The 72,089-nt window shown below is 37.9% G+C and overlaps 1 protein-coding gene across 3 annotated transcripts; it reads right to left on the reverse strand.

The window, feature by feature from the left end:
* Positions 1-15,822: 15,822 nt before the first annotated feature.
* On the reverse strand, positions 15,823-57,792 carry Rmdn2 (regulator of microtubule dynamics 2). Of its 3 annotated transcripts, none has more exons than XM_048353104.1 (13): positions 57,279-57,790; positions 55,679-55,685; positions 52,262-52,722; positions 41,502-41,676; positions 39,757-39,859; positions 35,674-35,734; positions 26,755-26,830; positions 25,563-25,640; positions 23,577-23,675; positions 20,498-20,551; positions 20,324-20,404; positions 18,748-18,797; positions 15,823-16,132 (listed from the first exon to the last, which is right to left on the reverse strand). In XM_048353104.1, the coding sequence occupies exons 3-13, from the start codon at positions 52,711-52,713 to the stop codon at positions 16,087-16,089; spliced, it is 1,275 nt and encodes a 424-aa protein (XP_048209061.1). In that variant the 5' UTR covers positions 52,714-52,722; positions 55,679-55,685; positions 57,279-57,790; the 3' UTR covers positions 15,823-16,086. The 3 variants fall into 3 exon arrangements, with proteins under 3 accessions (XP_048209061.1, XP_048209060.1, XP_048209062.1); XM_048353103.1 differs by lacking the exon at positions 15,823-16,132 and adding an exon at positions 16,735-16,840 and having other exon boundaries at positions 57,279-57,792; XM_048353105.1 differs by lacking the exons at positions 15,823-16,132; positions 55,679-55,685; positions 57,279-57,790 and adding exons at positions 16,735-16,840; positions 55,480-55,486; positions 56,371-56,735 and having other exon boundaries at positions 52,262-52,720.
* Positions 57,793-72,089: the final 14,297 nt, after the last annotated feature.

Genomic DNA, 72,089 nt, shown 5'->3' on the forward strand with positions numbered 1-72,089 from the left:
TCAGTTCAGCTGATATGTTATTGAAAAGGAAACATAAGATTCAGTTAGTTATAAGTGGTATAAACGGTGATATAAGTGGGCATGTGTGGGCATGTGTGTGTTCGGAAGACTGTTGAGAATAAGTTAGGAAAGGCTTTCTGAAGGGTACAACACTGAGGGGTAGACATTAAGAATAAGTAAGTGTCCTCTTACATGCTCCCTGCATGAAGGCCCTGAGTTATCAATAACAATGATCAATAATTAATGATCAATTCTCAATAATCAATTCCCATAGTGGTAATGAAAAAGCTGGTCAATTAAACTGACTATGGCCACTTATAATCTGGGCAGTGTAAAAGAAAATAATCTCAGCATATTCCACGGCAGAAGTGGAGGACAGGTCCTTCATCTGTTGTGGCTTCTGGATTGCCCAATGGCATTGGACAAATAACCCAGGCTATTCTCTGCTATGGATTTATAAGTCCATCCCTTATCACAACAGCAGTTCCTGAAGATGAAGCACAGAGCTAATGTAATTTTCAGCAGCATCTTTAAAAATGCAAGCTAGGATGGCCTGTAATTTCTTCAACATTAATAAGCACCAAAGAGCTCCAAATTGACTTCTGGATCTTCTAGGGGTATGTAATAAACTTCAGCTCTGCCCTTCCAGTACAAGTTTTATTATATCTGGTTGAAAAGAATTACTAACCCAGTCTTCGTTGGGGCTGCAGAACACAGCTGGCAGCCTGTAGTTCATTTCTAGGATGGTGTCTGGGGGTCCAGCAAGCTTCCCTTCCTGATGATATGCTTTATAGTCTGAGCCTGCCTAGGGAAAGGAACCAGAGAACCAGGAGTCAGATTACAGCAGCTCTGAGGAGCCTCACTCTGAGAGGCCAGATCTGTGAACTCTCCCTCTATAATGAGAGCTAGCAGATGCTCCAGCAATATGGGACATTCTGTGCTTCTTCCCTGCCCTTCCCTAGGGCTCACATTTCACAGTTGCTCCAGTTCCGTGAGGCCCAGTGGCCGCCTCTGTTTTCTTTCCACCCTTTCCTGCCATCACCATTATAATTTAAGGCTCTGCTCCTGCAGTTTCCATAGCTGGCACCTCTGCTCTGTGCTCTGCAAGCTGTTGGATTTGGCAATGCGAAGTGCAGGGGTGGGGGTGGGGGAGAGAACACTGCACGAAGCAGTGGAAGAATCGGGCAATTTTTTACTGTGTGTTTTTAAACATGGCTTCCAGGAACCTCCTTCTGTAAAGGAAACATCTACCAAAGCTTTGTTAACAAAACCAACCAAAACTGTCCTCTTTCCGCCGTTCCTTTAGGGCTCATGGTCTTTGGGTCAGTGTTGGTGGGAGCCGGAAGATCCAGTTTAATACTTAGTCTGCTTCTCCACACTCTACCTGCTTTCTCTGTTTCTTCTGTCCCCTCCTCCAACATTTCTTTCCTGTGAATGCAATAGAAAAGTAGCCATGGCTTGGTGTTTGCATTCCCAGTCTTCTCCCCAGAAAGTAAATGTAAACTCCATGGGGTAGGATCTTTTTGTTCCACCCCCACATCCAATCAGCCTGCTGGATTTTTCTACACAAAATCCAACCATTGACTTACATTATGTCTTAAATTCAGATGATCTGATTGCTGCTCGAATAAACAATCTACTCATGAAACAAACTACTTGAATTCGTTGGTTATTGTTTTATAGACAATATCATTGCTACTATGATAACCACCATGGTAGCCACTGTTCACATAGGGTGATTTAAGTTTAACTTAGTTAAAAATTATTAGCAGGGCAATGTGGCTTGTTCCTATAGTCCTTAGCTACCTACTAAAGAGGCTGATCTGAGAATCATGGTTTGAAGCCAGCCAGGGTAGAAAAGTCCATGAGGCTCTTATCTTCAATTAACTAGCAAAAAAAAAGTTTAAAGTAGGGCTATAACTCAGGTGGTAGAACACTGGCGTTGAGCAAAAATACTCAGGTACAGCACCCAGGCCCTGAGTTCAAACCCCAGGACCAACACCAAAATTAAAATTAATTTAACTTAATAACAAACTTTATAATTCATTTAAGTCTTATGAGCTGTATTTCAGGTGTTGAGTAGCCTCTTGTGGACAGTGGCACCTGTTTCTTTTATTCCACCAGAAGTGGGTAGCACTGTTATAAATGAAACAATGATTTGTCGACTTATTGAGTGTTTTACCTTTGTTCAATTGGTAGCTATCTGTTTATTATCTACTTTAGGCAAGATATTGTAAGAAGTAGAATGTTTTCATGATTCAGACTCTGTTTCCTTGACAGGTGGCTTTGAAAATAAATATGACATGAAAATACATATGCAAACCCCTAACGGGAGGTTAAGGTAGAGTACTTGAGGAAGTCAAGGGAAAGAGAAACTGACATCATCTACTTGAGGGTAGGAAATCCAGGAAAGCTTCTTGGAGGAAGGGAATCAGAAATAGAAAACTGGTCATTGCCCCACTTCCTGTGTTCAGAACCCTCAACACATTCAGATAACCGACAGTGAGACCCAGTACCTAGTAATGTTCTGGTGGAAAAGGGAGCTTCAAACAAGAAGGCTCAAAGTCATGCTTACTGTGGCTTTGGGGTTCTGTTCCTGCTTCTCCCTCAAATTTGCCTCTGGAAAAGCACTATACACTTCCTCCCTGTAGGAGCAAAAACGTCTTGTTTTCTGAGGCGAAGAAAACAAAATGTAGATGATTGCTTTTCCAATCCTTCCCCACCAAGGCTGGGAATTAGAATCGAAGGAGGGGGCCTCTCCTAAGGCAGCTTTGTCTTGCAGGGCAAGGCCTGAAATCTTGACCTAAACACATGCTGAGGGATGATGGGTGGTTGAATGTGACTTTTTCTCACCTGGGATTCTCCATCCTGGACTTTCTCACTCCTTCTCCTCTCCTAGATGGGCCAATTCATTCTAGCCTGGCCTTTACTCACAGAGAAGCCAATACCCCACATGGAAAATAAACGAAGTCAAAAGAAGATATAGTAGAACAGTTTTATTTCCAATGAAAAATGCACATTTCTGAGAGCATGGCTCTCTGTTGCTGCCACTACATTTGTTTGTATATTACTCTGATATTGTTCCAATAGCCACTGTAGGCTCCATTGGTCACCAGCTATCATGGTAGATGAATCGTCTGTGGTTTACACTAGAGGTCAACACAGTCTGGACTGTGGCCCAAATCTGGTCCACACCCTGTATTTTTGAACAATGAATTATTTGACATTCAACACATGAACAATTTATGAAACTCAAGCATAATCATATTTATTTGTTCACTCATCACTTATGGCTACTTTCCTGCTGTGATGGCAGACTTGAGTAATTGTAACAGAGACCTATGGCCTGCAGTGTCTGAAGTGTTTACTCCCTGGCCTTTTAGAGAACAAGTTTGTCCACCCTGGGTTAGGCCAACAACTTCACAAGGCACTGGCTCATAACAACCACTTCACATTTGGGATGCACTTTGGGGCTGACAAAGAACATGCACACGCATCTTCTTTTCCTTGCTTCACTAGTCTTGGCTTGCTAGAGCCCTGACAGGTTCTGCTTCACAGAGATGCACAAACCCACAAACTAAGACTACCCCCTCAAAAATGAAGGTATTAAGGAACAAGTCAAAGACATTTTTTCCCCACAAGGATAGTATTTCAGAATGAAGACCTTGTGTCTCAGACTAGAGAACACAGCAGTTCAATGGAAGGCACAGTTCTGAATCATGTAGTGTGAGGACATACATCAAGTTGATATGTCGAAGTCTTTTCTATGCAAGTTTAGATATTTTTACCTGTTAAGTTAAGCAACCAAATCACAACTTCTTACAATAACATCTACAACACTGGCCAAAGGGTCAGTGCTGGCCAGGGGGCTGCCAAGAAAAGATGCTGCAATCTGAGGGGTAGACTCAAGAATCAAGTCTCGCAAGACCAATATGTCTCTGACCCTACCCATCCACAGCACACCTGGTAGTCCTGGTGCTGAGAACTTGTGAGAGGTGTTCTGTGTAATCAACTCACTTTCTATTCTGGTTTCAAATGGCTTTTACTGGGAGCCTACCATGTGGCAGCTTTTATTCCAGATGTGGTGGAGGCAAAGACTGAAGCTCTATGGTCTGTATTGGGCTATACGAGAGATCTCAGGAAAGTAACAACACAACTTGATCTCCCAATGCTAGAGTACTTGCTAAAGGCACTGTAAGCTCCATGGCTCCAGAGGCAGACAGTGGTAACCAGCCATGAACCATACAGGAGACATTTCAGAATTTCCCAGAAAACAACTTACTCAACATGGAATATCAACTTTCCTCTTGGCCCTTTGCCCCAGGCATCAACATATCTGCAGCAGTAACAGAGCTCATGTAATTATTGGGGAAGCCAGAAAACATCCCCAAGGAAAGGCAAAACGCTCTGGAAAGAGTCACCACTGGTGGTCCATTGTCACTGGACTGGATCCACATGCACTCTGGGATGCTGCACCCCCTCCTCCAAGGATGCCCACAGCCAAGGCAGACACCTGCCAGTAGAAAGTCCCCCAAGTCTTGCTTCTGAGCTAAAATGGAGACTGGAAGCGACTTTTCGCCCTCTAGATGGGGAAGGAAGGGAAAGGAAAGTGAGAATAGAGGCCTCAACAGCTATGAGAATATTGAAAGCGAGTGGCCAGGCTCTTCAGGGTCAGGCCTGCAAGTGTATCCATCAATGCCAACCTCCACAGGCCTATCGGGTCCTTGTATCTTAAAATGCTTCTCTGGCCATCTCATTCTGAACTGTGTGCATGTGACTCTCAACTCTGCAGTTACTATCTCTGGCACCCTATTTGAGTTACTTAACCTCAGCAAGCTTGTGATTTATCATCTGTAAAATGGCATCATGACCTGCCCAAGAGGGAGGGGTTTCACCCTTGTAAAGTTCATTGGAGTTGCCATTCCTGAGCTTCTTTCAAGCTCTTCCTAGCCAATCAGAATGTGAAAACAAACATATGCATTCAAGGATGTAGCATGAGAGTTCTGAACTCTGTTTTGAGACTTGATCAAGTCAAGAAAACCAGCACCAACTCACCAGCATTGTGCTGGGGCAAGTCAATGAGTGAAAATTGTGCAAGTTCTAGGGAGAAACTTGCTTTGGTTTTGTAAAGAAATTCTAGGAGGTGAACCCACAGCTGAACATAGATATTTATTAGACAAATTGAATCTGGAAGAATAATCAACATGGCTTTGCTAAATTCTTATGTGTAGATAACTTGAGCAGCAGATGAGAGGCGTGGAAACACAAACCTATGGGTACATACACCTTCTGTGGCAGGTGGAATTAACCAGAAGAGTCAGGGAGGGAAGCTGAGAAAATATTCTCCATTTGAATGTGCCAGTTGATTCATGATTTATTTAGTCTTCTAACAAAATTGTTCACAGGAACTTTTTTATTGTAAAAGTGAGGTACAGAGGGGTTACATTTACATAAGCCAGGTGTTGAGTACATTTCTTTGGAACAGTGTCACCCCTTTCCTCGTTTTCTCCTAGTGTTTTCCCTCTAAACCCCTTCCCTCTGCAAGGTTCACAGGAATTTTTATCCCCACTTTTCAGAGGAGGAAGATGAGTGTGAGAGAACTAAAGTCACTGACCATGTCCCCACAGGTAGAGAGTGCCATGTCTGGATTTGAATATGGTTCCAAATTGAATATGGTTCCAAATTGAATACGGTTCCAAATTGAATGCCTTTTTCTTTTTTTATATCACTTTGCCTTGCCCTGAAGGCCTATATCATATTTTTGGGAAACTGGGAGAATGTTTTTTTTAATATGTGGGATCTTATGATGTAGCAGGTTCTTGGCTATTCATCCCAGTCTACTCTGTCTCTGGAAATAGACAAGACAGTCACCAGGGTACCTTCGGTTGCATTGATCATCCTTGCCAATCAGTATTTGACACTTCACAATGCATTTCTGGCCCTGTGTCTTCCCAACAGAAACCTGCTAAAGAGTTACAGATGTCAGCCCAGAACAGAGCTTTGATCTGAGCTCTGTATCTAGGAAAGTCCTTGTGGCTTGCTGTGTCCCGACTCAGCTCTGTGTCTTCCCTGAGGTTCTTCCAAGGCTCAGTTGCCTGCTGTGATGAATGCAAAGGAAGCATTGTAGGAAGATGCTGGTTACTGTGATGGATGGTATGGCAATTCCAGCAGGACTGACAGAGTCGATAGCATCAAGGTCTCCTGTGGAAGTAAAAAGCAACAACAGAGAACTTAGTGTTTGTCACACACTAGGCTCAACTCAAAGTGAGCCATTGTTCTTTGAGCATCACCCACCAGAGTTTGAAAAGTATATTTCACCTGTGTCATTTCCCTTATTCTAGGTGACCCCAGTGAGCTGATTACAGACTGTGCCTCTGGGCTCCTGGAGTGATTCTGTATAGACAATGCTTTTTGCAGAGGACACATCAGCATGGCTCTGAGATGAGATCTTCAAAATCCCTGCCCATGGGCTTGTTCATATGGTCAACTGAGCCACAGCGATAAGGTATGGGCCAAGGAAGGGCATTTTCTTCCTTTTGTCTTTCTTTCTACTTGTCTTTATTTCTTCTAAGCCTTAATTTCCTTCCTAGTAAGCATACCCTTTCTTGTTGTGGTATTCAGAATGAAATAGTGAATGTACCTGTTACTTCTGTTGAGCAACTACTATGTTGTAATGTGGAATGGTGTCTGTGCTTGTTATGTAAAGCTGGTCAAACACAAGTGTGGGCGCCTCTTAAGTGGGTCTGTGAGTATCATGGATGAGCTGAGCATGCTTTTGTTTGTTGCTGGTTAGGCTCCAGCTAAAACAATTGCTTAGCAATTTTATAGCCTATTTCTTCTCTCTGCCACCCTTCGGATCCTCCACAGCGGATTTATTGAGTACTTTTCTATGCCACTTTTACTGTATATTAAATTGCATGTGTATTTGAGGCTTTTAAAATTCCATTTTATCAATTGTTCTGGCTACTCACTCACAATATTTCTTTTTTAAAAAAATTTATTATCAAACTGATGTACAGAGAGGTTACAGTTTCATAGTTAGGCATTGGATACATTACTTGTACTGTTTGTTACCTCGTCTCTCATACCCCCCTCTCTCCTCCCCCTTTCTTTTCCCCCCATGTCACTCACAATATTTCTTTGAGCAATATAGCTGTGCACATCTTTTCCTGTCCAGTTGATATTACCCACATCATTTAACTTACTTGATATTTTCAATATTTTCATAACCACTAGGAATTTGAAAGTTGTTGCTTACTTTGCATTCTTTTCATTTGAACTTAGAACACAAAACAGTCTTATTATTTATATTAGAGTTACAGCACGTTAATCAATTAACTGAAGGACATTTGATCATCTTAGGATGCCATGTCTCTAGTCAAAGTATAGCATGTCTTTCTGTTATCTCAAGCCTTTACAGGTGGGCAAGGGTGGGGGTGGGGGAAGAGGGTCTTCAGCTTCTGCTTATCTATTGGACATTGCTGTTACATTCATTCATAGATAATCAGTTCTGTTTCTGTTGTGGTAAATGAAGTGTTATCATTTGGTACATCTTCTAAAGGACTTCTATGTATACATGTGATGGTGACTGATTTCTACACCTTAGCTAATCCTCTCATAGTTGAAAATAAGTTACACTTAGTTCCCTCAGGTTTCTTTTATACATATAAAGTTATTAACCATTATAAGTGATGATATTTCTTTTCTTAGTACATTACTTTTCCAGTTTGTCTTTTCCAATTAGTGCTAATACCCCTCAGAACACTATTAAACAGTAGTATTGATATTATCTTGCTCACCCCCACCCAATTTCAAAGCTCTGTTCAAAAGCACAATGAGTTCAGATAGACTTATCATATTAACAAAATGTCCATTTATTTCTTCTTTATGATATTTTAAATCAAGAAGAACAGATAATCTTACCCTATCTATTTTTTAATTTTTGTACATGTATTATCATAAACAGTTTGGTAGAGCATTAATACATATAAATAAATATAAATACATTACAGGATGCTAATCTTAACAAAACGATTCAAGCATTCGATCAAGAATGTTTGTAAGCCAGACGTGAAGGCACATGTCTGTAATTCTACCACTCGCACTTGAAAGCCTGAGGCAGGAGGGTCATGAGTTCAAGGAGAGTCTGGGCTACATAGAGAAACCCTGTCTTAAACAAAAAAGTGAGAAGTCTAAATTCTCCACTAAAAAAAACCCCTCTAATTTTTATGGCCCTGTGGTCATCCTCTGTACCAAACAGTTCTCAAGAAGCATCTAGGATTAGACTCCCCTGCTTTTCCTGAACTTCTATCACACAGAGGCATCAAAATATGTCAGAGGTAGAAGTGGAAGTTAGCCAGCAGGCTGGGCCCTGCCTCTCTAGAGCATATCCCGCAAGTTATATCCTGGCTGCGTGCAGGCAAAGCTGGCAGAGGCAGGGCAAGAGCTGATGCATCCATGGGTAGAGCAGGCAAAGGGTGGGAAGGGTCCAGACCTCATGAAGACCCAGTGTAGAGTGGTGACCTCCTCTTGGAACCACTTCCAGAATTTTCCTGAGGAGATGGCTCTGAAAAGTAAAGAACTGCCAGCACTCTTTGTAGTCAAAGAAAAGAGAAAAAGATAGCTGGAGGCATAAACATCTCTACCAATAACTCTTTTTATCTTAGTTTCTGCAAATTTCTACCCGACCAAGACATGTTATTTTAAAGTTAATACATGCAGTTCAAAACTCAAAACAATATGCTGATGTATTTCATAACGATGATTGCCACACAGGGGTTTGTTTTACATTGTCAACAATGTGGAAGTTGGGGGAGGGAATCTCACAAAGTCCTGGAGGTGAAAACTTTGTTTTCTCATGAAACAACTGCTCTGAATTTTAGAGTAAATGTGACCTCAAATTCTCTGTCATTCTCTCTTCACTGTATAAAGAAAAGGCAAATTAAACTTTAAAATTGGGGCATACTCTGGGAACTATAGGAAGTGAAATAAGTTGGGGGTGCTTTTTAATGAACATATGCCCATATGGAATAGAGGGCAAGTCAAAGAAAATAGAATTGAATGACAAAATAAGGAGCATAGATTGTGTTGCAGGAAGTCTGAGAATTTATGACTGGCTGTTGGGATTATATCAGTGGAGATTCCATAAGTATAGCTGACAAAGAGAGAAAGATGGTTCTATCTCTCCTTTTCTCCAACAACGTTTCAATGACACAGGAGATTTCTGAAGGTCTGTCTCGATTAGTCTCATTCTGAGCTATGAGTGAAAGGAGCCGGGAGCTGGTGGCTCACGCCTGTAATCCTAGCTACTCAGGAGGCTGAGATCTGAGTGAGGATCGTGGTTCATAGCCAGCCCTGGTAAGAAAGTCTGTGAGACTCTTATCTCCAATTAGCCACCAGAAAACCAGAAGTGGCTTAAATGGTAGAGTGCTAGCCTTGAGCTGAAGAGCTCAGGGACAGCGAGCGCCCAGACACAGAGTTCAAGCCCCACAACCACCACCAACAACAACAAAAAAGTGAAAAGAGCTGTTTTGTCAGTTTATTTAAATCAAGAAAGTCTGTTAAATCAAGAAAGACAAGGACTGTTGGCAGCAGGATCATCAACTTTGGTGAGGTCGAGGTAGTCTGGTACAACTGAATCAGGAACAGAAATACTCAATGAGCACATGAAAAGACAGTCCACATCACTACTTGGGAAAGTGTCAGTGAAAGCCACAGTAAAATAGCACCACACATAAATTAAGACAGCTAAAATAGGAGTAAGGCAGAAAATATTAAGTGGTAAGGAGAATGTGAGACAACTGAAACTCTCATGTATTTATGATGAGAAAAATGTTAAAAAATCATCTGAAAGTTTGTCTAATCTTTTACAAATATAGCTCATTAATATGCTCATGAAATGACCCATCAGTGTTATTTGTCTGTGATTTTTCTGCCCATCCCCCCAGTGAAAACATGCTGCAGAAAGACTTGTACGTTGATATTTGTCATAGTTTTCAAAGAACTAAACAATTTGTAAACTTCCTTCCTTCCTTCCTTCCTTCCTTCCTTCCTTCCTTCCTTCCTTCCTTCCTTCCTTCCTTCCTTCCTTCCTTCCTTTCTTCCTTCCTTCCTTCCTTCCTTCCTTCCTTCCTCCCTCCCTCCCTCCCTCCCTCCCGCCCTTCCTTTCTCCTGGCCCTGTGGCATGAACTCTGGGCTCTGGGCACTGTCCCTGAGCTTTCTTTTTTTTTTTTGCTAAAGGCTATCACTCTACCACTTGAGCCACAAGTCCACTTCTGGCTTTTTGGGTAGTTTAGTGGTGATAAAAACACTTTCCTGCTCAGGCTGTCTTTGAAGTATGATCCTCAGCTCTCAGCCTCCTGATTAGCTAGGATTACAAGTGTGAGTAACTGATGCCCAGCTTTGTAACCCCCTTCTAGTAAGAAAAAAAAAATTAGCACAGGTTAGTTATGGAAGGAAGCTTCATTCGTGACATTTTCAACATGTATATAATGTGTTTTGATCAAATATTTAACTATATAATCACCTATGTAATGCTTTCTTAACCCTTTTCTCCACCATCTACCACCATTTCTCAAGTTGTTAGGTTTCACTATGCTATCAAGTTATCTTTAATCATAACACTAAACTGTTAGTGTCACACAGGTGAGGCTAATTTTGCCATATTTAAATTAAGGAGCCCTACTCAGCAACAAAAGAGAATTGTTTATGAACCCAATAGCACAGCTGGATCTCCAAATCATGCTTAGCAACAGAGCTAAACTTATAAAAGAGTTCACTCACATGGTGTTCTAGCAAGCCATGTCACGTATAGGGACAGAAGGCAAATTGGTGGTGGCCCAGGCTGGAGTGCCTGAGTGGAAGGGAATTCCAGGAGATCTTTTGTAGTAATGCAAATATTCCATGTATTAATTGTGATAGAGATTACATTATGTATAAACTTGTTAGAATTCATCCAACTATCATGAAAATGTGTATACAGTGATGTGTATGATTCATAAATAACTTAAGGTGGGAAGGACATCACTTTTCTAATGACTGGCTTCTAAGGATGTAAGAGCCAAAATCCACTTTTAAGAGTACTCCTTGAAGTGTTGGGTCCAGGAGCAGCTAGTCTTCAGATCCACTGGTGAAAAGATTGGGGCTGAGTCACAGTGGTCCGTGTGATGCTTTGGTTGCATGCTTCCTCTGAGGTCTGCCACCGCCCACCAGCTCCTCCCTTGGACAAGAACCGGAAGCTGGCATCTGGCTATTGTTGGTCATTGCATTCCTCCAGGGCTCTCTGCATCCTGAGAATACTGTACTTGGAAAGCAGGTCTGGCTTTGAGACCAGGGTAGGGGGCAGTTCGGAGGACATGAGGAGTTAACTGTTTCTGTACTGCAGCAAGTTCTTTTTCTTGTAGAGAAAGTGAAGGTTGATCATCTTTAGTTTAATGGGCTTGGGAAAACTTGGATAAAATTTGTCCCTTCCTCCAATTTCTCTGGCCAGTTCAGACAGACAAATGGGACGGCTTATACTGAGATGGGAAGTTGCAATTGCCAGATAATTCAAGCATAATTCAGGCAAAGATGGTATAAATTATTGTAAATTATTCTGTAGCAATGGCTCCCACATTTTTGCATGAAAATACAAAGGAATATAAAGCATGTGTGAGCTACCAACATCTTGTGGCAAAATCACCAATCCCGTGCAAGTAATTTGTTTCCTAAGGAGATCAGGGCCCAATCCTAGGTCATTCTCATGAATTTATCTCATATAGGCACCAAACTGGTTATCTATCACTCATCTTAAATGATTATTTTCCCTTCCAACCAACCATTCCCATGGGAGATACGTACTTGGCTAAGCTTGCAATTATACAATTTTCAAGAAATGCCTCTTTGTCCAAAGACTCTATCCCTTTATTTTAGCAGCCTTCACCACTTTTAAGGAAAATAGGAACAGAGAAGCTATGTCCTTGTGGACTTTAATCATAAGTGGCTTGAAACTCTGTAATTTGGAATATTGTTTCTTTCAATGATGTACAGGCCAGGGCTGGAAGTCTGGCACCAAAGTCTAATCTCTGTCTTCACACTAAATAGTTTTCTCCCTGACTCAATGAGAATGCTATTGTTTTCTTAACTTATCCCAGGAACTAAAGTTTTATTTAATTATTAGATATGAGAGTCTAAGGCTGACCCCAATGTTGCCTTAGACTTGCTGTCTCTTGTCTGGCCTGTGACAAGCTGAGCTTCCCCATTTCCTCACCAGTCCTTCCTTGCCTGCCTCCCCATTTTTGGTCTGACATGGGCTTGCTCTCAGGGCTTGGACACTGTCCTCCAGTTTTTCTGCGTAAGACTAGCACTCTATCACTTTCAGTCACAGCCTCACTTTTAGGTTTTATGATAGTTAATTGCAGACAAGAGTCTCGCTGACTTTCCTTCCCAGGCTGGCTTTGAACCTCGACCCTCAGATATCTGTTTCCTGAGTAGCTAGGATTAGAGGTGTGAGCCACCAGTGCCTAGCCCTTGTCCTATTTATTTATTTATTTATTTATTTATTTATTTATTTATTTCCCAGTCCTGGGCCTTGGACTCAGGGCTTGAGCACTGTCCCTGGCTTCTTTTTGCTCAAGGCTAGCACTCTGCCACTTGAGCCACAGTGCCACTTCTGGCTGTTTTCTATATATGTGGTGCTGGGGAATTGAACCCAGGGCTTTATGTATATAAGGCAATCACTCTTGCCACTAGGCCATATTCCCAGCCCCCCTTGCCCTTTTTATACTTCCATTCTTCTTCTTCCTCTGCCCTCTGCCTGTCACATCTCTCCCTAAGGGTAGAAATGACTCTCAACTTTCTCTTTAGGGTCCTAAAGAACATGTGAAGTGTCTCTCTTCAGTTGCTTCATTTGTTTGTACAAATGTTGATTGAGCAAACAACAGAGCGCCTGATGTCACCTGAAGATCTTAATTTTACTAAAAACACACACACAAAAAGTGCTCTTGCATTTTGAAGTGAGCAACACTACAATCGATAATGTGGATCTAAAGGTTTTATGGATGATCTTCCTTCACTCAAATAGCGTTTGATGGGGGAGGATGACTTTCATGGGCAGGCATGGAGACAGGGAAAGCAAAATAAAACCACACCACAGGGCAGAGTAGTACCAGATGAATTTTGAACAATCAATGCAGTCTGTTTATATACACAGAGAGTAATCATAACAAGACACTGCTGTTAGTCTGCTGCAATGACAAGTGGTATAGGAACATAGGGTACCACTGATACCCAGCTGACTCCTGACCTTTGTGCTATCAACAGTCTGGAAGGGGATAGCGAAGTATTGGGATTAGTCAGCTATTCCTCAATGGGCTTCATTTACATGAGCAAGTGCCCACTCTTGTCTCCTGGTCTTTCCTCCACTCATCCACTCAAGAGCAGCCTCATCTTCAGGATGAAGGCTTTGGGGAGTATGGTCCCTAAGGACTATGGTGAATCTGGTGGTGAGGATGGTTAGTAGGCAGCTTTTATATTCTAAAGCACCCAGTTCTTAGGACAAGTTATTTCTAGAGGCCTACACTGAGCTTCAGATCCTGCCTTTAACCCCCCTTTCCCCTAAAGAGAAGAATATAAACAAGATGTGGCTTGTATCCTTGCTTGTGCCTACTATGACTCAGGCTTCAAGGCTTATTGGGACCTACCCATCGCTGGGGTGGGATGGGGCTGGGTACTGGAGGTGCCAAGGTCTGAAAGAGCTGCATTGATTACTCCAGGATGCTTTGGTGGGGACACTGAGCCTTGGCCCGAGGTGCTCCGAGGGCTGGAGCTCTTCAAGGGCTCACCCTGGGAGGAAGGGCTGCTGAGGAAGTTACTGTGGGCCACTGCCAGCGAGAAATGAGGCTGAGAAGAGCTTTCCTAAATCATGCCTAATAAAACACAAATGTCTCGCGATCATGCTAAATCCCAATATTTCATCCTCTATCATTTCAACAGAAAGTGACATTAAAATGAATGCCACATGGTGAAATGAGAAAAGAAAGCTAAATAAAATATGCTAAAGACAAAAATGCTAAAGTATGCTAGAGGCATGCCATACCATTCACGAATAATAATAAGATGCTCCTTTTCTAGCTTTTGTCTTGTCTGTGGTATTCATCAGATCTTTATATCATGTAATTTGTCATGATGTCTATTTTATTATAAACTCAATTTTGTATCTGTAGTATGGTATCCTTTGTCCTAAAGATTCCCCAACTTGTATATTTTTCAGACCCTCACAAAATTTGGCATAGCTCCCAGATGGCCCCAAAGTATTCTCAATAAATCTCAAAATAATTACCATAGCAAAGTACACTGGGCTCCTTAGAACTAAAAAATAAAAGGGAAATAAAATGTGTCTCAATCAGAGACAAAAATAAACTGTCGAATTAATGGTTTGTCTGGGGAAATCACTATTGTTATGACTGAGACCTTTAAAAAATGATGATCCTCAGTGCTGGGCACCACATGAATTTCACACCCAACATGGTGGGCCCAGACTGCCTGGCTGGGACTGTGCAAATAGGGCTGGAGTCACAGTTACCTGACACTAGTAACTTCCAACTCACTTTTCACAGGTAACTTCCAGTAGATTACCCAGTCACAAATTAGATTTCCAAATTTTAAATTAGTTTCAAGGACTTTCCCTGTCTTGGTGGTGGTAGTAGGTAGGAGAAGGTGGGAACTTAAAAAAGACTTAAAAATGTAAGGGAAGATACATATTAAGTTATTGTGAATTTAAGCTGTGAAACTAGAAAATGCATGCTAATATTAAAAAACCAAATCTTAAGATTTTTTTCATAAACATTTCTTCCTATAATTTCCTTTTCTCCCCATAATTCTTCCAAGTTATTATTTTTAAATCAACCTTTCTTTCCCTTCTTCCTTTCGCGCGCGCGTGTGTTTGTGTGTGTCTGTGCGTGCGTGCGGGCACATGGTAGATTTGAGGCCTCAACCTGGGCACTGTCTCCAAGATTCTTTTGCTTAAGGCTAGTGCTCTACCATTTGAGCCACAACTCTCCACTTCTGGCATTTTTGAGGTAGTTTTTAGTAGAGGTAAGTGTCTCACAGACTTTCCTGCCCAAGCTGGCTTTGAATCATGATCCTTAGATCATCTCAGCCTACCAAGTGGTTTAGGATTACAGACATGAGCCACCATCTCCCAGCTCCTTCCTTCCATTTGTAGTGCTTTCTGCCACTTCCTGTCTTTCCTCTCCTCATCCTTTGGTCCCCCATTTGCTGGCAGGATTGCACAGTGGTCAGGAGCAGTTGTCCAACTTCACATCCCTTGCTGGCTGTGTTAGACATGGGCTTTTAGTATTTCATGCATTTGCTTCTCTATCTACAAATGGGGTAAAACCAAATGCTCCTACCTCATAGGGTTGCTCTGATGATGAAATGTGCTGATCGAAGGAAAAGAAACCCCTCAAACACTTAGAAAAAGTAATGGCCATGAAAGTTACTATCCTCTCAACCACCACTCTGCCAGAATCCAATCAGTTCAATGCAAATAGCCTTTGGCTTGATGTAGAACACAATGAGAGTCCAAGGCTTGAAGCCCAGCCCTGCCTTGTTCACTAACAGTTCTCTGCCCCCTGTGTTCTTTATACACTAGAGCTTAAACTGTTCGTTGGTAAAATGAGAAGTTTGTTTTCAATGACTGTATTTATGATCCCTTTGTTTTTACCACTGCTTTTTTTTTAATTTCAAAAGTATAAAAATATTATAAAATGAAAGCCTCTTCACAACATTTAGGAACAACTAAGAAGTCAGACTAACTTCCTTGTTACAATGAAGGCCATCTGTTTTATTGTATGAAATTACAGGAACATCATAACTGTTAAAATTTTAGTGGAACACTCAGTTACTCCATGAATGTTTTATGAGAAATATCAAAGACAGTTGGTTGAGTATCTTCTGAAGTTGAACCTATTCAAATTTCTGGATCTGAACTTCCCTTTTCCAAAGTTGTACACAAAGTCTCTTGAGAGGTCAGCAGTTTGTGTACTTCATCTGTGAGTGCAGAATGTACAGTAGCTTGGCCTTAGCTGTCCAGGAGAAATCCTCATTTCAAGAGTACTGTAGAGGTATTCTAGGTTTTCCAAAGTCATGCATCCTGAGTGATGAATGAAGTAACCACAGAAAATTAGAGTCTACGTGGATCCCTTTGTATGACATTCTCTGGAGCAAGTATAATATTCTACATGTAATGCCGTTATATAAAAATAAAATATTCAGGTTGTATAGTGCAAGGATTTAAGGTAGAAACTTTTATTTTTTAGCTGCAGTGGGCTTGAACTCAGGGCCTAGGAATTGTCTGTCAGTTCTTTTGCTCAAGGCTAGTGCTGTACTACTTTGAGCCACAGCATCACTTCTGGTTTTTTGGTGGTTGACTGGAGATAAGAGTCTCAAGGACTTTCCTTCTGGGATGGCTTTGAACCATGATCCTCCGATCTCAGCCTCCTGAGTAGCTACTAGGATTACAGGCCGGAGTTGATGTTATCACATGGGTTTTTTGTTTTTTTTTGGATTATGTGATTTTGTGAGGACTGCAGATGTGAAAAGGTGCAACTTTGGAACTCAGAAAATGGCAGGACTTCATTGGTAAATTGAAGGGGGTATGACCATGACCCAAAGGGGAATTCTCTTTAACACCATACTGGAGAAATTACCAAATGTTCTAGAAATTTCTACTCTGATGCAGAAATGTGACACTCATATTGAGTTAAGTCCTTATCCACAAACTACCACATTGGTTATCCAATTGGTGGGTTCCAAGTCATCTGTTGAAGACATTGATGAAAAGGACCAAATAGGGACACTACTAAAATGAATCAATGTTGGTCAGATGTTATGTCGTGTTTCAGTTATGAATTCCAAGTCTTAACTCCTTATTCACAGGGATGTTCCTCTATATTATTCATAATTTTTAGAGGAAGTCTTTGTATTATTTTCTACGGGGAAGAGGTGCTCTCAGAAGGCCTATGATATAATTTTCTGTCACTTGCTGCTGTCACAATTTGCAAGTCCTTTTCATTGTACAGAGCTAGCCAGAGTATTCATAATATTGTGGACTCTGTAAATCTGTGAATCTCTGGCCTCCATCTGCCCTGTAGTTCCAACGTTAAACCAGTTGTAGAGGAAAGAGGGTGATAATTATCAGAGAAGATGAAAAAGAAAAAAATGGTTCAGTTTTATTAACTGGCATCTCTGAGGTTAGGCTTGACATTTTTGAGTTTATAAGTCAGTGTGTATATGTGTACGTGTGTGCATGCACACACACATATTAAGAAATTCAAGTTTATTCTAACTTACAGATTTAGTTAAGTTAGAGGATACCAGGGAGTTTTTATAGATTGCTGATAGCTAAATTCTGTGTGTGTGTGTGTGTGTGTGTGTGTGTGTGTGTGTGTGTGTGTGTGTTACTAGGGATTAAACTCAGAGCTGTGAATTTGACAGGCAGGTTCTCTTATCACTTGAACCATACCTCTATCCTTTTAGGTTTTAGTTTTTGTGTGTGTGTGTGTTTTTCAGATAGGGGTCTCTTTTTGCCTGGGCCAATTTGGGATTATGATCCTTCTATCTCTACCTTTCAAGTGTGACTGCAGACTTGAGCCACTGTGATGGTCTTACATTCAATTTTTAAAACATTATATAATTTTTGGTTTATTATTAAAAATTGGGAAACAGCAAACAAAACACAATCTTATATATGACTTGTAACTATTTTAATGCATTTCTTACTAGATACTTCTCCATGTATATTTTTCAGAAGTTCAGATCATATATATATATATATATATATAGTCTTATACTTAAAATTTTCTGAGCATTTCCCTATTTTGAAATAATTTTTGAGACAGAATCTAACTTTGTAGTCCAGAATGACCTTGAACTCAATCCTAAATGCAAAGATTTCAGCACCACCACACTAAGCAAGTAGTTATTTTTTAATGTCAAAAATAACATTTTAGTGCAGTCAAATTCTAATGTAACTGCTCTCTTAAAATTGGATATGGTTAAAGTGTTAAGAACATTTGTATATAAAGCATTTGTACTTTTTTCTTTAGCATCATTTTCATAAAATAAATGAAATTGTAAGGATGGAGTTTATGTAGTTTAAAGGTTCTAGATACATTTTACCAATGGTTTGTCCCCTGAAATGCCCTCCTGCTAATAGTATATGAGAATATTTCATCCATGGCAATTGCTTTTTTTCTGAAGGAAGAGAAACCCTTGTAAATTTGACAATAGAGAAGTATTTTATTATAATGTATCATGTATCTCCATTTAGTAGTTGTATTTCTTCTTTGGGTTTTGCTACCAACAACTGTGCTCATTATTTCCAATTTTCAACATTAAGAAAATTTTGTTTTACAAAATCTCTATTGAAACAAGGATTCAATATTCATTAGAATTTATTTATTGTATTTATTTAAGTATTTGGCTTAAAGAAATATTCTTAAGGCTACAGTTTATTGATAGGAAAAATACAAAGCATACATGTTTATAGATCATTATATTCTGACATTATAGTAAATAGATTCTCTGAATAACATGATTTGTTTTATAATGCTAATGGTCATTATGCAGAAACAGTTTTACCTTCAAATCTGAGCACATTTACCCTTACATAGTAAAGAAAAAAAAGATGATTAAAAATACAACTGTGAGAAATTTAAACTTTAGTAGACCACATCGGATTTTTGAAGGGTAAATTCTTTTATTTACCTCTTCAAGGCAGCGATTATTTTTTTCACCTCTTTATGTGCTTCTTTATCCTATAAAAAGACAAATATAATGAAATTTCACCCAGTGACTCTGGTACTTTGAAGACTATAGTTGAGTACAGGCATATTTTTCTGAGAGGTCTTTATAGAGAAACAGGATTTTTTAGTACTGAGCAGAATGGAGAGCTATGAGAATGTGAGTTAATGTGAAGAGCTATTTTCAGGCTTTTCCTGCATCAGAACTGGAGTATAGGACTCAGGAAGAGGAAAGCCTTCCATGTAAGTTCACACAATGGATCCCCCAGCATGTTAACAGTTAACTGTGAGATGTAAGGAAGCCCTAGTGTGCTCCCTCTCTCTACACACACACACACACACACACACACACACACACACACACACACACATATGTATGTATGTATAGATATGGATATATACACACATATATAAATGTATATATACATATATATAAATGCTTTTCATGCCCTTTACATATTTCCATAGTCACATTTTGCTGTGACCTGTAGACTTAGCCCCATGAACATTCATTCACTGTGCTATAAGTGGGACAATTTGTCTAAGTTGTCTGCTGAGAGTTTAATCATCAGCTCCTTCCTATTGGGCTTGTCCTGTTCCCTCTAGTCTTACGCCTAACTGGTATGAGGATATGCAAGCTGCTATGATGTGAATGTCCATTCACGATTCAACTGATTTCCCAGGGACAGGTTATCTCACAGAAAGAGAGAAAAATTTGAAACTTTATAGTACATGTAAAATCCAAGTAAAAAAATAAAGCAAGGAGGATCATTTAGTGAAAATATCCTCAGGATTTCATTGGTCTTTTTCAACAGTTAATAGGTGAAGGATGGAATCGCTTCATAATATGAGAACAAATGTTCCATTCCCACATGTAGTTATAGAATACCAATCACACAAGCACTGACATTTTAACAAAAGATTAAATGAGTTCTTCTGAGGAGGAGTTACTTAATTCATAGACCAGGACAATAAAGAGGTTGCAGGTTACTTGGTTAGTCAGAGAAAAGAACAGAATAGTGGGGGCTGGGCAAAGAAAATAGGTCTATCTGAGACAGCCTTGATACTAGGCTATCTTGATACAACATTTGTACTTACAAACTATAACATAGCCACAGTTCCTGGTCAATAAATCCTTGTAAAGTTTAAAGATATTTGAGGCCAAAAAGTCAAGAAAATTCTATCACAGAAGCAGAAAATAGGAGAGTGATTTACATCTCCCCCTTCAGTTGAAGAGTGCAAACTCTCAATTATAGTATGAGTAAACTGTGTAGATATCCAGCTGATGAATATAGATAATAATACTGTAACTGTGGTGAAGGATATGTCATTTAGTTTGATGGTGAAGGTCATTTCATAGTATATACATATATTAAAACATCAAATTGAACAACTTTACATATGTAATTCTATTATATTTTAGCAAAACTGGGAAATAAAAATATAATATTTAGTAAGTAAATAAAGAAAAAATCCAAATATACTGAACTAGCTGTTCACATTTTATCTTGCACAGTACTCTTAACACTGTGTAGACTTACCTCTTTGGAAACAATAGGGAGTAATAATGCCATGTTACAGAATTTCCAAGCATCCTGATTTTTCTCAAGATCAAGACAACACTAGAAATAAAAAAATAATTATAGTAAAGGTGTTAGTTTCATTTTTTATGTAAATAGATTCAAAGTAATCTTTAAACAAGTAGTCTTCATTACCTTGGCCAAATACATGTAATTGGACATTGAATAGCCAGACTGGAGTTCTTCAGCCTGATTTAAAAGAAAGCAGACAGAGTAACAGGCAAATATCACAAGAATAACATTAGCTACAAATAAAGAGGCTAAATAGTATATATTTTTCACTAGATTAATAGTTGATTTCTGATTAATTCAAACATGACTGAATAATATCAGAATTACTTCAAATGCTTTTAAAGGAAAGGTAGATCCTCAAAAACAACTATTTCAAGCAGTAGACATCAGCAGAGGAGAAACTTAATGAGGTACTTATAAGAAGAGACATTAGTCTTCACTATTTCTCCTTTATACACCAGTTACTTATTTTTATCTCTGGGAGAGAAGACTTCTTTCCTGGATATGGTATTGCTACAGCAAAGGACTAACCCAATCCCTAGCCTAGAAGGAAGTTGAACTTAAGAAAAGGACACTTCTAAAACTTTGCAAGAGAGAATAAAACACATGTGTAACTGTGGAGTGGGAGAGAGACAGCAAGGCCAAAGGAAGCTGTAGTTGAGTCCCACCTGGGAATGGCCTATGGAGCTTCCCATGGTGTTGATAAAGTCTGGCTCACCCACTTCTCTTATCTATCCATTTCCATTTCAACATTTCTAGTTCAGTACTATCCTTGAGCTAGTCTAATTAGAAGAACTTAGACTGAAATTTGGTCAACTTTTCCTTCTTCTAGGTCCAGTAGTTACTCTGTGCAAATCCTATCTGGATAATTTGCCTTAATCCATGCATTCCTAAATAGCTTATTTCTTTTGAATTCCTTCTACATATTTTAGTGCCTATATTAAATTAATCAAAGTTATTATCAATCAGAACACTTTAATTTTCACTTTGTTCTTATGGGTAAAAAGCAAACCAAAAGCTGAGCATTGGTAGCTCAGGACTATAGTCCCAGTTACTCAGAAGGCTGAGATCTAAGAATTATGGTTTGAAGCCATCCCAGGCAGGGAAGTCTATGCAACTCTATCTGCAATTAACCATCAAGAAGTCAGAAGTGGAGTTGTGGGAGCCTAGGTCCTATGTTAGAGCCGCAGGATCAACACACAAACACATACAAAAATCCCCAAGGAACACAGCTAGGTTATGACCCATACTGAAGTTTTGAAGTGAAACTTATTCTGACTTTTTACCAAACTCCTTCATAAATTAAAAGAAGAGCAGTATTTGGTATAATGTTTTTATTAAAGGGGAGTTTCCAGAGAGACCCTTACTATAGTCTTTATCATAATATGTGCCAAAGAATGTTACATGTGTTACTTGCTCTTAGCTATCCAAGTTCCTTGAAGGCAGGAGCTGTGTTGGTCATTTCAGCATTCCCTGTGACAGTATGTTTGGTGTTAGGTATATGCTTAATAAGCACTGTTGAATAATAAGCTCTGCTTTAAAATGTCTCATAACCTCACAGAATTACTTGCTTCTTTTTTTCCTTAACTATAGCAGGACATAAAAAGAAGCTTAGTAGCTGGGGAAGTAACTAATAAAGACCAGAGATCCTACAGTTGTAAACAGTACGTGAAATCATAGCCGCCTGTCTACCAATTTTGTCATCCTGTCCTCCACTACATTCACTTATTCTTGGATCCAGCAGTTCAAACCCTGCCATGGGTTTCCAGGAGCCATTGTGAGAGCTTCAAAAACACTGATCAAACTTTAAATCCACATGCTATATCCAACCATTCCATCCCTAGATATATACCTAAGAGAAATAAAAACATGTCCACACAAATGTTTGCATAAAAATATTTAGAGAAGCTTTATTCAAAACAGCCACAAATTGAAAACAAGTCAAATGCTCATCGATAATATAATATATAAATCTTGTGGTATAATATCTATAAATAAAATGAATCTAAAAACATTATTCTAAGTGAAAGAAGTTAGTTATACACAAAAGCAAAGTTGTATGATTCCACTTATATACAATTTTAGACTAGGCAAAGCTAATCTATGGTGACAGCAGATCAGTGGTAACCTGGAATAAGGGACAGGAAAACTGCCCATAAAGGGCCAAAGATCATGGTGATGGAAATGCATTGTGTTTTGAAATGGTGATGATTATACAGGGATATAAAGTTGTCAGATTTCATTGAACTGTATGTTGAAATGAGTTTAATTTATTATATATAAACTATACTTCAATGTACCCATAGATTCCCAATATGCTAGATTCTGGGGACAAGACAATTGCACGTATTGTGTTGTGTAATCTTTACAAAAGCTGTACAAAGTAGGCATTACTATGCCTACTTCATAGATGAACAACTTAGGAGGAGGAGAAATAAACATACCCAGATCATACAGACAGAAAAGGCTCAGGTCCCAGTTTCATTTTTCCTATTTGAAAATCAGTCCTCTCAACCTGTACAGGACCCAACTGAATGATGTTATGCCAAGAAACAAAGTCGTGGTCCCTTGAACTCTCTTGAAGAGATAGCTAGGGGCAAGAACTCCAAAATCTGAACTATTTTGAGAGCTGACTTGATGGTGCTCAAGTTTCAGATTTTGAAACATTGATGATTTCAGATCCTTGCACTGAGATCCTTAACCTATAAGATTTTATAATTGGTTCCACAAAAAGGAATGGGCCCAACCTGATGAATTACTCCTTTTTTTGGCATATGTTAATTAAGATCAAGCTGGTTCTCTATTAAGATCATGAGGAGTGTGGGAAACAAGTCTGAATTAGAGCCTGTGTCTACACATGCTCACACGAGGGGGAGCTGTTTCCAGATTTGGTAGGAGGGTGGTAAGATTGGGTTGCTGTGTCTAAAGTCTAATGTAGGCAGTTGGATTATTTTTTTTTTAAAGTATCTTGTGATTCTTAGGACTAAATTAGCACATAACTAGAGGATCAAAAATGTTTATATGTGAAACAAACTTTGCATCATATGATGCTCAACACAGAGCATTGCCAAAGCCAGGACTGATACTGAGGTTTCAATCAGAGAACTATACAATGAAGAAGAGAAACATTTCCTTGACATCAGGGGTAGCAGGGATGAAAATAGCAGGAGTCTGACACTAAAATAACAGAGAGAAAATATACCTTTAGGAAGTTGTGCAAAGATTCTTGTATACTTGAGGATGGTATTTTTCCAAACAGAGTAGCAGCCATTTTTTTCTCAATCCAACTCAGTTTTGAGATCTACAAAGACAGAGCAATATGACTCTTAGAGAGTTATTCACCTTTTGAATCTAATCTTCTCAATTAGATGTAAATGTATGTATGTATCTATGTGGATGACAAATATAAGTACAAATACTTGAGCGATCTATTTCTTGTGGTGCTATGTTTTAATATTTTTCATAATTGAGTATAATATTTATTTTATAGATGTTTTTGGCATGGTATTGAGGTTAGAACTTAGGGTTCTCACACTTGTCAGACAGGTACAATACTTGAGCCACGTTCCAGTCATATTTTATAGTTTTGAGGGTGTTATTAGGAGCACCCCAGCTCTGAAACACTTTCTTGGTGAACTGATTTACTATTTTGCTGTCATTCTCTTTATCTCTAGAGATAATTTTGCCTTTAAATTTATGAATGTGCGTGTACCTAAGCATATTTGTATCAGATGTATTTTGTTTACAATTTGACTGATATAATTTTTATTTGTTTTTTGCAGTTCTTGATGACTATGAATATTTGAAATCAGCTTTATTGAAGTATAAACCTCATAAAACTTTATATGTTATTTAAAAATTTATATTACTTATTATGAATTCTTATAAATGCACACAATCCTAAACTACCACAACTACCAATAGAGTACATTGCCATCATCCTCCAAGGCTTCTCATACCCACTTGCACTTAGCTTGCTCATCCTGTTCTTAGTCCCAGGCAATTACTGAACTGTTACCATAGCCTACCTTTTCTACAGTTTCACATCAATGCAATTACATAGTAGTTTAAGCTTTTATGTCTTCTTGGAATAATGCTTTGAGTCGTCACCTGGGTTGTTAGGCTGCTTAAGGTGCTATGTACCCCAAGGTGTTAGTCTATGTATGCAGTTGTATTTTCATTTCTTATATCATCATCGGATGCTCTCACTCCAAATATCCTTGATACTGTCTTTTCCATTTGAGCCCTTTGAGTGTGTATAAAGTGATTCCTCCCTGTGGTTTTATGTGTTTAGTTATACTAAACATGTTTAATGCCTTTTCATAGGCTTACCTTATAGTCACAGACCTTTTATTTGTGAAATTATTTAACTAAAATTTCAAACTTATGCAGTAGAGACAAGCCATAGATGTGATCCCTAGCATGGGAGATATATGGACATACAGAGATAGACATTATGGCCTTAATGAAAAGGTTACTGGTTTTTCTCAGCCTACTTTCCTTATTTACAAATAGCATTTTCCTGTTGTGGCAACTTTTTCACACATTTTGACATTTTCAAATTCTGTTACATTCAGAATATTTTTGCATTCTATTTTTTTCTGTAATTTAATAATATTGCTTAAGACACTGGGTCTCAAAATGACTGGTACTCACATTTAAACTATTTCAATATGTTTCACATCCCTTCTAAATTAAATTCCTTAAAGAAGGAACAACACACACACACACACACACAGATATTTTGTGGGTAGAACACTGAATCATCTTCTGTCACTAAATTAGTATATACTTTTGCTCTGTAATCCCTGTGGCATGAAAAGTAGCCTTCCCACAGAACTATGAGCACACCCACCCATACAAGTGTGTGAGTTCTTGATCCCAACCAGAGAGCTCAAAGTATTCTGCAACCTCTTGGTAGGACAAAAAAGAAGAAAAATACATCCATGTATATATAATATGGTGTGTTATATATAAAGTGCCAGCTTATATATTATAAAATACAGACATTACAAATTACAATGTGTAAATTATAAATTCACAATGAATGATAAAATGTTGATTTTGTAATGCTCCCTCCAATAAGTACCAAGTTAAAAAAAATCAGAGAATGAGTAAATGACTGAAAAATGTATCATATCCTTATAGTGGTTCAAATAAGATATATGAACACAGACTCTCAACTTACAGTGTAACAGTATCTTCCCTTGAGGTAATACAAAAAGGGTTCTTCAGGTAAAAGTTGGATTGCCACATCTAGATGCTCCTGAAAGAAACATCCAAAGGAAATGTCAACTCTCAAGTTTCAGATATTTCTGAATGACTCCACTTCAAAATCCAGTGAACTCTAAGGTGGTTTTCTACTGTCCTAGAAACCTCCTTAGTCCTCACCATTAATACAGTTAAATATCATAAACATTTAATAATTAAAAAAAACATTTGTAAGGAGAAGCCAAACTATGGCTGTGAGAAAAGGCAATCAGAAGCTCAAATGCTACAATAAGAAGAGAAAACATTCCAGCCAAATATTTGCCTCTGACCTCGCTAGACTTGCCCTACAGGGACAATCTGTAGGGAGGCCTGCAGGTTGCAAATGACATGGAGAATGGAGCAGGACGTCATGCAAGAAAATATAAGAGCAATATAGGCAAGGAATGGATTCCCTTTGCCTTGCCAGAATGATTGCAGGAAACCAGCAAACAGAGAAAGACTGTTTTCTCCTTCCTGCAATTACTGACACTAGGTTATTTACTGAGCTATCCTGAGTGGCAAAGAGTAAATGGTGTGTATGTGGATTACTTATTTTGCTCATGCATTGCAGTAAATTCATGCTCTAGACTAGTTCCTGCTCCCTGTATCAAGTCAATATGCAGAGATTATTGACTAGTCCCTGTCATTTTTATGATGATGGCAAGTTCATGACTAAGTCAATCCTTAACCTTTAAAAATAAATTCTCATCTACTATTTGAATTCTTTTTTTTTACATGATCTGGGTAATAATATTTAACCACCTGAATAGTTTGATTCTTTTTGTCATAGTACTGTTTAAGAGTACCATTTTATATTCTTTAAATGACAAAAGAATAAGAGAGCTTACCTTCCTAATTGAAACATTTTAAAGTATCAAGAATAAACTTCCAAGCTCAGAGAGACAAATGGAGCATGTTCTCTCTCATATGTGTAAGCTAGATGTAAAATACACCAGGACATGATAAATTATATAGGACTCTAGACATTCACACATAGTGAGACTAAGGGAGAAAACTCTTAAGGGAGGAACCCAAAGGCTCAATGTTTTAGTGCTTCTGATCATATAATATTTATCAGAATGAACTCCAGACAATGGAAACAAGAGTGTTTTTTTCCCTCCAAGAAATACCTTGAAGTGATGTCCATAGTTGATTTTGTTTTGTAAGCCTTCAAATTCAGATACACATCCACACAAAACTGCATACCTGAAAAGAAAAAAAAAGCTGTGTAATAACAACTGAGATTAAAAAAAATGCAATTTAGGGGCTGGGAATATGGCCTAGTGGCAAGAGTGCTTGCCTCCTACACATGAAGCTCTTGGTTCGATTCCCCAGCACCACATATATGGAAAGCGGCCAGAAGGGGCTCTGTGGCTCAGGTGGCAGAGTGCTAGCCTTGAGCGGGAAGAAGCCAGGGATGGTGCTCAGGCCCTGAATCCAAGGCCCAGGACTGGCCAAAAAAAAAAAAAAAAAGCAATTTGGGACATTATCTCAATTGTCTCTTTAAGCATAAATTCCATGTACAAAATGAAGGAAACACTTCCTTAATTTAGAAAATGAGATCATGAATTCTGACAAATGTATAATGAATTGCAGCCACCACTGCATTAACTTACAGAATTATTTCACTGTTCTAAAAATGTCCTTGATGAGCCTATTCGTGTATGATAACCCCTCCCCCAACTCCTGGCACGGATTCTTTTATTGTCTTAATACTTTGGTATTTTTCAGGATGGAATCACAAAATGTTTAGCTTTTTCTAATGGGCTTCTTTTACATAGTAACATGCATTTATGGTACCTCCATGTGATTTCATGATTGATTATTCATAGATTATCTATTTTCTAGATGGATTATGTTCTAATTACCCATTCACCTACTGAAAGGTATCTTAGTCGCTTCCAAGTTTAGGTAGTTACAAATAAAGCTGCTATAAACATTCACATGAAGTTTTTTTAATGTGCTATCAAATTCTCAGTTCCTTTGGGTAAATATCATGAGGCATAAGGGCTGATCATATAAGAGTACACTTAGTTTTATAAACAAACACCAAAAGTTATCCCAACAGCTTTCCAAAATGACTTTACCATTCCACATCCCCACACTAAGTCCACATAAAATCTTTGTTGCTTCACATCTTTGTCAGCATTTGGTGATGTTAGTGTTTTAGATTTTGGCCATTCTGATAGGTGTGTATCTCATTTTTGTTTTATTTTAAAATTCCCTATGACATCATGTTGAATGTCATTTCATAGGCTCACTTGCTATCTATAATGTTTGCCTTGGTGAAGTTTCTGTCCAAGTCCTGTTACATTTTTAATTACTTTATTTGTAGTCTTATTGTGGAGTTTAAAATATTTTTCATGTATTTTGTATAATAGTCTTTTGTCAGATGTTTTTGAAATTTTTTTTCCCCAGCTTGTCTTATCTTCTCATCTGTTGTCTGTCATGGAACTTTCAAATTTTAGTGAAGTTCATTTTGTGAACTCTTTCATAGATTCTGTCTTTAGTGTTTGTTGTATCTACAAAGTTATTGCCATACTCAAGGTTATTTTGGTTTTCTCTTGAGTTATCATCTAGGAGTTTCCATCATCTAGGAGTAATCCATTTTCACCTTTGGTGAAAGATAAGGGCCACACCTATTTTCATGTGGCTATCCAGTTGCTCTAGTACTACTTGTTGAAAAGTCTGACTTGTTCCTTGGTTTGTCTTTGTTCCATTGCAAAGATCATTGACTATATTTACATGAACTCCTTATTCTGTGTCATTGATCTATTTTTTTTTTTAAGAAGATTTATTGTTAAGTGTTCAGGCAGCAGATCTGGGAATAAAATCCCTCCTTCCTTTCTCCTTTCCTCTTTCTTTTCTTGGCCAGTCCTGGGGTTGGACTCAGGGCCTGAGCACTGTCCCTGGCTTCTTTTTGCTCAAGGATAGCACTCTGCCACTTGAGCCCCAGCGCCACTTCTGGCCGTTTTCTGTATATGTGGTGCTGGGGAATTGAACCCAGGGCTTCATGTATACGAGGTAAGTAATCTTGCCACTAGGCCATATCCCCAGCCCCCTCACTGATCTATTGGTCTCTTCTTTTGCCGACATCATTTTGTTTTGATTACTATAGCTTCACAGTCTTGAAATCAAGTACTATTTATTAGTCCTTTAATTTTGTCTTTACCTTTAATATTGAGTCGGTTCTTTTGCCTTTTAAATATATGTTGTGTTTATGAATACCAACAGAGTGAATAGCTGAGATTTCTCATTAGGATTGTATTTGAATTTACTGATCAAGTTGGAGAAAACTGGAATCTTGACAATGTTGAGACCCTCTATCTGGGACCCAGAAATATCTCTCCATTAAGTTTTTTTTTTTTAAATTTGTATCTTTCATCAGAGTTCTGTAGTTGCTCTCACACAGATCTCACATTTTACTAGATTTTTTAACCTAAGCATTTCAATTTGGGGATGATAATGCAATGCAGTTTATTGTGTTTCAGGTTCCACTTGTTATTCCTAGTATACAGAAGAGTAACTGGCTTTTCTACACTAAATTTGTTTACTGATACACTGTTATATTTACTTAATCTCTCCTTTTTTGCCATTTATTTTGGAATTCTACAGAAAATTATGTCATCAGCAAACAAAAAATTTTATTTCTTCCCTCCTAGTCTGCATATTTTTATTTACTTTTCTTGTCTTATTGCATTAGCTAGAATTTCTACTAGAATGTCAAAAAGCAGTGAGGAGAAGGGACAGCCTTACCTGTTACTAATCTTATCTTTATTTTAATGATAGAAAACTTTCTACCATTAATATTGTTTCTGTATTACTTACAAGTTTTTAGTAGTTTTTTTTCATTAAGATAAGGAAGTTCTCTTGTGTTCCTAGATGGCTGAGGTGTGTGTGTGCACATGTCCATGTGTATGATGTCAGTGATTTTTCTGCATCTATTGATATATGATTGTGTAATTTTCTTTTGGCCTGCTAAAGTAAAGTAAAATATTAATAAATTTTCAAATGTTCAGACATGGTATATGTAATTATTTTATATGTTGTTAGTACTCAGTTTGCTTTTTCACTGAGGATTTTTGCATCTATATTCATGCTAGACTCTAGCCTATATTGCTATCTTATTATAGTATTTTTGTCTGTTTTTAATATTAAGGTACTGATGTCACAGAATGAATTAGAAACCATGTCTTCTGCCTGTCTTTTTTGGGAAAGACTATAGACAATTGATATAATTTTTTTTCTTAAATATGTGGTCTAATTACTAGTGAACTCATCCGGACCTGGTAACTTCTGTTATTTATTCTGCTCTTTGGTAGAGAAAGACCTATTCAGACTGTCCAATCATTGTTGTCTTTTGAAATGCTCTCTACAACTCTACTGTACTATTCTTATCAAATAGTTCTACGTTGTAATGCCAACACTTCCAAAATACTGCCTTCAAAACACTCTATATTTTTTGTTTTGAGCATTATAGTTTTCCAACTTATTTGGACTTAAAATCTTAGGCCACTTTCAATGTACTCTCTTTTTATATGAGCGTCTTTTAGTAGTTTTATTCCTTTAAAAAATCTTTACTGAAAAGGTGATAAGCAGGGGGGTTACAGTTACATAAGCAAGGTAGTGAGTACTTTTTTTATTTTTATTTTTGGCCATCCTGGGGCTTGAATTCAGGGCTTAGACACTGTCCTTGATCTTTTTCACTAAACGCTCGCACTCTACTTCTTGAGTCACAGTGCCACTTCCAGCCTTTCCTGTTTATGTGGTGCTGAGGAATCGAGCCCAGGGCTTTGTACATGCTAGGCAAGCACTCTACCACTATACCACATTCCCAGTCCCAGTAATTTGCTTTTAAACACTGTTACCACATCCCTTGCTTTCTCCTACTTGTCCCTTCCTACTCCTCTCCCCCCAAATTGTAAGGTTCATATCCAACATACAGTCAAGTAAGTATCAATATTATTAGTTCATCCTTTGTCCTGCTGTTTCTGTGATTCTCTTTCCCTTCCTCAGACTGAATGATCTTATATATAAGACACAAGGTACAGAAAACTAAGAGAAACGGGGATGGGGGAATTACTAGAATATGTCAATGTACTTTCAATGTTGGCAATGAACTATACAACTTGCGGGGGAGAGGAGCTGGGAGGAGAAAAACTGGGAGAAAATGAAGGAAGAGGTGACACTCTTCAAAAAGAAATGTACTCATTACCTGACTTACATAAATGCAACCCTTCTGCATATCACCTTTACAATAAAATAAAAAAATTAAAAAGAAGTTGCATATAATACAGTTTCTGTTTAACTGACCCAGTTTATACTATAACTAACATCTTATATTGCTACAATTGTCCCAGGAACTCATATTAATATACTAATATTATTAAACTTCATACTTCAAGCATTCCTGTAATGTTCTTAGCAACTTCTCTTTTCTTTCTATCCATCCTTCCACCTTTATTTCTACTAATTCATATATTATCTCTTTTAACATGTTAAAATCTCTTGAATTACAATCATCATTCATCATAAATTGTATTCCTCCAGATTTTGTGTTATCTACAACTTTTATAACAATAGTTCCTATATCTTAATCAACTGGCAAAAAAATCTTAAACATAATGGTGTCTGAGATTTAGACCTGTCCCTAAAACCACTCAGATTCGCAAGATCTGTGGGTTAATTGAATCTTAAACTCTTCTGGGACTCTAGGTAATATATTTGTTTGCCTAGGGATATTTTAAGTGAAATTTATCCAATGCATTGTTAAATCCAGCTATGGCAGGGCAATTTCTCCATTTTACTTAGCAGTAATGATTTAAAAAAATTCATCATGTTGTGTTTTTACAGATGTCTATTTTGGGTCTGCTAGAACTTACTCTATCATCTAGAGATTCACAAAACAGCTCAACTAACTTTTTTGTGCTTACAATCAAAGGAAGAGGTAGCACACAGTCATAGAACTGGCTCTTCATTTTTCTGAAAATCATAATTACTTATGTACACTTCAGGCTTTTATTATACTCTTTCAATATAATACTTCCAAGTTATTGAGTGAAAAATATAAATAAGATGAAATTTGATGAATAACAAATGCCATTATTTGAAATACATATATTTTCTATTTTAAACAATGTCACTAGACTTAGAAAGACAAATAGTATATGTTTTCTCATATGTAGAATCTGGATTTTTTTTTAAAGAACATGAACATAAAAGAAGAACTATTAGCAGAAAGACCAGCAGGAGACAGAGAAAAGAGAATGTATAGAGGAGAAATAATCAAAGTACATTATATGCATGTCATATGAATGTCATAATAAAACACATGCAAAAATTTACAAAAAAGTTAAAAGTAGGGGATATGGAGGAAGGAGAAGAAAGAGTTATGGAGGGGGTGAATACAATTGAAGAACATTATATGCATGAAAAGAAATATCACAATGTGGGCTGGAAATGTGGCTTAGTGGTAGAGTGCTTGCCTAGCATGCATGAAGCCCTGGGTTCGATTCTTCAGTACCACATAAACAGAAAAAGCCGGAAGTGGTGCTGTGGCTCAAGCAGAGCACTAACCTTGAGTGATGAAGCTAAGGGGCAGCGCCAAGCCCCTACTTAAAGCCTGAGTGACAGCACTAAATAAATAAACAAATAACTCTTCCTTTTACATCTAAAATATTATTTATCTTTGTATACATCATAAATTCAAAGCTCACCTGGTTACTCTCCTCAAAAGGTAATTCTTCTCTTTCCATCAACCCTATCTATGTGTTAGGATTTTTATTCATTTATAATATATTTTAATGTTTTATTTCTCAGACTTCATGGCAGAGAAAATTGGTTCACAATATGGGATATTACTTCCATCGAGAGGTTATTATAACTGTAAATGCTTTAACAAGAATTCAGTATTTTTATTAATTAAAATAGTCCTTAGTGGTTGACAAATGGACTATTCCAACAAATACTAAAATAATTGTTTCCCTTATACATATATATATACATACATATACATATAAAATGTTTAATAATATACACACATACATATGCACACACACATATAGTAACTTTACTAGGATTTGAACTCAGGGCCTGGGAGCTGTCTCCTAGCTTTTTGCTTTACCATTTGAGCCATATCTCCACTTCGGGCTTTTTGGTAGTTAAGTAGAAATAAGACTCTTGTGATTTTCTTGCCTGGGCTAGTTTCAAACCGTGATCTTTATACCTCAGCCTCTTGAGTAGGTGGAATTATAGACACGAGCCATCTGTGCCCTTTTCCATTCAACTCCAATGATCCTTTAGTAATCAGTGGCAGCCTACTGTAACAAAACAAAGGCTGAGCAGGTAAGAACAAAATCTAGGTTCTAGTTTCTGTTTTTCCACTGACTGTGTGGCCCTGGTTGCTGATCAACACATACACACACTTGTGCTTTCCTACCCTGTTTAGAAAATGGAAACAGGCTGTTCTCTGAATCACATGCTAGAAGGCATGTGGATATAATTTGCAAACAGTAGAATACAACAAATCTGTAAGACATTATTTGTAATTGAAGACAGATCTATTTGGGCAACAAACTGCAAATCCACTTTATTTTTGTGATTCCTGAAGTATTTTAGACGGGTACAACAAACCACAAAATCTTCTAGAAACTTATACTGCTTTAAAATTACAAAGAAATTTCATTTTGGAAAAGATAAAGGTAATTGCTATTTTATGTTGATAAAATAATGTTTTTCAAATAGTTTCCCCAAACTAACTGTTCATGAAAATTATCCTTAGCAATTACATCTTTTCTTTCAAAGTGAAGGTCTATAAACCACCATACAATTCTATAAACCATGGGTTTATACTGAGTATAAAGAAAGTAAAATTTGCTCTAGGGTTAGATAATAAATATTTTAGGCTTTGCAACCATATCAACCCCGTTGCTGTGAACTGTATAGGTATGGCTATCTCCTACAAATCTTTATTGACAAAATAGATTTGTCTTGCAAGCCATAGCCTGTTATTCATTCTGAATGAGGAGTGAAAGTTTTACTAACATCTTAAGGACGGAAGAGGACTCCATCAGGTTAACAATTCACTATGTAATCTGTTTGCTTACATTTCACAAGTCAAAATTTAAATCTTAAACATTTACTATTTAATTGAATGAGGGCTTTTATGTTCAGTAGAAACAATATATTCCAAGAATTAATATTGAACTGGCATTCACATTTATTAAATCTTTATTGATTTATTTTTAATATTTTAATTTAAAACTGATCATGACTAATTAGTCATGTGAAAGACAATTAGATCATTACTTTGTGGATGTTCTGAAAGACTTCATCTTACTGCAAAAACCCATTGTTAGAAACAAGGTATTTAATTCACAAGAAAAAGTAAAACAGATAAAGATCAGTAGTAGAGAGACTGGGCAATCCACTAAGGTGAGTTTTGTTTTATCAGTGCTTACAAGATGGAGCTCACAACACAAAGCCCCCAAAGATTTAGTATTGCTCTTCTATAAAAATTGAAATCCTACACTGATAAATGTCCTCAAATTGAGGATTAACATATTTAATGTGACTCTTCATGCATACAAATGAATGTAGAGAAGGATGACAACAAGAGGGGAAGAGGAGGCAGAGGAAGAGCAACTGAGGAGGATGGAAAGGAGGAGGCAAGAAAAGTAGAAAGAGAATGGAAGTGGGAGAGGGAGGAGGAGAAGGCCAACCTCAAGGATAAAAAATATATAGGTATTAATTCTGCATCCTAATCTAGCCGAATGGCTTTCCAATACCTCCAATTTCAAAGAAGATGCAGAAAGTATTGCTTTCTCAGTATAAATTCATCTTACCCCTAAAGTGGTACCTTAACACATATGGATGTTAATTTATTAGTATATATTAGCACCTAGGAAAATTGGCTATAGAAATAATAGCCAAGACTCTTATGTATTAGAGTAGTGATCTTATAAATCTGTAACATATGTTAATTGCATAAGTACCTTTTTCTTCTAGTTTTTGCAGAGGCACCCACCCTAAGAATAATATTTTCTCTACTACATACTTCAATTCCTAAATCAAGATGGCAGGTAGGGAAATGATTCACAGGTTCTACCTTCTAAAGACGTTTTCATATTTCAGCATCTGTTTGGAATTTGGAAGACATAAAAAAATGTTACTGAATTCCAATCCATGAAGTTTTAGGTGCAATCTTGTGCCTGGGGCTCCCTCTGGTGACTGCAGAATAAAGAAACAAGTCTGCTCTGGAAAAAATGATTTACACTTGAGAGTTCAGTAGAAAGAAGTTTCCTGAGAGACAAATGGGGAGTTGTTTTGAGAGAGATTTTGCATAGTAGCATCCCTAGGGAATAAAATAATTGGGAAGAAGAGTGTATTGCTGGGGAGAGTCATGAATTAATTTATTACTGTATCCTCCTAGTGTCTAAGGTGCCTATGTCATTGGTGAGAAGAAAACAACACAACAATAAAAAATAATTAAGGATGTAAAAAAGTAAGCACATGACTAGAAGTAAAAGGAAGACTAATAAATTAAGACAATGTGTTTTTCTTATTTGTGTTTCATAATTCTCAACATACAAAGGATCTAAAAACAATCATAATCATGAATAATTTTTTTTGCTCTTTCCTTGACCTTTGGAATTTGTATCTTGTTACTTATCAAGTTGGAAGAAAATGGCTCATATGAATTATTCCTTAATACGTTTTATACTTTGTTTAGAAACATGGTATTATTTCAACATTCTTAAAACAAAATTTTATATTTACTAGATTTAATTATTTATCTTCAAAGCTATCAGACTTGGTAGTTGTTTATGAAATATTCAATGAATAAATACCATAAATACATTTAAAATATACCTAGTGAGAAATACATGCAAATAAACTTAACATAAACAGTAGCTACAGTATCTGCTAAATATATTTTTCAGGGAATGTGGAGACAAATTCAATGCATTAGTTTTGTTTTTTTAAATCTACTGTAATGCCTAAAGAGGCATATTAGAATTCATAAGACCACATAATTCCTGAATACTTACCACAAATGGCAGTATCCATTTGTAGGTGCTCTATTAATAGCTTTTTCACCTAAACTTTTTCCTGCAAAACAAATATATTTCCATTTAGCACCTTCATCTGAGTTGGTAGGAGATAAATCTTGAATTCAGCCAATAGTTCCTAAAGTAGGATCCCAGGAAAACCATTAGTATTAGCTGTAAACTTGTTTGAAAAGCACATTTTCACCACATGAGTGAACCACCTACATTGGGGGTCGAGCTCAGCCACCAATGATTCTCATGTATACATAAGGTTGAGACTCACTGGATTGACTGATTTAGTCAAATGCAAGAAAAGGCACTCGATCATTACCCAAGTAACATTTACTGAGTACCTAAGTACCATATCATGTGATGATCTGAAAAACACACATACATACACACACACTCACACATACAAGCCTTGATACCTAAGTGCTTTGAAGTTCAGTAAATAGCACATATACAAACAAGTAATCTACTTGTAAAAAACAAAAACAAGAAACAAAGTATAAAAAGAGCACAGCATGAGTAATTGTCTAAAGGAGTAAGAAAGGCTCCCTGACAAGTTCTTGCCTCATCTTTCACAACAATGATAAACCTCAGGGGAGTAAGGATTTTTCTACTTAGCTTTAGAATTGCCTCTAGACTAGCTTTTACTCACGCAGTAATTACTTTGGGCAAAGGTTTGTCTAATGGCATGACTATGTTCGGAAAATCCTTCTTAAAGGGGGTCGTTTTATTTCATACTTTCTTCCTTCTCTCTCTCTTTTTTTTTTTGCTTTGAAGAACCATTTAGTGATATTAAAAAGAAAAAAGCCTTTCTATATGATTGTTTCAAATAAATTGTTGTAAATAAGGCTCTTTCCTTCCAGAACCATTGTTTGTCATGTGATTAAAATGGCTTTATGAAACTATATTCATCAGGAAAACAATTTTGTGTAGGAAATTACTTAAATTGAAAAAAATTAAAGGTGTTTCAGTGATAACTGATATTACATTGTGGTCAAATATTAAGGGAGTTCAACATTTTTTAATGATTAGAGACATTCTCTTTAGTGCACAAACAATAAAAACGAAATCAAGCTTGGTGCTGCAATCCTAGCACTCAGGGCCTTCTCGTGAGATTTAGTTTCAACAAACAAACAACTCCATCAGCATTTCAGCTCTTTTGCTGAAGAACAAAACTTTCAGCACAGCAGAACATGGTCCAGCACAGAAGTGCTGCCTTCACTCTGAGCATAATGCTGGGGAATATGCAGCCTGCTTTCATAGTCTCCCTTATGCAGCTTCAGAATGAAAGGAAAGCTATTTCTCTTACCAAACAGTAATTTCGTAGTCTTTTTGAAGCATTTGTATTGGTTACTTAATTACAAAAATTATTGTACATCTTTATTTAGTGTAAGATTTATATTTTACTTGGAATACAAGTTATGGTCAGTCAGAATACTTCACAATGATAAACTAACTTTGAGCTTTATGAAAGAATTGTGCTAGTGATTATTCTTTTCTACTGATCAAATCTTTTCTTAAAACACACTATTACGAGAAGAAAAAAACTCCAACATTTCTCCCTCATACTCAATTTAACATTCTTCACCATCTGTTCTGAGTCCTGTTCTTAGCTTCATGGTTACTCCATGACCTTACTAAGCATATACTCCTCACACACTGAATTGGCTGTCTCTTTCTTGGTCTGTTCCATATCAAAGTTCCCTAGTGTGGTACTACCTTAGTCATGTATATGTCCTTTTTGCCTCCCTCTTCTCTTTCTTTCTACCCCTCATTTAACATTGTTCCCAGACACAGTAATTTTGAGTAAATCTTTCTTCCTTTTTGTCTTCCTTCTCTTTCATTCATCCTGGGGTTTGAACTTACTTGCTAGACTTCGATCTCTCACTTGAACTACATCCCCAGACCTTTTTGCTTTTATTTTTCAGGTACAGTCTTGTGTTTTTGCCCAGTTCCAGGGGAAGACTGAGTTCCTCCTACTATCTCTCTTATAGTAGGGACCACAGATGTGGGCTACAATACTTGGCCTGTTGGTTGAAAGAGGTCTAACATTTTGCCTGGGCCTGCCTTAAACTGTGATCCTCTCAGTTTCTGCCTCCTACATGTTTATGTAGGAGGAATCGAGTCACTGCATCTGGCCTTCCCTTTTTTTCCTCATTATCACTTCAGTTTGTTCATTTATATGTATGATTGAATGATTCGGCCTTCCCCATAAAGTCATATGGTCCCCTCAAACTGATGTACAGAGAGGTTTCAGTTTCATACGTTAGGCATTGGATACATTTCTTGTACTGTTTGTTACCTTGTCCCTCATGCCCCCCTCCCTCCCCCCTTTCCCTCCCCCCCCCAAGGTGTTCAGTTCACTTACACCAAACAGTTTTGCAAGTATTGCTTTTGTAGTTATTTCTCCTTTTTTACCCTGTGTCTCTCAAATTTGGTATTCCCTTTGAATTTCCTACTTCCAATACCAGTAAACACGGTTTCCAATATACTCAGATAAGATTACAGAGATAGTGTAGGTACAACCATAGGAAGGTGATACAAGAACATCATCAATAATAGAAACTACACATACACATAGGACGTTGAAAGTAGTTACAACTGTGATATAACAATTGTTTCCATAACATGGAGTTCATTTCACTTAGCATCATCTTATGTGTTCATAAGGGTATAGCTATTGGGCCTTGTGATGCTCTGCTATGGCTTGCCTAAACCTGTACTAATTATTCTCTTTGGTTATATTTTAACTTTCCTTTAAGTTAATAAATCTCTTCTAGGATTCTAGTTTATATGGTCTGCAAATTGGACTTCTACGAAAACTGTCAGAGAAAGCTGATGATGGAGATATAGAGACAAGTTCAAGTGTAGAGATCATTTAGCAAGGAAATCTCAAGTCCAAGAAGGAATATTGGAAAGAGTTTGGTCATACTTCCTTTACAGAAATAAAAATGATGGAATTAGACTAGGAGGAGATTTCTCTCGCTGTTTCTTCTTCACTTCAGCTCAGAGGAGAGCAGGAAAAGAGAAGGCTTTACCCTAACAAGAGAATAAAAGGGATTATGAGATAAAATTTACTATGCACAAGCTTGAAAAAATGGTAGTTAGGCGAATTTGTAAGAGGGCATTTTGACCTGATTCAGTGAGAATCAAGATGAAATAAAAACACAATTCCTAGATATGATGGTGCATACATTAGGGAAACTAAGGCAAGAGGATTGCAAGTTCATAGCCATCCTGGACTACAAAGCAAGTCTATGTCTCAAAAAACAAAATAAATAAAATAGTTAAAATATATATCACCACCACTAACAATTTTAGTTATTTTGTATTACTATTGTGGAAAATTTCAAAAATATACAACAAAGTATGGTGACAGAAAGTATAAGACCACCACACGCTCTTGTTCAGCTTAAGTAATGATCATATCAAAGTTAATTCTAGTTCAGTAAGATACATTTTATGGTCCCTGGACTTCTACAGGAAGTAAAAAAATATAGTGAAATAATAATGTGGTGGTTAATGCTGGAGACAACTTTTCTCTGCCTATTAATAGTCCTCAGATATGATGAGGGTCTTATCTCTGTGTGACTTCTTTAAGCTTTAAAAGGTGAAATTTGAGTTTATTTAGTTGCTTACTTTAATAGGCTTAAATAATTTTTGAAAAAAATTTAATCCCCAAAGGGGATTTCTCTTAGACTATGTTATTTCTGGCATTAAGGTATATTGAAAAAGGTTAAATATATGTTTTGTGTGTGTGTGTGCGCATACGCTGGTCCTGGGGCTTAAACTCAGAACCTGTGTTCTACCTCAGCTTTCCTACTCATGCTATTTCCAGTCCAACATTGTGTTGGTTAACCAGAGATGGACTCTCACAGACTTTTCTGTCTGGGCTGGCTTTGTACCACAGTCCTCTATGTCTTGGCCTTCTGAGACGTTAGTGTATGAGGCCACTAGCACCTGGCAACATATTGGTTTTAACTGAGGTAATCTGCCTTTAATTAAAATTCACTTGTGGTTTGCTATAGATCACAACTGTCACTTAAGAACGATCAATCTTGACAAATTACTTACCAATATGAGCATAATGTTTCTTTTCTTGTGTATTTGTAGATAGCTCATACATGTCTCCATAAGCACGGGCAAACCGCCACATAAACTCTATTTCATCTCTAAACTGAAAAGACAGAATTGCACATTAGGTAAATTCAGTAATTTGTTCAGACTATAAATGTTTCCACTGTGACTATTAAAAATAGGCAGATCAACTGGTATTTATAGATGAGTGAATTTATGCCTATGAATATTTACATATATAATATTTTAAATCCAAGTATTCATAGGTAAGAAATGCGACTTAATATAGTGTTATGCTTTGATCTTAAAATCAATTAATACCATTTAGATATTAGATCCACTTATACAGAAAAGAAAATTACAGAGGCTAGAATCAATTACTTCTCCCTTTCTAAGTTATCTACTTTTAGTATAATAGTTGAATGAAGAGCCTATACTTAAGAGTAGTCATACTTCTTACTTGAATTAAATATAAACATATATATCTTTAAAGTTTTAAAATATTTTATCAGCAGATAATTCTTTTTTTGTTGTTGTTGCCAGTCCTGGGGCGTGGACTCAGGGCCTGAGCACTGTCCCTGGCTTCTTTATGCTCAAGGCTAGCACTCTACCACTTGAGCCACAGTGCCACCTCCAGCTTTTTTCTATATATGTGGTGCTGAGGAATAGAACCCAGGGCTTCATGTATATGAGGCGAGCACTTTACCACTAAGCCATATTCCCAGCCCCAGCAGATAATTCTTACACATCTGCTTGGGGCAGAATGTGATGCTTAGGTGTATCTGTACATTATGTATTGACCAACTTAGGAAATTCAGGTTTTAGATAATGTGTTCAGAGTTTGTAAGTTCTCAGTAACTAAGCTCAAATTGCTCACAGGAAAGATTTATTTCTCTTTGGGATACTGGGTGGTAGTGAGAAGAATGGGCTTTTTAATTCAGGTCCAACATGAAACACTATAAAATGACCATTGATAGAAATGGCTTTCTATACCATGATAGCTATTATATTGATAATAATATAGACAACATAATAGTTTGGGGTTGGGATAGATGAGGGAGAATGATGAAAGGGGTGACATTAATTAGGATGCATTGTACTCACAAACTGACATGTTGAAGTATAATCTCTTTTACAATTAAAGATAATTCAAAAAAGGAAATAAAAATTAAAACAAAATAGTTTCCTCTCTAGAGAAAACATACAATATGCCTTGGTATAATATCGTATTTTTTATCTGTTATAAAATAGGTAGTAAATACACAAACTAATAGAAAATAAAGAATCTGTATAATTATAAATGTGGTTTCAATTTTTAAGACTTCAGATAAATCTAATTAGATAAGTCTAATTATAAGAACTCAGCAATACTAAAAATGTACGAGTGTGCATATTTTATTTATCTATAGTTGAAAATGATGCTGAATTTTAACTTTAACTTAAATTTTAAAATTAATGTGTCACCCTTCACATTTTACTACTTTGGGTGGCACACAGTGCAAACAATGTATTATTTTCAGTTATTTGAAGCCGGCCTGTTCTAAAAAGATTTTTAAGGAGGTATCTTGATAAATCTAACTAATCTTGCATATTTTGAAAATGTTTTAATCATTTTATAGAAAAATCAATTTTCACTTTATATGAACTATTGACACAAATATTATGGTTACAACATGAATGGGATATCAGATTGAGTCAAAAGTAGAAACTATGAGCACATGTTACTGTCACATAGCTCTTACCTTTTCTTTGTGGTCACAGAGTAGTTCAAAACTTTCCATCTTGCCAGCCTCATTGAAGCGTAAATGGTCTGCCTTCTGCAGGAGGACATCTAACTTCAATTCCTCTACATGTGTGTTAAATGCTTTTGCCACTGGAAAATTCTGTTCTTCTGTGTCAGTATTAGCTGTCATATACCTACAATGGCAGGAACAACTGTCATCTCCTTTGAAAGAGATGCATTAACAGCCAGACAGCTCCTTTAAAAAGGCAAGTCGGATTGCAAGGGTACCTGCTGTCAAGAGAAAATAGTTCCAGTCCTGACAGCCTGGGCCCTGTACAATCTCCCCACCCCCTTCAACATGAACACCTCTCTATATTCAGGTTGTCCAGGAAAGCCTGTCACACTCCTACTCAGGACTTCTACCTTCTGGTTTTGTGTGTGTGTGTGTGTGTGTGTGTGTGTGTGTGTGTGTGTGTGTGTGTGTGTGTGTGTGTAATACTCTTCCCTTAGCCATATAACCCACATCCTTACCTCCTTCATGTCTTTGCACAAATAACATTTTTTGAGTGTGGTCCCATCCAGACCATGGTATTTAATGCTGTAACTCCCACATTGCCTTCAGTTTCAATTTCCTGATAAACTAGATTTCCTTCCTTTCATATAATATGATGTAGTATATTACTTATCATATACTATGTAATTTACTAATATCCTACACATGCTGTTACATTATAAGTATCAAGTGCCAAGAATAGTGCCTGGATGTTGTACACATTCACTAAATGTTATTGAATGGATGGTGCAGAATTATAAGAAGTCAGCACCACTAAAAAAAGTTTTGTGTGTTGAAAATGATGTTTCATTCATACTTCACTATTTTTGGTGGCACACAGTGCAAACAGTGTATTATTTTCAGTTACTTAAACTCTGCCTATTCTAAAAATATCTTAAGAAGGTATAAAAAGATAACAGCACAAAGGGCTGGGATATAGCTCAATGAAAAAGTAGTTGCCTCCCATGTACAAGACCCGAGGTTCAATCCCCAGCACTGAGAGAAATGAAAGGAAAAACCAAAACAACAGCAAAATGTAAGATAAACAGTATAAGAACAAATCAAAAATAGTGACAAAAGATTAAAAAGACCAAATACAAATGAAGGCAATAAAACACATACGTTTTAGATAACTTAAAGAAAAATAAGGGCAAACCCAAGTTCCTGGGAGGACTGCTCCCAATTCCAAATATTAAGACCCAAAAGTGATATCCAAGTTCTTCAAAAATATTCTTTATTAAAAGAAACTCTATTCTTCCATTTGCTCAGACCAAAAGTCTTAGAATTATTCCTTTTTTTTGCCAGTCCTTGGGCTTGATCTCAGGGCCTGGGCACTGTCCCTGGCTTCTTTTTGCTCAAGGCTAGCACTGTATCACTTGAGCCACAGGGCTTCATGTATACAAGACAAGCACTCTACTACTAGGCCATATTCCCAGCCCTTGGAATTATTCTTTTTGCTTCTTTTCTTCTCTCCTAAGCAACATCCAGTCTACCCGCAAGTTCTGTCAGTTCTATGTAGGGAATATATCCAGAATTTAGCCATTTTTTCACCATCTCCCTGACCATTACCACACTGGTCTACATCTCTAACATCTCATCTGGATTACTGAAATGGCCCCCTTCATATCTCCTGAGCTTTAACCATGATTCACATAGTCTTTTCTTAACATATTAGCCACTGGTAACCTTCAAAAATCTCCATCAGATCATGTTATTCCTTTACTTAAAACCCTGCCACAGATGCCCAAATCAAGAGCAAAACATCTAAGCTCTTTCAGTAGTCTCAAAGGCCTCACACAACCTGAGCCAGTGTAAGGTTGCAGGACACAAAAATCACTATACAAAATCGTCTATATTGCAAATGAACAATTCAAAGATGAAGACAATTCCATTTGTGACACAATTCTTAGAAATATATTTAACAAAGAAATGCAAGGCAATTAAAGACATAAAGCTGTTGAAATTAAAAACCTAATGAATAAATCTTACATTCATGGGTTGAAAGACTTAGTAATGTTAGGATGCAAAACTCCTAAAAAGATAATCCATAGAACACGAGAAAATACTTGTAAAATACATACTGACAATGAATAATTATAAGAACTACTATAACTTGACAATAAACACCAATAATCAACTTAACAATGAGTAACTGTGAATTAAGTAAAAATCATTTAAACTCATTAGCCTGTACATTTCAAGGAGTGTGTGTGTGTGTGTGTGTGTGTGTGTGTGTGTGTGTGCGCACGCGCTGCTCCTTGGGTTTGAACTCAGGGCCTAAGAGCTGTTCCTGAGCTTCTTTGCCCATGGCTAGTGCTCTACCATGTGAACCACAGTCCCAATTTCAGTTTTCTGGTGGTTAATTGGAGATAAGAGTCTCACGGGCTTTCTTGCCAGACCCAGCTTCTGTCTACGATCCTTAGCTCTCAGTCTCCTGAGTAACTAGGATTACTGGCACACTGTGAAGAGGATAATCCTTTTTTGTTATTGGTGGTGGTGCTGGTGGTTGTGGGGCTTGAAATCAAGATCTGGGCACTGTCCCTGAGCTTTTCTAATCAAGGCTAGCACTTTACCACTTTGAGCCACACCTCCACTTCTGATTTTCTGGTGGTTAATTGGAGATAAGAGTTTCAGGGATTTTCCTGCTAAGGTTGGCTTGGAACAGCCTTCTGAGTAACTAGGATTACAGGTGTCAACCACCAGTGCCTGGCTGAAGATAACTTTTATGGTAAAGAAATATCTTAATCTTGGGGACCTTAAGAGGAGATACTTAAGTGAAAGTTAAGACAGTTAGAAAACAGCAGAAACTATACAACTCCACATATATTAGAGACAAAACCATAAAAAGTGAGCCTAGAGTTGGTGGCACTTGCCTATAACCCTAGATACTCAGGAGGCTGAGATCTAAGGATTACAGTTTGAAGTGAGCTCAGGCAGGGAAGTCTGTAAGACTCTTATCTCCAATTAACTACCAAAAAGCCAGAAGCAGAACAGTATCTCAAGTGGTAGAGCATTAGTCTAGAGTAAAAAAAAAAGCTCAGAGCCTAGGCTCTGAGTTCAAGTCCCAGGACCAGCACCCCCCCCCAAAAAAAATCATGGAAAGTAGAATGATGGTTGGCAAAGACTGGGAAGATTATTGTTAAATGGATATCATTTCATTTTGTAAGATGATAAGAGTTATGGAGCTGCATGGTGGTGTTGGTTGCAGAACAATATGAATGTACTTAATGCCACTAAACTGCACATTTAAAAATTTACAGTGATAAATTTTACGTTGTGTGGATTTCATGACCACTGAACAATGTAAGATTAAAAAATTTTAAGAGGCTCTTCTTGTAAGTTGTTGAGGTACCTTGCAAAAACATTTACTACTTTCTTGTCCTCAAAAATCCTATAAAAATGATGCAAAAATGAATCAAAAATAGAAACTATGAGCACATGTTACCGTCACATATCTCTTACCTTTTCTTTGTGGTCACGGAGTAGTTCAAAACGTGTGTTCAAAGAGAAAGTGATATGGAGAAACTGATGTCATATCCAAAAAGCTACCAAGGGTCTGAATGATGTCACTTTAAACAAGCATTACAATGGAGCCAGTAGATGTGCTCATACTAAGTAGCAGGTTTGGACATTAGTCTGCTGGCCCTTGTGCGGATTCTTGTTTTGTGCACTTAAAATGCAAATAATTCTGACTTTAAAAGTTTAGGTATAGATTCTTTGGTCACTGACCATATCTAGGTGGGAATAAAAGGATTTAAGATGCATCACCATGCTTACAGAGCTCAGAGTAGAATGAACTTGCACAACCACTATCACATTGAAGTCATCCTACTGAAAACAACAAATTGTTCCTAACCCATAAAAAGAAGCTGCACAGCAGAAAAAGATATTGCAGAAGAAACAAAAACTATGGCATGGGAATGAATTCAGCATAAAATAAGTGCAAATAAAAGTAAAACAATGATTAAATTAAAAAGTTAAAAGAAAAACATGCTGAGAAAAGATGTACGGGGGGGGGGATTCGTAAGTGTAAAAATAACATCTAAGCCTAATGATATAGACTGAGGAAGGGGGTTAGGATAAATAATTGAAAACAATGCAAATTCTCTCTATATAAAGTAAGCATATTCTAACAAGTGTTTTTAATTATACTCAGTTTGCACTTACTTCAATAACCTATAAGTTTTGCCTAACAAGTACTTTTAAAGTACTTTAAAATAAACACTTCTTGTATTTCCTGCATCTTCAGATTTCTGCATGTAGAAGTGTATATTAAAATTATTTAGATAAGCCAGGTGCCAATGGCTCATTCCTGTAATCTTAGCTACTTCAGAGGGTGAAAATGAGAGGAGTTCAAGGGCAGCCCAGGAAGAAAAGTTCACAACATGCCTTCTCAAAACAAAGTTGAACACAGTGACACATGCCTGTCACTCCAAGCTGTGAGTGGTGGAAATCTGGGTGATCACAGTTTCAGATCAGCCCAAGCAGAAAACTATAGAATAATACTTCCTTCTCCACTAAGGGAAATTGGACACATGGAGCAGGCTGTGATCCTAGGTACAATGAAAAGCCTAAAATGGGTAGATTCTGACTTAGATGTGCCCTGCCAGAAACAAGATCCTATTTTAAAAATAATTAGCAGAGAACAGGACTGAAGGTGTAGCTCAGTGGGATGGTCCCCAGCTAGCAAATAAAAGGCTCTGAGTATGACCATAAAAAATTAGTTAAAAAATCTGGTTTCTAAAAATTCTACATACTTCTATTATAACATTGTTTCCTTATAATTTGATTCTTATATTGATGGCAACATGCATGGGCTGTCTAATACGAGAAAAACTGCTACTAAGGCCAATCTAAATGAAAACGTGTGAATTGATCAATATAGTGCTATAGATTATGCAGGAATGGAGCTCTAAAGATTAATGTAGGGGGGGCTGGGGATATAGCCTAGTGGCAAGAGTGCCTGCCTCAGATACACGAGGCCCTAGGTTCGATTCCCCAGCACCACATATACAGAAAACGGCCAGAAGCGGCGCTGTGGCTCAAGTGGCAGAGTGCTAGCCTTGAGCGGGAAGAAGCCAGGGACAGTGCTCAGGCCCTGAGTCCAAGGCCCAGGACTAGCCAAAAAAAAAAAAAAAAAAAAAAAGATTAATGTAGGGTAGAAGAAGGCACAATACTCAAAGAATGTAAAGCATCCAAAATCTATACATCAAAGCTTGATGTTATTTTCAGACAATATATCACTACTATCACTTCAAAATTTCTAAATCGCCAATCTCTAAACTATGTGAAAAATTCCTGAAACTCATGAAATCATTGTTGACTTTCATATTCTAATCATGTCACTACACTGACTTTCCAAACTGTAGTACTTATATAGACCACAATATAGGAGTCTTTTTGTTTGTTTTTCCAAATAAGCAGTGAAGTGTAGGGAGGAAACTTCCAAGAGAAGCACATAGTGATGTGTTATAGACTATGTAGTGTGACAAATGGGAAGACCTCTACTTGTGAGTTGCCCTTCTAAGACAAGATAAAGTCTGAGAGACCTTGTTTTAGAAACTTCAGCAGGTAAAGAGTTGTCTTCATCTTCAGGTGATTCAGTTAAGTTTTCTTCTTCAATGAAGTCAGAGTCAAAATTACTTTGGTCTTGAATAAAGTTACTGGAATTTTCATAAGACAAAGAAAATCCAACATTATGGAAGGCAGAGTGAGTCGTAGTTTCAGTGGACTGTTGAATCCCAGCTGGAAAATAACTTGTGTGGCTTTGAAACCCGGAACGAAGGTAATCTTTTGTATCTTTATTTAATAGACTACTTTCTTGCCTATCAACAGCAAATCTATTTGCTTGATTGGAGGAGGAAACAACAGTTGGAAGAGAAAAGAAAGATGTCATGCTTTGTGGAAAGAAGGTTCTATCGATGGTGTTCCGACGGACTGCAGTGGGAACTTTTGCATCGAAACTTATGACATGCTTAGGAATATATTCACGGTCAGAGAAGCTTTTTTGTTTTGGAATATCAGGATTACTTGGGATTTTAGAAAAGAGTTCAATTTCATTTAGATTCAACAGGTCCTGATTACTTGATTGAGGATCAAAAAGAATGGAACTCTTGTAACAGGAAACTATACTTAGTTTACGGGAAGAAAATCGTCTTCCGGATTTGACAGCACCAAATAAGTCTGAGGAAGATTTTTTATCATTGTAGTTTATGTCTTCTTGAAAATCAAAGTTAGCTCTACTTCGTTGCCGAGAAAGGGAAGAACGGTTTGCATGAAATTTAGCTAATAAGAATTGTCGTTTTTCAGAGAAATATGAAGGAGTAGCTGTATTTGATGTAGGAGAGAATTTTCTTTTTTTGGGTGAATGGTTTTTATATGTTGCAGAAGGACGCGATGTTATAAGACCAAGAGATATAGTTGGTTGTGGAATAGAAGAGGCTTCATGATGGCTGAGTTCTGAAGTAGCTTGATCTTCAGTATGCTCTGGTTGGAAGATCTGGTCCTCTTTGTAGCAGCTAGAGTGAAAGAACGTTCAAGTGAGGGGAAATAAAAGGGAAGTAGAAAGGAGACCTACTAAATCTCCTGATGAATAATATCTACCTTATTTATCTCAATCTCTTTATAACATCCACCCACTGTATTAAAGCTTGGGGAAGGAAGCTGAATCACTTAGAAAAGCAAATCAAAAGAAACACAAAGGGAAAGAGAGGAAAGGACATCAGAGCTAAAGATCCCCAGAAAGAGAAACAGAACTTCCAGGTTTAAAGATAATAAACCATAATTATCTATTTGAAACTATTAAATTACTATATATAAAAGACTTCACTACACTCATTCAGTTTACTAATAGAATTTTAAAATGGTAATCTCTGGGGAGGATGCCCCAATGAAATATACAGAGTATCCCATATACCCAGTTACTATCAGAAATAAGGTAGCAGTAAAGCTTGGCTTATGCATATTTTCTGTGCCCTTCAACAATAAGAGGTACAAAACACATGAAGTGTTTTTTGTTGTTGCTTTATTTTGAAACACTTACCTTAAGCATTTTCCCATATTTCATTAAATCTAAAGTAAGTCTTCCCTTCCCTTCTAGGCCATCATCCTTAAACCATAAAATGCCCTGTGTAGGTGGAACAGGTCAGAAGACTGAATACTTAAGCTACATGTGGAATCAACATGGCAACAACCCAGAATGTGATGATAGTAGACTCTAGAATCTAATGACATCAGTTTAGAATAAAATTGTTCTGTGGCTCACCTTCTGAAAAGCTGTAAGTCATGTGGTGGTAGAATGCATATTCTCACGTCAATACACTCAAGAAGTTAACCAACAAATAAAAGGTAAAAAAAAAAAAAAAATCCTGCTCGATGAGGGCCACATGCATGGCAACTGCTCAGTTATTTCCTTAGGATTGTCTTTTTTTTTTTTTTTTAACCAGCAGTTTCATTCATTCATCTTTCACTTGAATGTTCTTTATCCCAGGTTTTTATATCCTCTAGTACATGGAAGGAGATTGTTACAGACTTTGGTCTAAAGATATATTGAAATGAGGAGAAAAATTTAGTAACAAGTATCCTTTCCTACCCCTCTGCCCCAACAGCTCCATTTACAAGAACCATAATGTATGTCATCTGACTGTCAAGGCTACATGCACAGATTATTGAGATCTTCAATGTCACTCTTTATTATCTTATACTTAGCTAATAATGACATGAATAGTATTAGAAAATAACTGTTTCCCTTTCCACCCAGTTTGAAGTATGTTCCTCAATGCCTAAAATTATTAATGAAGTGTTTTTCTATCTCTACTCTAGAGCATTTGTTCCATTTGATCATTTTATTATCGATAAAACAACTTATTTTTAAATAATTTATTACAAATTAGGTACAACATAAAGTACCTTTGGCACTTAAAACAAAGCAACATAGGGCATGTATTATTAACTGCATTTTGAGATAAATCAATTCAGGTTTAAACAACTGATTGATACAGCCAGTTAAAAGCTGAGAAGCTAGGATAAGAGTGATTCTAAAACCCATGATCTCCATTACTGTTCTTGAAACCTTGTGGTTCCTTGGTTTCCATCACACTTTTGTCCTTTGGTTCTTATTCCACTCTTAGCAATTGTCTGTCTTCTTTTGCCAGTTCATTCAGCTCCATCCACTGTCAGTACTGGTTTTAAAAGGCTATGTAGTATGCTTTCTTTTCTCTTCCCACATTATATATTCTGCTTGGGCAGTAATATCAATTCTTACAGCATCTGGGCTTTGCACATACTGGTAGGATGCATCAATAAGTTTCCCTGAGGAAAGGGTTCTCTCAACCCTGTAGCAGTCTCCTTTTATAGGCTGTAGGTGGGTGAGTCTCATGCAGGCAGTAGCTTCAAGCTCTTAGCAGGTCCTTCCCAAGAGGCTCTAGTGGTACTTGGCACTTGTTGCTTTAACTTTGATCCTTGGAGCTGTGGTTAAAAGACACTTAGAGCAAACCCCTTTAGCATATTGTTACTTAAAAAAAAAAAAGTTTAATGTGCCAAACTTTGCTTTTTCCCAGCAAACCATAAGTCCAGTGCATGGCACACAGTAGACACACATTCAATGAATAAAAGGGACTTCAATTAATTAGTGATATCCTTTCTCTCTTGTCTGTTTGTCTGTCTCTGTTTCTGTCTCTCTGTGCCCATCCTGGGACTTGAACTCTGTCCCTGAGGTTTTTTATTTTTGTTCAAGACTAGTGCTCTACCACTTGAACCACAGCTCTACATACGGCTTGTTGGTGGTTAACTGGAGATAAAGATCTTATGGACCTTCCTGCCCATGCTGGATTTGAACTGTGATCCTCAGATTTCAGCCTCCTGGGTAGCTAGGATTACAGGCATGAGCCACTGACACTCAGCTCTCTTTTTGTTTTTAAACAGCCTCACAAAAGAGAAGACCTATTTGCAAATATACTATGAGAAAATACTCAATCTTACAATAGTTTCTAGTAAGAAATTTGAATTTCCAGGTGCCAGGGGCTCACACATATAACTCAGCCAGTTGGAGCAGAAAATCTGTGAGAGTCTATCTCCAACTAACCATCAGAAAAAGCTGGACTGGAGGCATGACTCAAGCAGTTGAGTACCGACTGTGATTAAAGAAAAAAAAAAGACACTGAGAAAGGGCATGAAACCCTATAGCACAGGGCTGGTACCGGCAAAATAAGGAAAGAAAGAAAAGAAATGCAAATTGGAAATTAATGGTCTTCATCATGTTGTCTAAGATTTAAATATGTGACAGTACAATAATTTGTATGATGACATAAGAATTTTCTTACACAAATGCAGCAGTGGTACTCACTGGACACTATGTTAAGAATGAACTATACAACTTATGGATGAGGACAGGAGGGAAAAACTGGGTGACAGTGAGGGAAGAGGAGACAGTGTCCAAAACTAAATGACTCATGACCCGACTTATGTAACTGCAACCTCTCTGAATATCACCTTTATAATAACAATAAAAAATTAAAAAAAGAAAAAGAATTTTCTTACATTGTTCATACGACTGTGAATTTGTGTCTTTCAAGTATGATTTAGTAATGTATCACATTATGGTTTGGATATTAAGTGTCTCTCGTGAATTGAGGGTTTTGCCCCAACTGGAGGGGTTGTTTTGGGAGTTTCTGGAAATTTTAGAAAGTAGGGAATGAGTGAAGGAAGTAGGTCACTGAAAGCTAATCCTTGGGGATTGTATCTTATCCCTGGAGTTCATGTGAAAAAGATGCTTAATAATTACAGTCCTAGCAGAGATCTCTACGGCTTATGACCAAGTACTTACATTTTTTTAATCTATGCAATTCTCTTTTATTCTTACTCTTATTATATATGTTTTTCCTCCAAATACCTCCTCCAATTCCATGACAACTTTACAAATGATCATTCATGAAAGTAATATTAACTACTCTCTTCTGGGCATAGAATTAAGGCATGAGGAATCTCATACTTAAGATATAAGGTTCTTGCCTTCAAGAAGCTCAACTTACATAGTATATTCACTAGTGCTTTTATTTTTTTTTAACCAGCCTATTTTGCTCTCCAAAGAGTACCAGTCAGACACAATTTCTTAGTGCATAGTGTTTTTACCTGAAAAAATATTATGTGTTCTTTGTGTTAGAGTTCAATGAGTTAACCCATGTAAGTCCGAAACATATATTCTCAAATCTTTTGAGACCTGAACTAAAAGTCAGTGTCTATTAAACCCAAGTAATTAAGTGATTTAAATGATTAAGTAAAACTCTAATTACAATGAAATAACATACAAAAATATTCACTTCCTCAGTTGTACCATGCACATCTTCAGTGCTTAAGGGCATACTAAGGTGAAATTTAATGTAGCCTATTTCCATCATCACAGTAAGTTCTGTTTGACAATATTGGTTTGGAGAGTTCTTACATAAGAGATCATATAGTGACCACATAAAAATTATTAATTTTGGCAATTAATGACTACCATCTCAATAGTCATATAATACTACTTTACCACTATTGATTAATATTCCTTTATTAATGTGGTCTAAGTAATCTAGCATAGATGATACTGATATGGTTTTATTATCATCTAAGTCAAAATAATCATTAATTTTCATTTCTTGTTTGTAGCATAATAGACATACATAATGAGCATAAATAATAGCAATAATGTAATAAATAACCCATTCCATATGGGAAATACAGAAACTTACCCTCCTTCACTTTCTGCTTCCTCTGAACTATTACTTGTTGCTGATGTTTGAATGGTTGCAGGCTTTCTCTTTCTAGCTCTGTGCTGAGGGCTTGTCTTATGAAATGTAATCTTCCCTCCAAGTTCATCTTGTATATACTCTTCCAACTTTGGGATAGTTTCTTTAAGAAATTTGATATCTTCCTTGAGTTCTTCCACATTTCTCAATAATTCATTGAGTTTCTCCAGAATTTGAAGTTGCCTTCTTTGAAAGATCATTATTGTTCCTTCGTCATTACACATTTCTTCTTGAAAAGTTACAGAATCCAGTGAATTCCCCAGAGAAACAAATGTAGGTAAACTCATTGGTGCTCTTGGTTTACGGACCTTGTGGTACCACAGAACCAGCAGACTGATTCCAGCTGTTCCCACCATGATGCCAAGTACCAGTTCTTTGTTTGTAGAATGAGGCATTTTGTTTCTAAAATCAAAAGCATAAATGTAAGTGAATGTTTTTTCTTGACTTTGTCCAAGAGAAATATTAGTGTTTTTTTCAATTAATAAAAATAAAGTTTAATATGCTAATTTTTAAGCTAAAGTATATTGTAAGTCAACACTTCTATAAAATATGTGATCTAGTGACAGTAGTTTCTTTAAGGATAGTAACGAAATCTTGCATAAAATATGAACTTTTAATTCAGTTTGTATCTGCATGCCTAATCTGAAATTTACCCTTCACTTATGTTTATAAAGTGATAAATAAAAGCAAAAGTATCACTATAAATTTCTGAGAAAAATGATTTAAGAACTAAAGTTACGGGCCTCGTATACATGAGGCCCTGGGTTCAATTCCCCAGCACCACATATACAGAAAACGGCCAGAAGTGGCACTGTGGCTCAAGTGGCAGAGTGCTAGCCTTGAGCAAACAGAAGCCAGGGACAGTGCTCAGGCCCTGAGTCCAAGGCCCAGGGCTGGCCAAAACACAAACAAACAAACAAACAAAAAAGAACTAAAGTTACTTTCAACTTTTTCTGATGCTACTTGTATACAATTAATGTGCTGGATTTCTTGGACTTACTAAGTCCTCAGTATTAAGCAGAAGCAAAGAGAAGTTCTGTGAAGAAAAATAAAATACTTAGAATTTCTTTTGCTAAATTTGATTAAAAGTAGAAAATAACAGTAAGACAACCAAAAATCATCAAATCTGAAGATAGAGTAATAAAAATTATCCCAAATGAATAATACAGAGGAAAATACAAAACAAGCATTGCCTATAGGGCAATACTAAGCAGTTTTAAAAGATACATGAAGTTAGAAGGGAAAACAGTGACAGAAACATTCCAAATTCAACAAAAAGTAGAAAGCCACAGACCCAAGGAAGTCAGTATAAATGAGACAGAATAGGAAAACTAAACAAAGGTGCAATATTATTAGACTAATAAAAATCATTGAGAAAGAGAACATCTTTAAAGAAGCCAGAAGAAAAAAAAGGACACATGTGTACAGAGAAAGAGAAGAGTACAGCAGGTGGTCTTGGGACTGATCAAGCAAGAAAATAGATGTAACGTCTTAAAAAGCTTGAAGAAACTTCCCACTCCAGTTTCTGTTCCCAGTGAAGGTAAAATAATCATTTCCTTTTTGGATAAAGAAATACTATGAATTCATAACCAACACACGTTGTATCAGAAATGTTCATGTTTTTCAAGCAAAAGTAAATGATAACAATTAAACTCAGACATACACAAAAGGTAGAGAAGACCAGTATCTTGGTTTTTCCTGAAACGTTCCCAAAGACAGGATTGTAGGGCACTGCTACCTATGACACCAGAAAAGGAAAAGAAATGAATCCTTATAATCTCCATAGGCTCCCAGTTGGAGGCAAATAGGTAAGTAGGAAAATATAAACTGACTTTTCTCATTTTAAAATCTCTTTGTGAAGTATTTGTTTGATAAATTAAAGATACTAACAGCATACCACAGGGCTTATGACATATGTAGAAAAATGATGAGAATAGCCCAAAGTATGAAGATGAAAGTATATATACTACTTGTGTCTTAATTAGATTATAATGAGGAGTAATGATATGAAGTAGAAAAATAACAGATAAGCAAATAGAAACCAGAGAAGAACAATGATGCCATAACTATATGGAGAAATAGTACCAAATGATCAATAATAGCATTTTTGTTTGCCAACAAAAATCCAATAAAGAAAACTCTGATGAAGTAGAAGAAATATTAGAGAACTGTGCAGCAATAAACTTGAGAAGGCAAAGGCAATGAACGCTAGTGCACAAGGGATGACCTTGGTGAGAACACAAACTGTTCATTCATTGTAATGAAAGGGCAGTTGTGTGAACAGTCTGGAAGGTGGGTAGACACTGTGGTAGGAGTTCTAAAAAGTTCTCTTTGTACCTTGTGCTAAATAAGAAGGAAAACAGCAGCTGTGAGCGAGAATTGGGACAAAAATATTGGAAAGATGTAAATTCTGAACTGGGTTGCATACCTGAAATTTGGCTTCTTATGGCTTATATCCTAAGATTCCACATATTCTGCCAAAGCATTGTTTTTTTCATACATAGTACCTAGGCACCTAAATGTAAATTTTAAATGTTCTATGAAATAGATCTAAAACAATAAGCACCAAAATCTATTTCTGAGAAGTCTGCTTAAAAGAATGTCTCTCCTTAGATTCCTATTACTGAACACCATATGGAGGAATTATCCTACTTAGATGCTCTAACTCATTGCAGTCTGGATTGTTAATGAGAAGGACTAGTGGTAAAAATAATATAGAAATCACCTCAGATGTTGATGAGGTCCTCCAGAGGTTTAACAATCATTTCTCCTAAACCAAGGATTCCAGAGAAAGCCTTGGTGTTTAATCTGGCTTGCCTGACCTTGGGGGTTTTTGCCTGGGACTGATTTTTTTTTAATAACAAAAAAATGATTTCACTGATTGGAGAACTGGGAACTATAAATCTAACCATGTGCCCACTTGCACACACACAGGAAACATGCCAGCAGCAGATTCCAATCAATCTGTAAATCCATGCTGAAATTTACGGTAATTATTAGTGGCTTAATTTTACTTCCACAAAACATTATACTATATCACAAAATGAAATTATCTTGAGATTATCACATACAAAAAGAGATAAGAAAAGTCACCATATGCCTATGGCTATTGCAGCTAATAATCATCATTTAAGTGTGATCATCATGAATTCCCCCCCCACTTGGTTTTGATTGATAAACACATTAGACCAAGGATATAGATCCACGGTAGAGGTATATCCTTCAGCATGTGTGAAGTTGAGGGCTAGACATCTAGCAACACACACACACACACACACACACACACACACCTTAATGTAAGATAAGTCATCTGCTAATCCAGAAATCTATTTTTCAAAATCTACCCATCATACTGAGCTCTTGGTTTCTTTGTCCCATTCCTACTAGGTGCCAACCTTGAACTTCACATAAGTTACATAGCTTTGAAAATATTCATTTCTGAAATTAATATTTCAAATATTTAGTTTGAAATATTCATTTATTAAACAGAAATGCAAAAACTACTTAGGAGAAAAGACTATGTCTGAGGCAGAATCAGTTTTAAACATGTGAGAAACAAACTCTGTTGGGCCTTCCTTTAGGAATTATAACAGTTCTACATCATCTCTTTGAGGTAGGTCAAAATGATTTTGATTTTGCAGACAAGCAAACTAAGGTACACAGCGGTCAAGTTCCCAGAGGGTCATCTAAGTAGGAAGTGAGAAGTTTCCCTTGTCATCTTCTAACTCCTCTGATTCATTTAGCTACATTTGGAAAACTCAGAAAGCATCAAGGACATGAAGGAGAATGCTGACAGAGCAGAGATGTTCCAACATGAAATATGACTTCAGAACCATTAAAATTAACTGGGGAGAGGGGGCTAGAATCAATAGCTAAAGCTATTTGAATCTTCTATCAGTATAAAATGAAGGTGATTTTCTACCGATAAGTTCAGAAATGACACGATTAAAAAATGAAGTACAAAATAATTTAGAAGGGCTACTTTCCTGCAGTATAATTTTAAAGGTATGAAATTTAGTTCTTATACTTGTAATTATGTTAGTAGTACATTCCTGAAGTATAGTGTAACAGTACAGTAATTAAAATTTTTATTGAGCAGATCTTATAACTCTTACATTTTCGTAATCAACCACAAGGTATTCCTGCAACAATTCTTGATCTCTAAGGCACTTGCAGCCATGGAAAGTGACATGTTATTTATGTATGAATTACAGTCATCTAAAACATAATGCGTAATATATAGCCAAAGGTCTTTTACAGAGATGCAAAACACCGAAGGGCAAATTCTAATGCAATCAATCAAAAGGTTGACTTCGAAGAAAATTCGATCATGAAAATGCCATCTGAAGAAAAACTATCTCACGTTCACGTCCCAGTTTTCATTTTTGCCTATGGAAATCATGCTTAGGTAATATATAATGGATAGCTGGCCGGTACGCCTGAGGCGCAGGGTTCCCGAGGGAACTGCTCTGACACCTCGATGGCGAGATCAGATCCTCTGTGGGGACAAGGAAAAGACGGCCCTCGGGTGAGCATCCGCCTTCCGTCCAGCGTCTCATAGTTTCTGGTCAATCCAGGGCCTCAGGCCGGCAGTGTGGGTCACCGGGCCGATCCGGAAGCCGCGGTGAGGGCCGGATGACCGCGGAAACTTCGGGGTTCACAACGACGCCAGGCTAAGGGGCGCCGTCAGATCCCCGCGGCCCCAGGAGGAAGGGCGTCCCGCGTGGAGACATCCGCGACCCCCGGGGTGCGGCTTTTCCCAGGCAGGCGGCCGGCCGGCGCAGGGCAGGGGTCGGGGGGAAGTTCCAGCGCGGGAAACAAGCGGCCGCGGGTGGCCGACAGATGCGCGGCCCGGAAGTGCAGCCGCCGCCCCCGGAAGTGCTTCCGCCTCCTCCCGCGCGCCCGCCGCCGCGATGGCTTCCGGCCTTCCCAGTCACCCCCTCCTCTCGTGCGTACGCACCTGTGTTCGCCGGGCGGGCTTCTCGGCGATGCGGGGGACCAGGAATCCCGCACTGGGACCCGCGGGAGATCCGGAAGCAGCGGACACAGCAGGCTGTATCCCGGGAGCCCGCGGGTCCCGAGGTCCGGCGTCGCGGTAGCCGCGTCCCGGCCCGAATGGCGGAAGCTCGAGGGGCGGGGCCGGCCGGGGGCGACTGTGCCGCGGCTCCCGCCTCCTCCGGCGGGGACTAGGGCTCCCCGGGACGGACGACCCACAGCCTGGCCACCTGAGGAGAGAGCCGACCTCCCCCTTGCCTGACCCGCGCTGGCCCCGGAGGCACCGCTGCCGCCGCCGCCGCTACCGCCGCTCCGGCCCCTCCCCCGCCGCGCTGTGCCCGAGCCCCGAGACCCCCGAGTCGGCCACCCCGGGTAGCCTCCCCGCAGTCCCCTGCTCCGACGACCTGCGGCTTGGCCTGCGGGACAGGCAGAGGCAGATCTCACCTGCGAGCAAATGACTGATCCCGTCCTCAGGCCAACTCTCCCTGCTTCACTGCAATTCATTTCCACCTTTGTCCTTAAATGGACCGTGATGCAGTTGTTGTTTTTCTCCTTTATCTTGATTATCTTTAGAGGACTTTGCTTCTACTATCTCTCTCTCACTCTTTTTTTTTCCCCCCTTTTGTCACTTGAGTTTGCTGACTGAGTTTGGAGAGTGTGTCCATAGCGTGCATGAACCAGAAAGGAAAATCCTTTTGCACTGCCTTCTAAGGATTTCGGAACAATATCTGTAGAGGTTTGTTTCCTCACTGCCCCCTTAAAAATCTTTATTATCACATATTGCACGTTGTGATATTTCATACATGAATATAAGGTATTTTTACATTCCATTTTAATGAGCAAGTTCTTTATATCCTTCCACTAAAACTACCATCTTCCCTGTGACGTGTAGTTTCACTTTGTACAGTTTCACTCACTGTAGTTAGTATAATTTGGCAAATAAATTCTGTAAAAAAAAACAAAACTTTACATACTCCAGCATTACTGGATTAGATTTAAGCTTATATAAGACACTTAACTTTCTTCTTAGGTTTGAAAGATGCCTTTTCTGAGAACTACTTTCACTCACTCCTGTCTTCATGGTTTGCAAACATTTTACCTCATGTAGGGTAGCCCTAATGGCTTACTAAGCCACTGGTCCGAAGATAACTATGCCCACCATGTTCAAGCTAGGCAAGGAATACAGTTTGGGGAAAAGAAGGAAAAGAGCACTTTGTCTAATGTAAATAGTTATTAAAATTTGTTGTGAAGATCCCTAAACCACAAGAAAATTGCAAAAGAAAACTGGAAGTAACTGACAAAAATGGTCTTTCCAAGGAAAAGTGCTTTCTTTGAGAAACTGTACAAGGGTTCATTTAATAAATATTTCCATAAGACTGATTAGCGCAACAAATTATTAATCATTTAAATAGAATGTTTAGCTCAGTATTTCTGAAGCCAATGAATAAGTGGTATGTTAGAAAGATTTGTACAAAAGGCAAATTAGCAATCTCAATACTATTTAGTAATTCAAGGTTGAGTCAATTACAGATTTCACACTAGAAACTTTCTATTTTGTTAGTAAAGTTGCTTTTGTTCAATGAGTAAACAATCATTCTCAGGCATAACCAGTACTTTACCTAATGGATACTAACCTTGCTCAGTGGTTATCAGTAATTTTTCTGGATTGTTTCAACGCAAGAATCAAATATCTTCAGAGATAGCAGAAGTTTTTAAGTTGCGTTCTTGTGCTTGTGTTTGGTAGCCTTCTTAAAATATGGTAATAGAGAAGTGGAAGAGTTAAGTGGAATTAAGCACACTAAGAAGAGTGAGTATGGCCCTCCCTCATTGGTCAAGGACATCCTTGACTGTGTGTATGTCATGTCCACAAGCCAAGGTCACTGTCAGAGTTGAAACATTTAAAAAGTTGAACATTCATCAGACAAAATGTCACAATACATATGAGTAAAAATTAGCTAAAGTACTTTTATATAGAATAAGAACAAAACATTTCATTTTGGTCTTGGGTGTTAAGACAATTTTGTGTAACATTCTTCTGGGCAAAGTTAGGGGTTGGTTTTCTAGGCCCACTTTCCTCAGTGATTGTACCTTCTGGAGGAGATCTTGTTCAAGAAATTGTTCAGGACATCAACACAAAACAAGACTCTTGGTAAATAAACATATCTATAGAATGAATTTACTCTCTACAGTGACAACAAAGGTGTATTAATCAACCATTGCTAACACTACTATTATGACACATAATTGTACTCTCATTCAGAGAAGCAAATCTAGAAAAACATAGTAGATTTCATCTAACATCTAATGATTTTAGCAGAAAGCTTGTTTTATAAAGCAAGCAGGCAATCTATAAACATTGTATATTTACATAATTATGAATTTTTTCTGACATCACATTTGCTAGGCAGGCACTATCACACTTATTTATTTATTTATTATTTATCAGTGATAGCCTTGACTGATCTCAAGTAAATAGGTAAAGTAGGCATGTCCCTTCCATCTGTCCAGTGTCCAAGGACAGAGAAAATCCACTCTCCTCTTATGTAATCTGTCAGCACAAAAATAATTCTTCCATCAGCCACAGGCTCTACTAGATTTCCAGTAATACCTAGGGAAATACCATCCACAGGCCACAGGGTTCTTTGATGTTCTCACATAGGGAAAAACAGCCTTCCAATACTCCTTATAAAATAAAAGTAAGACAATTCAAACAATAATGGCCTCATACTTACCTCTTCTGGCAGCAGCAGCAGCAGCATCTTATTTCTCAAACAGTAGGAAGTAGAAGGAACCTTTCTTCTGGGCACAATGAGCGTTTAGTCATTCACAGTACAAGGAGCGTAACTCAAAAAGTGTCCTTAATAGATAAGAGACATTAACTGACTTGAATACATTTGAATATATACATACAGAAATGCAGTAAGACTGCAGAGAGTGACAGTACAGTCGCTTAAAGAATTTTTATAAAATGTCTACATAGGAGAATCCAGCTGGACACAAGATGCTCTCACTCTGCCTTGGTTACTGTTTGCAATTCTGAGATATGACTTAAGTGGCACTATTATTTTCTTTCCTTTTTAAGAAATAGAAACTGTAAAAAACTATGGCTTAAATTGTTGCTTCAAAAGTATACACATAATTCAAATACTTTAAAAAAAAACTCTGTCATCAGAGTATTCTAAATAAATAAACTTTCCATTAACTCCCATTAACTCCCTCTTGTGCTACTAACATCCCCGAAAAGTTTTAAAAGTTTCTTCTCTGAGGCTTCTCTCAGGAAACTTTTCCACCCGCTTAACACTATACCAACTACTAAAGCTACTATCATGAAGGGCAAAGTTGTTTTTTTTTTAATTGCCCAGATAAGTGTCTTTGATCTCTCTAGAACTGAGTTTCTCAATCTCAGTGCTATTGACTTTTTGGACCAGAGGATTATTTGCTGTAAGGAGAATTCCATGTTGTCCAGTGTTTGTCAGTATCTCTGTCTTTCCCCCCTAGTTGCTGATAGACTATATGGTAACATGACACTTCATGGATTCTGAGCCCTTACTTAACAGTAAGGAGCTCAAACATACGTACATTCTTCTAGAGAATTAAATTGTGCTTGGGTAGGCTTCTTAATGCCCCAGCTCTGAAAGAATATGCTACAAATGTTTTGAATAATTTCTTAAAAGTAGAGTCCACGTATTATTCATTTTCCTACCTCAGTACTTGACATTCAGTAATATATATCTTGATCTTGGATGGATGAATGGATAAGTGGATAAATAAAATATCAACTTCTATACTCATTATAAATGGGAGAGACCAAGAAGGAACCTAAGTCCACGCGTGGGTCTTCAATGACCAATCCTAAGATAAAAGGAGAATTAATAAAGCATAAAGGCCATGTCCATGGGGCCGGGGGGCGGGGGGGAGGCATCTTTTTGGACTCCTAGCTCTGGGGCCCTTCTCTATGGAGAGCCTAGCTTAACTTTCACTTTCAATAATAAATTTGTTGTACACACATATTTGTAAATGTATATATATGTATTTCACTTCACATATATGTAAATGTATATATATTTCACTTTTCAACTGCAAGGTTTAGCAAGATTAACATATATAAGACTATTTTTATAAAACTGGTTAACATCAGGTAAGATAGCTTTCAGAGGAGAAAGGCCCGTTGGTGGTGGGACAGGGAATTTCAGGAAAACTGAGAAAGAAGAAATAAAGCTTGCAAAAATAACTGGACACTGACTTTATACTGGACACCTCCCAAAGCTAGTCCTGCTTTCCAAACTAACTTTTCTCATCAGAATTTACTACCTAGTGTTTAGCATCCTTTATAAGTCTATGTAAACAATATTTTAAAAATATTTTAGTGTTGTATTTGTAATTAAAATGACACACCAAAAGATGGGGTATTTATGTTCACATAAACCAATTATTTGTACAGAAAGTAAGAGTCTTTGAAAGCCTAACCAAAGAATAAGAGTGGTAAATACGACTGCCTTGGAATGTAACCGTAGTTAGTTAAAATAAGGAAGGTCCACATTCATTATTTGAATTGCTGAGAATGCATTCTCAAGATCACAGATCAAAGAGAGTATGCATCTTAGGGTTTTGGCTTATCTAGAACAATAAGAAAACAGTGGCTGTAGGACTGGCCTATGACAACATCAATTACATTACTGAACTAAATCATAGAGGTTGTAAATATTGACAGTTGTAGAAAGAAACAAAGCACAGACAAGAAAAATCTAGGTGGAAAGAAGATCACAAAAAGAGCACAGAGCCTGGCTGTTCCTGTCCACATCTATGTTTACAATCAATACCCATGGTAATAAGTTTTTATTCAGTATATTATGTATTTGTCTTATACATGTTCATATTATATATTTATATTATATATGTATTAAATCTTTTATTATTAAATTATTTCTCAAGATACTGTACACATTCCATCTGAAAACAACAAACTGTATAAAAAAAAACCAAAACAAAAACCTGTACCAGGAGGAGTACTAGGAGCAGGCAGGAAAAATGAATAGTGCTGTGAACACCCAAAGAACAAAGATACAAAACGAAGTCATTCTTGTTTTTCCTGGGACTAGTGGTGTAGCTCTTAGCACATCAGCAGAGTGTTATGGTTCAGACAGTTTCTGCCTTGAGCTGAAAACACCCAGTGGTGAGTCATTGGTGCTCTTAGTTGAACTAATAGAGTTGCCTCTATGTTGTACTTAGGAAGAGAGGTCACCTCAGCAATAACCAGCAGCCTCTCCCTAACTGAACCCCACAAACCTAGCTTTGCTTCTGCAGTTTCCATAGGAAGAGATTGACATGCTGGATACTTTGTGTCTGTTTTTACCTGAGGGGCATGGGAAGGGGTAGAAGTTTGTGGAAAGAATCTGAAAGCCCCAGATGGAGCTCAACTGGTTAGTGGTGTGGTTCAGCCCTCCTAGTGCAAATGAGTCTGAGAGGAGGCCTGGGAAAGATGTCCAGGTTAGAGAAGCAGTAATATTCCTGATCTGAGTTATAGAATTACAGGTGACAAGTTGATAAAACCAAAACCTACCAGACAAAGGAATGGGGGCAGGGGTCTACCAAAGAGTAAGAAAGAAGGTTGAAAGAATGAGGAAATAAAGACAAGAATGAAATCGTTAATCTTTGGCATCACAACTTTACAGGAAACAGAAAGGAAGCCCATCAATTTGAAAGCCATCTTCAAGGACTCCAATTCTCCCCATTTAACCCAAGGCCAACCTCTGTGATGAAGAAGACAAGATGGCTGAGATGGGCTGTCTTCCTGTAGCATGGCTATGCCATGCTGCTATATTTCTCCTCTAATAAACTTTCCTCTGACCTTTATTATGTTTGCATCTTGCCTGAATTATTCTTCTGCTAGATGCAAGGATTAAGGTTGTTTAGCTGCCCTAAACTTGCTGGTAACATATTTGTTGTGTTGGCCAGAAAGTTAAGGATTAAGTATGTCTTTGACTTGGATTCATTGAAAGGTAACATTCTTAAGAAATACTGAGAGTGGATCCAATCTCACCAGTAGAAGTGATGGACCACTACAGAGCAGACTGGAGGCCATTGTAAGGAGGGGGAGGCACTTGTACATTGTATGGTGTGGTACTTCCTTCAACTGAATGGACTTGAGAAGATGCATACAGGTAAGGTCACTTTTACCTTCCACTTACACATACCCAGACTACAATGAATCTGCATTCCATCAGCTTTGATGAATAAGAGAAAGGGAGCTGAACCTGTATCATCCCCACTGGCTACCTCCATCAGAAGCTATTCAGGCGTAGGAGGCATCACAATCAGCAGGGCAAGGGCACACAGCCCCATGAGAAAGTATCCATTCTACCCTTCCCATCTGCACTGATGGCAGAGGAGCAGGAGTTGAGGTGGGAGAAAGACAACGAGGGTGAGGAGATAATAATGAGGATCAAGTCTAGCCTGCTCTAGGGTGGAGAGCAAGTCTAACTTGATCTTGGGTGACCAAGAGTTCCTGGGTGGAGACTGAAATGCCAGCTGGCTAAATTTCCACATAAAGAGTTAGGGGGCCAGCAGTGGGATCCAGGAAACCCACCCTGCAGCAGAAAAGGGAATTGATCGGGGCATAGTTGACTCTCTTCTTGAGACTGGATGTGGTTAAGTCCAGAAAAGAGAGATTATTGGAAAGATAATAAAGTAGATCAAGGATCTAATCTACTGTATAATTTTCTGAACTCTGTAATTTAATTGTCTTCTGGGAAAATCTCCTTTAGTTGCTGAAAACATTGTAGTTTGAGGGTCAACTTCACCATGTCTTCAGCTATGTATATGTGTGTGTGTGTGTGTGTGTGTGTGTGTGTGTGTGTGTGTGTGTGTGTAGACAGAGAGAGAGAGAGAGGAACAATGGTGTCCACTGAGAGACACTGTTTAGTGAACATGGTCATTCTCTATAGTGAGAAGTCCCAGTAGAAGAGTGTTTTCTTAAAGAACAAGTTGTATGTATGGCTTGGACTTTGTGAATTCAAACAACAACAACAAATGCTGGTGGGGATGTGGGAAACAAAGAACCCTGCTGCACTACTGGTGGGAATGTAAACTAGTACAACCACTCTGGAAATCAGTCTAGAGGTTCCTCAAAAAACTAAACACAGACCTTCCCTATGACCCAGCCATGCCACTCCTGGGCATTTACCCTGAGCATCATGAGCCAGGATGTGATAAGGACACCTGCACAGCCATGTTCATTGCCACACTATTCACAATAGTCAAGATATGGAAACAAGCCAGATGCCCCACAATAGATGAGTGGATCCAAAAAAAAAATGTGGTACCTATAGACAATGGAATTTTACACAGCCATTAGAAAGAATAAAATAATATCATTTGCAGGGACATGGATGGAGCTAGAACAAATCATGTTTACATAAAATAATACACATATAAAATGAACTCCAAGATATGGAAACAAAAGACCTCTCTTTTAATTTTTTTAAATCTTATTTTTAGTTTATATTCCCTATTTTTTGATGACCATTTTTTTCTTATGTCTGGTGTATTCAGGTGTGTATCTTTAAGAGTTGGGTAGGGTACAGAACTCTAGGGGAAAAGGGTAAAAAAGTGCAGCAGTGGAACTCACTGAGAGATACAACTTGTGGGTGGAAACGGGAGGAATTGGGGAAGTGAGAGAACAGAAGATACTGAACAAAAGGAAATGTACTCATCACGTGACTCGTGTAATTATAATCCCTCTGTACATCACCTTTACAATATCAATAAAGTAAAGTAATAATAATAATAAAGAAAAACAGGGAAACAAAAAGAAACTGGGGCTGTTCATGGTGGCACATCCTGTAATCCTAGCTGTTCAGGAGGCAGAGATAGGAAGATCCACACAAACCCAGTGATAACCCAGGAATAAAAAGCAAGATCCTATCAGGAAATATAACTCATGTTGACCTACTAGGCAAATGTGAAGCTCTGAGTTCAAGTCCCAGTACCCCTCCCCCCCCCACACAAACAAGAAACCTCCAGAAATGTTTGCAGTTATCTTATGCTTTAGAGGTAGCAGAGGTGAGGAGCTGTCACATTGAGTACTGATATTAACATGATTTATTTGTGCTCACAATAGAGTTTCTATGAAATGTGTGTGGTATATAATAATCTAATATGTTGAGTGACCTACTGTATTGCTCACATAGACTTGCCTGGTCTGCGAAGTGTCTTAAAATTCAGATGATAGCATGTCTTCCCAGCATATGGGACTTGATATTTGCTAATTCTAGTAACTGAACTTTTTCTTCCACCTGTAAATTCTGCATATACAGGAAATCTCACTGATGAAAATGACTTGCTTATTAGTTGTATTTGTAACTCTTAGGCCAAGAGGACATTAGGAGGAAAGGTACTCCTGGAAGAAGTGTTATATCTAAGGTTGAAATATTTGATTTTTTTTAGTGAGTTTTTTGGGGGGCTTTTTACTTTAAGTGAGCTCTGAGAGTTTTTATTTAAAGGAGAAAGTAGGAAAATGTTGGTGTACCAATTAGGAACACTTTCAAATCTAAGTAATATCAAAATCTGACTGGCAGTAGATGTTAAGGAAGCTATTGGTTTTGATTCATCAATCAATGATGCCATTAAAGGGCGGACTATGTCTTTCAGTTTGTCATCCTCAGTGCTGGCTTTTTCTTTATTGCTTGTCTTGCTTAAGACAGGAGGAAGGGAGAAGAAGACCAGGAAAGGAAAGTGGTCTCAGAAAACTTTGTGAATGCATATTTACGGAAGCAGAGCACATAGCCACGTTCAGTTATAAGTGAAGCAGGGAAAGCAAGTCTCTAGCCTCAAGAGTAGCAAAATGAAAGAGAAGTTTGCTAAGGTTAAAATTAGGTGACCAAGTGCCACACTGACCAAGAGGGAGATGGAATGTGAACCAAGAACCAGATGTGAAACTCTGAAATACAAAACAGTGACTCTAAAGCATGTAAGATATACACTGTCTTTGAATAATACTGTGTTTAAGCTTCAAGCCATACTCTAGCACATTAATAGAACTCTACCATTTCTTGCACTGAAAAATGTTCAAGTACTAACATCGTCTATCTAATTACACTATCCTAGTTTTTAGGTTCCATTTAATACTCAACTTTTATACTCTGGAGTTTGAGGATATCTTTAAAAAATGTGTCCTTTGCTAGCAGATTCAGCAAGATGGGATTTTTTTTGTATATTTATTTATTTTTCCTTTTGAAATAGGAACTCTTACATGTTCTGTGGTTTATGTAAAGACCTGTGGTTTATAATGCCTCAGCAAAACTGATTAAGTAGACCAAGGGAAAAGAGCAAGAGAAAATAGTAACCTAGTGGGGGACGAATAGCTCTTGAAAGAAGTTCTTAAGAATATTCAGAGTGTCACAGAAGATGGAATCCATAAAGCTTTATCAGAAACAAAATAAAAGTGATAGGGAAAGAAATTGGGTCACTGGGCCTAGAGAATATGAGGGGAATATAGTTTTTAAATCCAGAGACAAAGCATTGAGAATCAAATGTGTGTTGGCCCCAATCATGTATTCCAAGTTCTCCCCTCCCCCCAGCCCCTGCCACCCTCCCTCCCCCAGTATAAGGATATTAGGAAGTGAGACCTTTGGGAGTTTATTAGGTCAGGAGGATGAGTCCTTATGAATGGAATTAGTGCCCTCATGAAAGAAATCCAGAAATTTGACTTCCTCTTCTTTCCACAGGATCTACCACACATATCTGAACCATATAATTAGTTCGCTTAAGAACACTAAAGTGAAATCACTCAGCTAATAATTGCACACTGAGTGATAACAGCATCAGTTTTTAACTTTTACTAAATTCTGTAAGCCTGGTTTTAAAATTGATCTGTACTTGGCACACACTTTTACTTAGTTTTCATTACCAAATCTGTGGTCAGCCAAGGCACTGATGCTCTGGTCTGATGAAGGTCCGAGGCACAGTACACATCTCCTTATCTGGCAACAGGGTAGAATTTTGAGTGGTGCTGGGTCCTTCCTCCATTTTGATTTGGTATAAGATTGCTGAAAACTATCATAGCTTGGGTGTACATGGTGGAGGAGGGTGGTAATCTGGCCAGCAAAACAATGGAACAAGTGATACGATTCATTTCAAACAACTCAGACTCATAGAAAGTCTATGGCTGTGCTCAGTCTAATCTGGACCCTTTCCTCCCTCCCCATGCATGCTCTCTTCTTGTCCTTGAAAGAGGAAGGGTTGATGAGAGGAGCTAACTTTTTTTTTTTTTGCCCCCATCTGCTTGCCATGATGGAGTTGGTGCTCGCAGCCCTCGCCTCCAGTCCTGTATTTGGATTCACGCTCCAGCCTCAGCTGGTAATATTTGTGATCATTTCCATGGCTTTCGATGTCAAGGTCTAGCATTTTATTTCCATCTCAGCAGCTCTACCATATGGCTACTATCTTTATGGAGGAGATAGCCTAGGAAGATATCACTGAGGAAGCAAAGTTGGGTTGAACAGAGAAGACCGAGAGGTGCTGACCTTGTGCATAGAATTCATGACAGCATTATCAAGAGCATCGCAAGTATGTGTTTTCCCTCCAGTTGCTCTTGGAGGAGAGGTAAAACTCTTTCTCGAGGGGACATACTGTGGGGAGGTAAACACATTGGAAAGTCATGGAATGTGAAGGCAAATTAGTAAGGTTTGTTTCATAGAAGGAGTCTCCTGGGTTAATATGGATAGGCAAGGCTTTCAAATTCTCAAGTTGTCTGAGAGATTAGGAGTTGCCTGGCCCTCCATGGTAGAATGTAGAAGGACAGACAGATATTTTGCCTGGTTTGTTTTGTTTTGTTCTTGCTTATTTCCTAATTGTCTCCTTGTGTTAAGGAGGCATATGTTGGAATGGCATACTTTGTTATTCTTCTTCCTCTCAAGAGTGTCGTTGAGAGATTGAACTCTCGTATTTGAAGCTGGCGACAGTGCAACTCCTGGTTAGAAATTGCAGTTCCCTCTTGTCTAGTAAGCCCCAGTCTGACTCTTGGAGTGCCCACCAATGGATGTGGGTGACAGAAAGTAGGAATGAAGTGGTGTTTAAGGGAGAAAGAAAAGCAGCAGATGAAAGAGAGGGGAGATGCGTGCTCCTGATTGGGTATGGTGGGTGACTTGGGGAATAAGAACCTCTGGGTTTCAGGCCAAAGTTTCTAGTTTCTGTGTGAGAATAGTGATGGAGTTTCAAAGAGAGTGAAGCTCAGGTGGTGTCAAACTGGAGCCTTCCCTACAGAGCTCCCAGAAATCTGACTGTTCAGAAAGGAGTATTTGGATAGAAAGTGCTGTCTATGACTCCAAATGACAATCACCTAGAGATATGATCTTTTCTACAAATGTGTAGTCTTCATAATGAATGATAAAAAATATTTAGTGCTTTTATGTGTATGAAATATGATTATGTATTTGTTCTCTGCCTCATTTGATAACTATAAGAACCTTCAAGTTAAATATTATTTTCATGTTTCAGGGCTTAACTGCTCCATTCTCTTGGCTGATATATTCTGCCTGTTTATATAGAAAAAGTTGGCCACAAGAGGGCAGCAGGGAACCACTAAGACTTTCAGGTGGATAACTACCGTCTGCTCTAGTGTAGTTTTATAGATAGATACTTAGGGAAAATGACCTGGACAGGATGACTGATTCTGCAGCTCTATCCTGAATTTTCTGATTCTATAGTTTGAGTGGGGGCTGGAATATGTAACACACAAGATATGGGAGCAATTCCTGTGCAATGCTGACTTCCATTTAGCTTCTGTAAACCAGGATGACAAATTCTATTCCTAGGAGAATTATACTTGCAAAAATGTTGTACTGGGAAAGTAATACATTTTGTAAATATGTGCTTATTTCAAAGAAGAATTTTAAAATCAAGTATCTGTGCAAACACCTCTTAGGTTTTAAAACACAACAACAATAGAATGTCACAAGCATTTTACGGCCCCCTACGTGCCCTTCGGTCCCCATTTTCCCCCTACCCCAGAGGTAACCTTAATTATATCTGAGAATTGTCCCCTCATCTCTTTGAAAGACAAACACTCATTTTCCTATATTTAAATTTGGGCTAATTTTGCATTTTTAATAAAGATATCTTCTCTTTCTCCAGTTTACAAGATAGTTGTAAGACTTAGGCACTGGATGCATGGGCTTAAAGTTATTTCCTTTCATAAACAAGCCAACATGTTTGTTTATGTGTTTTTCTAGTACTGGGATTTAAACTCATGGCCTCATATGCCATAGGCCAGTGTTCTACCACTTGAACATTACCCCTAGCCACCCTTGCATAAGGGTGTGGGACCCTTGCATGGGTCTCTTGTTCTTTCTTTGCTTCATCTACTTTCCCTTTCTCTTTCCCTTCCTTCCTTCCTTCCTTCCTTCCTTCCTTCCTTCCTTCCTTCCTTCCTTCCTTCCTTCCTGTCTTTCTTTCTGTTTCTGTCTTTCTTTTCTTCTTTTTTACTTAAGAGTAGAACAATATGCATGATTAGCCGTAATCCTTGAAAAAAGGGACTGATAAATTTGAGCATATTAAAATCAAGAACTTTAAAAATAGAGTGGGAAGGCAAGCTATACACTGGCATATTTACAATACATACAACTGCTAAAGGATGAATATCCAGAGCATATAAAGAATCATATAGCAATGAGAAAAAGACAGACAACATTGTAGGACAATGAGCAAAACTCATGTGCACCTTAGAAAAAAGTACTAAAAGACGTTAACCTCACTAGTTACCAGGAAAATACATATTAAACTCACAAAGAGATTCTAGCACATAGCTTACAGATTGGTCAAAAGGAAGAGCCAGTCAATATTAAGTGTTGTTGAAACAACACAGACTCCCTCATTGCTGAGTAACTTAATATAATCAGACTGAGAAACATCCTTATTATTATCATCTAACTAATCTTCCGTAGGTTCTGATATGGGAGAACAGGGAAACAACGTAGAATCCCAGTGTCCAGGACTGAAGAAGAATTAGGAAGCAGAGCTTGCAGAGAATCTGCAGGCAGCAATGGTCTCATTGTGAACTCATGTTCACAGCCAGACACTTGGGCTGCTATGTGTTTTCAGGGTCAGTGGTCTAGAGAAAGAGCTGGACACACAGCAGAGGGGAGTAAGGCTAGCCCCCTTACAGTGCCTTATCCCATCACAAAAGCTTCAGAGAGAGTAGTTTCTGTCCCATCCTTTTTTCCCAAATCACTTCCAAATTCATCTTTTGGCCCACTCTAGCTACCACCTGCAGGCAGGAGAGGGGATTCTGAAGGGTGTAGTTTTCATTGTCTAAGTTTTCTACTAGCGAGTTACATTTATTTGCATTTACAGTTCTAGAGGTCAGATGTCTGAGACTCACTGGGCCCAAATCAAAGTGGTGGCAGGATCAGATGCAATCTGGAAGTGCTGGGGGAGACTCTATCTCCTTGCTTTTTCTGTCTGTTGATGCATCATCTTTCTGAGTCTCAGCCTCCTGTATTCCTACCACAAGAACTCTTGTGATTGCATGAGACCCACCTGGATAACTCAGAGTAATGTCTCCATTTCACAATCCATGGCTTAATGGCCTCTATGGAATCATTTTTTCATGAAAGTTCACATAGTCACAGGTCCCAGGGATTAGAAGGTAGGCATGTTGGGGCACGGGAGTTGGGGGGGGTATGTTATTCATTATTCAGTCTAACCTGTAAGCACCCCCAAGACCACACGGTCCAGCCATCTTCCACCATCCAGTTGGAGCTTTTCTCATTGGCTGTTTTCAATTTGTTTACCTAAGTGGTTATACAGTGTGTGGTTCCCTCCTAAAATGTATAGATTTTACAGTTTTAAGATAAACTTTATTCTCTCTCTCAGGTCCTTCTACTGTCTCATGACTTGTCTCTTCAGCTCTATTGTGGAGTTTCAGACATTCCTTTTAACTTAGGTTGATGATAATTTCAATGGTTTTCTTCATGATCCTAGTTGCTATGTCTACTTTTTTTGTTTTTGCTTTTTAATGATTTGGGGAGACTAATAACACTATACTGGTAACCAGATAATGGATATCTGAGTAATCTGTATTTTTCCATGATTTTGAGCCAATAGAGAGAGCAAGCAGATACTGTGATAAAGATTGCAAGGTGCTGGTGGCTCATGCCTATAATCCTAGATACTTAGGAAACTGAGATTTGAGGAATTTGGTTCAATGCCAAGCCCAGACAGGAAAGTCCATGAGACTCTTATCTCTAACTAGCCACCAAAAGACAGAAGTAGAGGTGTGGCTCAAGTGGTACAGCACCAACCTTGAGCAAAAAGCCTAAGGGACAGTGCCCAGACTCTGAGTTCAAGCCCTAGTAAGCCCTAGTACTTAAATAAAACATCAAACTAGAAAAAGACGAATGATGATTTCCCAAAGACCCTTTCTGAGAATGGTTTTTCTCTTCAATCTTTTCCCAAACTATTTTCTGAAATGTGACTCAGCATTAAAAGCCAAGGAGTTGTTTACACTACTAGAAATAAAATTGGCTATAAGCAATGATGTGGTCAAGGCATCTCCATTAAGGTCTATAATAAAATTGCAAAGGCTCAGGATAAAATTGCTCTCTCAGTTGAAATATCAGTTACAAATACTTGTTTTAAAGATTCTCCAGCAAATCAGCCTGACTTCACATTGCTCTATAAATGTTTGGCTGTACTTCATTCCCAGTGAGATTTCACATGGAACCACACTAAAGGAATCCCTTGGCCCACCCACCTCAAAGCTTCTCACAGCGACTAC

The sequence above is a fragment of the Perognathus longimembris genome, chromosome 8 (assembly GCF_023159225.1).
Source record: "Perognathus longimembris pacificus isolate PPM17 chromosome 8, ASM2315922v1, whole genome shotgun sequence".
NCBI lineage: Eukaryota > Metazoa > Chordata > Mammalia > Rodentia > Heteromyidae > Perognathus > Perognathus longimembris.

Bases quoted from the DNA above. Each gene is read 5' to 3' on its own strand.
- Rmdn2 (XM_048353103.1), bottom strand. From the start codon at position 52,713: ATGCCTCATTCTACAAACAAAGAACTGGTACTTGGCATCATGGTGGGA. The intron at 23,676-25,562 runs GTAAGTTGAGAG...CTGTCTTTGTAG, and splicing joins AGGGAAGATACTGTTACACT to ATCTCAAAACTGAGTTGGAT. The intron at 16,841-18,747 runs GTAAATAAAAGA...GATTCATTTTAG, and splicing joins ATAATCGCTGCCTTGAAGAG to TAGTGTCCCTATTTGGTCCT.